Here is a 72,089-nt window from a genome sequence, read left to right as displayed (position 1 = left end):
TGTAAAATCAACGAAAGAATGAGGGACTCACATAGCTGTGTGAATTTATGTATAATTAAAGTACAAATAGTAAGGATGCAATGAAATTGAGGAAGCTATTGTATAAATGTAAAAACTATCTCTTTGAATTATTAGTATTCTTATATTAAAAAGACAACTTTCTTTGAAAGTATTTATTATTTCAAGGTGTTAGTAAGAAGATTATATGCAAAAATGTTCACGCTAATTTGAAATTTAGACATTTGTTCATGTTTATGCTTATCTGCTTTTTGAATTATCATTTTCCTATGATCATTAATATGGTCCATGTAATGGAAATTTTTAAATATTTTAAGCAATATGTGTTTTGTTTTTCCAGTGCTGAAGAAGAAGTATGGAAGGAAGGAGGATGAAAGAAGAAATCATAAAAGGAAAAACATCTGAGCAGTAACTGTTTCAAATATAGTGTTTGGATAGAGGTGAGAGAGTGATGTGATTAAACATTAATCAGCTGCAGTGCAGAAATCGATGTCGCTTATCAAGGAAATATTATAAAATATTTCCTTGATAAGATTCAAGGAAATGTTTTAAAATGCACAGTAGCGATCATACATATGATTTTCCTATATAATATAATAATTAGATCACTAATCATTTGTGTACATGTGAGTGTGCAATTAACAGGGAGTTAGTGCTAAAATAACTGTGTGGGCTACAAAATTAATCATATGCCTACGATAAGTATCCTACGATAAGTAGGATACTTATCTTATCTTGAAGCTATAATACTGTTTGAAAAGGTAAATATAATTCTAAAATATAAATCTTTATTTTAAAAGAAATATATTGGAGAATGAGGTCATACTTGGCTTATATGAAGAAACTGGCGAATATTTTCATGCCAAATACGCAGAAGAAAAAGTTTTTTGGAATGTCTAAAATCGAAAAAAAAAAAAAAAACTATCGCAATGTCCGACAGATTAATTTCCAGCAGTAACAAAATAAATAACTCATCCAAATGAGATAAAAGCTTCATACCCTTTAGTTCTGATACCGTCGCGAAATTTCTAGTTCATCTCTTCATGATAATTCATCATGCTTATTGCCTGAACATAATTTTATTACAGATATATAATTTATTATCCAAGTAATTATATCAAATTATTTCATCTGTTATTAGATTTTATTTTCACTTTGTTTTGCACCTTAGATTTTGATTTGCATTTTAATGTATGTTTAATTCTTCTGTCAATAACATGTATGAAGAATATGTAAATAATGTACATAAAGAATTATCTTATTATTATTTTTTATTAAATAATGTTGTATTTTCTAAACGAAGTTGCAGTCAAAATGAATTTATTTCGCTGGTGTACGATGTGATTTTCCAAATATACTAGCCAGCCTTGTCTTCCATAAAAGATGATAATAGTAATGTAAGCTATTATTGTGAGCCTCCGTAGCTTAGTCAGTATAAGCCCCTTGATCGGAAAGACCTGGGTTCAATTTCCGTCCTTGACGTGAGAACTTTTTCTGGTCTCTTTTGACGAAAGGTGAGTTAGCTGGTCTCATACAGAGGTAGGGTTTTTTTTTTCACCTGAAAATTCGGGTTTTTCGTCTCCCGGAATAGGCAAACCGGCCCCTTGAATACACATGGATTACAGTCATGAATACGTCCGATCAATACGCCGGTCCCGAGCCCGGATAAAATTTGGGGGGTGTTGGGGAAAGCAATGGGTGAACTACCCTGTAAAAAATCCCACCGCGACTACCACCACCAAGCTATTATTGTAGGCTACTATAATACGCAAAGAAGATTCTAATATATAGTAAAAGTATCCGAAATAAGTTCATATTTTTCTGTTATCTTAAGTGAAGTGTAATGTGTTAATCATTCACAAACTCAGTATTAAAACAGATGATCATGGTGTTGTGGCTCAAACATCAGTAGTAACCATTGCTTTTACCCTAGTAGTCATTTACCATTTCGTGTTTTACTATTAAACCTTTTTTACTTAACTCTCGGTTTAAGTCATTCAACTCTATTTTTACAATATATATATATATATATATATATATATATATATGTATGTATGTAGAAAGTTTTTTACCTTGGGTATAATATATGTTAAAGATACAAAGTTATTTTAAATGTAAACCTGGTTTTTTACTCCATTTCCCAAGTAAGCAAACAGACAAGTCAGTCAAGTTTGCGCCTGCAAGTGTTGCAAGTCTAGCTGACCCTGCACGTAGTGCAAGTCCAAGGCAACTCGTGATAAAGGTAGAATAATCTCTGATCACTATTCTTAATACAGTAATATCCCGACTTACGCGAATCCGGAGTTACGCGGTTTCTTATATGTACGTATTCCCGTCACGCCTTACCACTAGTCGTATCTTTCCGCGCTGGCCGCATTCACCAATGTCGCACATGCTGTGAACAAGCACTGACGTGTTTCGCGCAGTCTACATTCATACACGATTTTTATAGTCTACAAAATCACATAAAAAATAATAATGTCGTCCAAATAATTCTTTCTTTATCTGATTCTTCTACAGCTAGCAAGAAAAGAAAAACATTGACTTTGGAAACAAAACTCAACATTATTAAGGATTTTGAAGGCGGAATGAAAATTTGTGAGCTATCAAAGACGTTCGATCTACAGGAATCCACAGTAAGAACAATCGTGAAAGATAAAGAAAGAATTCTCACTTCTGTGAAAAATGCCCAATCATTGAATTCAAGCATAATTCGTAAACATAATGGGATTATTGGTGAGATGGAAACGATGCTTAAATTATGGTGTGATAATCAAGTGAGAGTAAAAAATTGCCCAGTTGATCAAACGACGATATGTAGCCAAGCCAAGCTGATTTTTGAGAGGCTAAAAGTAGAAGCTGGAGAAGCGGCCAAAGAAGAAAATTTCGTGGCCAGTAATGGTTGGTTCAACCGATTTAAAAATCGCTGTAACTGGCACAGCATCTCGGAGAGTGGAGAGGCGGCAAGCGCTGATAAAGAAGCATCGTCTGCTTTTCCTAAGACACTTAAGGCTATCATCGAGGAAGGTAGCCATAGCAGTCAAACCATATTTAATGTGGACGAGACCGACTTCTTCTGGAAAAAGATGCCTAAGAGAACTTTCATCGCACGTGAAGAAAAAAACGTTTCCTGGCTTTAAGGCTTCCAAAGACCGGTTGACAGTAATGCTTGGTGATTGCAAGTTAAAACCTCTCTTAATTTATCGCTCCGAAAATCCAAGAGCTCTGAAAAAAAAATCTAAAGCTGACTTGCCAGTGATTTGGAAGTCAAATTCTAAAGCTTGGGTGACAGTTTCTATTTTTGAAGACTGGTTTGGTCACCACTTCATACCTAAAGTTGAACGTTATTGCCAGTTTAAAAAAATTCCGTTTAAAGTTATGCTCATTATTGATAATGCATCTGGTCACCCTGCTGCAAATTTAATTGATTTTTATCCACGTGTAAAAGTTGTTTTCTTGCCTCCAAATACAACCAGCTTACTTCAACCGATGGACCAAGGAGTTATCAAAACATTCAAAGCGTACTACACACGGCGTTCGTTTGCAAGTCTGAATGAAGCTGTGAGACAAAATGAGCAACTGTCTGTTAAAGAGTTTTGGAAACAGTTTAATGTTTTAGATGCTGTAAGGATTATCGGATATTCTTGGGGTGAAATTTCCCAAAAAACTTGAATGATGTCTGGAAAAAACTTTGTCTATCCTTTTTTAAATGCGAAACGGAAATGTTGCCAGAAACTGATCAAGTTGCTGAGGCAATAGAAGAAGTTGTCAACCTTGCCTGGCAATTAGATTTAGAAGTCGACAGTGAAGATGTCAGCGAGTTGTTAGACTCACATAACAAGGAGCTTAGAATCGACGAGCTCATATAGATGCGTAAGCAAAGCGCTACTGAAGAGACTGAAACCTCAGATCCGGTTTTACCAGAAAAGCACATGACAATTGCAAAATTAACAGAAGGTCTCAGCTTAATTAAGAAAGGTTTACAGATTTTGGAGGACATAGATTCTAACGAGGAAAGAATTGTAGCCACAAGGCAAGGAATAAAAAAATCACTGGCTTGCTATGAAGAAATTTTGAGTGACAAGAAAAAGACATTTTGCCGTCAGACGAATCTATTAGATTTTATGAAACCATCGACATCGAAATAACTTTCTTTTTTTTATGTACGAAAAACTACAATTATGATTACTGTATATTTCTTAAAAAATATATGTGTTTTTGTAAACCTTTGGTCCGAATTGCATGTTTGTATATATAAATTACTACATGCAAAATTATACCCCGAGTTACTCGAATTCGACTTACGCGCTTTTCGTTGATCCCCCCTACCGCGTAACTTCGGGGTATCACTGTATTTACGCTTAATGCAAACCACATCTCCTGGAGGAGATGTATGATGCTATGTATTAAAGGCAAGCGGCCACTACCCAGACCGGTTTCGACCTTTATTGAGGTCTCATCAGTGGGAGCCAGGCTAAGAAATACTAAGTTTTAAGTAATACAGAGCTTATAAATATTTTACCAACACAACTTACCATAAGGTGCTTTGACCTTATTAAATAAAAATCTCAGGATGAGAGATAGATGTAGAAAGTTTTTTACCTTGGGTATAATATATGTTAAAGATACCAAGTTATTTTAAATATAAACCTGGATTTTTTTTTACTCCGTTTCCCAAGTAAGCAAACAGACAAGTCAGTCAAGTTTGCGCCTGCAAGTGTTGCAAGTCTAGCTAACCCTGCACGTAGTGCAAGTCCAAGGCAACTCGTGGTAAAGGTAGAATAAGCTCTGATCACTATTCTTAATATTTATCCTTAATGCAAAACACATCTCCTGGAGGAGATGTATGATGCTATGTATTCCTGAGATTTTTATTTAATAAGGTCAAAGCACCTTATGGTAAGTTGTGTTGGTAAAATATTTATAAGCTCTGGATTACTTAAAAGTTAGTATTTCTTAGCCTGGCTCCCACTGATGAGGCCTCAATAAAGGTCGAAACCGGTCTGGGTAGTGGCCCCTTGCCTTTAATACATAGCATCATACATCCCCTCCAGGAGATGTGCTTTGCATTAAGGGTAAATATTGAGAATAGTGATCAGAGCTTATTCTACCTTTACCACGAGTTGCCTTGGACTTGCACTACGTGCAGGGTCAGCTAGACTTGCAACACTTGCAGGCGCAAACTTGACTGACTTGTCTGTTTGCTTACTTGGGAAATGGAGTAAAAAAACCAGGTTTATATTTAAAATAACTTGGTATCTTTGACATATATATATATATATATATATTTTTTTTTTTTTTTTTTTTGTAGATTTTACCAAACTTATCTGCATCCATAGGTGGATGATGTTGACAAGGAAATGGTTAGATTTTAGTTCCCTTCTTTGAAATGGATTGAATATAGGCTTGTTTCCATGCTGGTGTAGATGCCAAATGAGAGTTAGGGATTGTGACCTTCGGGAACACAATGTGGGGAAGAATTCTAAAACTTTTTGATATTCAAGCTATTCAGGATTTTTCCCATGCCTTTCTGAGAGAGAAAAAGAAAACATGAAGTGAGCAGTTCTGGGGGGGGGGGGGAGGCTTCATCATTAGTGCAGAAGTCAGTAGAGAAAATGACGCCAACGGCCAGTCTTGTCTTTAGGTGATATTACGAAAGTACTATATGATTGAAAACAGAAAGTGGAAAATGTGTGAGTAAAGTCGCTTAGTAACCTTGAAAAGGGACCAGAAGATCAGAAAGACATAGTGTTGTATATATTTTTTAAAATTTAATTTGATAAAGCTAGAGTACCTCGGAATTATTTAATTGTAGTGCGTTTGGCAGATGAGTAGAACAGCAATTCAATATTGGCAAAGGCAAGCTGTTTCACTTGGGTACATAGGAAATGGAAAGCAGTGTATTGTATTGATTGAACTATTCCAGAAGAAGAATCTATGAATGATGATAATGTGGACAGGGATATTTTTTACAAAAATGTTTGATTATCATGTAATGAGACAGTCTCCGTTAAGTCGGGAAAAGGGAGTGATAATATCATTATATCATGAATTGAGTGATAAATGTATAAATGAATACTGTGCACAAATCTCTTCACATGGATAAGGATTAAAAAATGTTGGCGACAGTCCAAAATCAAGTTAGTAAAATCTGTCATGACCATGGAACGTTGGATATGAAGACAGAGGTGAACGAGTGGATTGCATTGGCAGAGTGCTCCAACGTTGGATGAGTTCAAGATGATGTATGATACGTACGGATCATTATGATCTGTAAAATTCTCCCGCAGTAAGTATTATAACTCTGAGAAAATACTTACCGGACCATTTTAAATGATTCGAAATAACATTAATAATTTCGGTGAGACTTGATGAGATTTAATGAAAAATCTTATTTACAATGCCTACTGAAATTAATTCGGTCTTTAACAGAAGGATTTTATGCAACTTTTTTTTATTTTTTATTTTTTGACGACAGGCTACAATCATTCTGTTACTTGTTTATAGGGTTTCCTTCACTCTCTTAAATGCTATAGAGAAAAAAAGAACAGCCTTTTAATATCTTTATATTTCCTTTTTTTCTGAGTTTTTCATTATACGAAACTACTTAATTGTAGTTTTGTATAATAATCAATTTTATTCATTCCGGACTATTCAAAACACCTTCGTAGTTGGTGGGCAGCAAATGTGAATTCCCTCAGCAGAAGACATATGTTTAAAACCCATCTGGGAAACTTATAATGACTTTAATATGAAGATCATATAAAAATACTGACAAATGGTTTTATTAGTACTTTTATATAGATCGTTATAGGAAATGTGTTAAGATGTGGGTAGGTGATATGTCATTCTGATTTGTTACTTGTATTGAAGCTCACAGATAATTTCAAAGTTACAAAATATTCTTTGCGAAAATTAACTTTTTATCTCTAAAATTCCATAGCCCATTTTCTTAATCATAATTAAAGGCTTGTGCTGGTAAAGGACAAATATTATCTGCTAAAAGGTTCTGAATTATAGAGATAGTTAAGTTAATAACACTCAGGGCAAAAAATGCCTTCCTATTATGTTCTTGCAAAAAGAACTCATCTAGCATACAAAACTTATCGCTGGTGTTATCCTATCCATTCCAGTCAAATGTCAAAATAATTGAAATCCTCCATAGTTATATATATATATATATATATATATTACTTCATCTTAATCAGAAGCATTGTTCTATTTTCTAGCACATTCATGTTGTCTCGCGTTTCCTCTTTGTACTCAAGAAATCAAACACTGACTTGAGAAATTAGGATAATAAAATTTATCAGCAAAGATTAAATGCAAGCTTAGTGCATTATTGATCTTCCACTTTAAAATTTTTCTGAAGACTTTATAAATATTATCTGCAGTTTATGCTTATTGATGCATTGATTCAACTTAACTCTACAATGTAGATAGATTTCTATACTTGCATATCACCTGTGGTATTTGATTGCAAATATTATTATCTGATTGGTACAGACAGCATTTGTGGACTCACACCTCTTTTTACTCTTTTCTTAGTTTCCAACATAAATGATGAAGACTTCTGATCCTCAAAACTTCTTGCTACCTTCATTGCTAAATTAAAATCTTCCTCCACTGAATAATATTCTTTTTCCAATGAATACATATAATCCTGATGCAAATTCAACAGTGTAGCTGCCAGAACAATACATATTAATTGGATAAGGCTCTGATTACCGCATCACGTTTTTCATGTGTATAGTCGAAATATCACCAATCCAAGATCCTGACTTCTATAGAAAAGTCAGGATCACAATAAGGGTTTTGTGTGATTGTTGGTTTTCCAACTTTTAAAGAACTGCATATTAGATCCCGGTGAAAATTTCTTGGAACATGTGCTGCCATCTTTCGGTCATACAGCATACTGATTAGGTTTGCATATCAAGTTATTTATTTATTTTTTTTATTGCAACAAAAGGACGAGATTGACTGAGCCTATTGGATGGATAGATTCAAAATGAAACGAGTGCAAAGCAAAAGCTTCTCTCCATTTATTTTCTGAAGGAAAAATCTCAAAAACAATACGACCTCAGTCTTAGAGAGAGAGAGAGAGAGAGGGAGAGATGTTCAAAACTATTCTCTTCCAGTAGAATCATCAAAACTTTTAAGAGCATCCTACCAAATGAAGAAATAGTGTACTAAATAGAGAATTAGGAGTAGAAGGCAAATCGGCATCTGAATTTCGCTTAAATTTTTAAATTGGTTTAAGATTATCATTATAGTGACAACATTTGGAAAAATTATTAGAAATCTTATTTAAAATATATGCTGCAAATAACAATAAATAAACAACAAAAACTGTTTCCCATTGGGCTGAAACTTTTTAAAACGGATCTAGATTCATAAATTTCAGTTACAGTGATAATAAATTACCAAATGCAGCTTTTTTATTATTGGGATTATTTCCATACTTGTTATTTGTAAGCAGTAGCGCACTCAGGATTTAATCTTGGAGGGGCCAAGCACTCAAGATTTAGTCGGGGGGGGGGGTGAGCACTCGTGATTTAATCTTGGGGGGGGAGAGTTGAGTAGACGATTTGAGAATGCACACTACATTGCATACGACCTATGACTGAGCATCTGCAGTGATTGCCAATACATGATACCCGTGATCTCCTCTGGCCCGACTCGGGAAAACGAAGTCCGCAAGAGCACTACTTCGTTCGCCTTGCCTTCACAGCGGCCGGGATTCATTCCATTGAGCTATAGGGTATTCCCACTTTATGTGACCGCTAATTCATAAGTAGTATAAAAATATAAGGCACAACATAAATAAATAAAAAAATGAATTTTAATTAGGAAAAGATTTTTGGAAAATTTTCTAGTGTTTTTTTTTTCGTTTTCTTTTTTTGGGGGGGAAGGTCCCCTTGGCCCCCTCCCTGGGTGCGCCACTGTTTGTAAGTAAATGACAGTGACAGCAGTGCTATTTATAACACTGGCAGGATCGGCAACAGTGTTATTTTGCTGAAAATATAAGTTGTTTTTTTTCTCAATTAAATCATGAACTTCAAAAATGTGATGTTTTTTAAAGTAAAAGTCATTGTTGTTTGAGTTAGTTAGGTAATTACTAAATGAATTACAATCCGATATGAAGCACCAAATTAAATAACCGACGTACAGGTTTGTCGTGCATATGCGTATTAGTCCAAGGCTAACTGGCACAATCTGTTGAAAAGTATCGTGTATTTTCTGATTTTTTTTTTCATTTGCATCATTAATGTTCACTTTTGTTAACAAAATATATGTTTCCTTTGAACGTTTTCGACTTTTATGCAAATATGTATGAAAGAAGGTAGATTATAAATCTCTTATTAAGAACAGTAAAGAACGACAGCAAATGTAACCAACAGTTTTAGCCATTTCTTTCCGAATTGGATCCACTATAGCTCATAGGTTCCATTTGCCATTTGGCTGGCAAGCCTGGATTCGAATCCTCTAGGACACAGACCAAGAACCTGCGTAACGGCTTTTGAAGTGAAGGTGAGATGAAAGTGTTTTTCTCCGTGAAACAGGCAAGCTGGCACTAGAACATACCATTAACAGACACAGTTGAATAGCTATAGCTTCATAAATAATAATTTTAAAAAAATGTTGATTAATGTTCATATGTGCCATCCTATCACAGTTTGGTATATATTTATTAATTTATAACTAGTCCCCGCGGTTAGCCTAGTGGCTATTCGCTTCGGCTTTGGCTATGGCTATGGCTGGGGAAGGAGTGTCCTGGGTTCGATTCCCGTCGCTGACGTGAGGAGCTTAAGGATTTTCCTCAGCCACAGCCAAGTTAGCCGGTCTTGGGCGTGGACAGCAGGGTTTTCCCCCCAGTTTATCTGGGGTTTTTCATCCCGCACGTAGGCAAACCGGCCGCGTGATCACATGAATCTACAGCCATAAATACTTAACCCCCAATGAGGGGGCTCAACTCGCCCCAATAGGGACGGGGGAGAAAAGGGAGGAAACTCCATATGAAATGAATAAACATTTATAACTATACAAAATAGATCATGAAGTTTGTGTGTGTGTGTGTGAAAGAGAGCAAGAGACTATTGGTATCGAGACAAATAGAAGGTCAGTATGTTATCGTTTTCTGTTTCGCACTTGCTAAAGCAGTGTTTGTATTTATGCTTTGGTATACTACACTACTGCCATCTGAGAAAGAAAGAGAGAGAGAGAGAGAGCTCTTTACTTAACTAACCTGATTTTTTTTTCGTAGGCTAGCAGAACTGTGGATTTTTTAAGTTTTAAGGGCATCATCCCAAATATACTGTTTACGTAGAGAATTAAGAGGTTTTGCACATAAACAGTTACTAGGATATCTATCTATCTATCTATCTATCTATCTATCTATATATACTGACCTATATATATCTGACCAACTCACTGCAGCCTTCCAACAAAAGGTGAGATGTCGGATCCTACACGAACATCACTACCATAGGCAAAACAACACCTTAGGCATACTGGATATTTAACAACAGCCTACTAAAGGATACAGAATATCTCAGAACCTCTAAAATCTATATCGAAACTCTCATCAGAAATATACCTACTTCACAATCAATTTCCGAGTGGTGGTCACCTTTTAAATCCAAAGTTAAGGTATTCACTCAAAAATATAGTCACCGAAGAAATTTGAACAAGCATTCAGCCCTTAAAAATTTGCAACAACAACAGCAATTGCATCATCCAGAATCTGAGGAATACCAATCCCTAGAAGCCACCATACGCTCACACCTAGAGCACTCTGCAAGAGGAGCACTAATAAGAGCACGACGCAAACATATTAACTTCGCAGATGCCCCTACAAAGTATTTCTTTTCACTAGAAAAACGCCAACAAGAGTGCACCACTATATCTGCTATTAAAACAGATAATGGAAACATCATAGAAAATAATGACGAAATCCTCTTATATACCTTGCAGTACTACAAAAATTTGTACCAAGCCAACCCAACATCTATGGAGGCCACGAATAAAATTCTCTCCGATGTGAAAAGACTCTCACCAACAACAAGGAGTAACACAGAACTCCCTATCACGTTACACGATCTGAAAACTGCCTGCACCTCCTTACCTAAAGATAAATCTCCTGGCATAGACGGGCTCACCACTGAATTTTATCAGTCCTTCTGGGAACAGCTTGGACCTATCCTCTACAGAGTATTTGTCGAAGCGAATACCAATGGCTTTCCACTCAATATGACAACATCAGTTATCAAACTCATTCCAAAGAAAGGAGACGCGACGAAACTAGGAAACTGGAGACCCATCTCTATCACAAACACCGACTGCAAAATTATATCCAAAGCCATTGCCAACAAACTTAAACCCGCTCTGAGCGAAATAATAAATAGGCATCAGAGCTATTCCATCCCTGGAAGATCTATCCACGAAAACTTACATCTCATAAGGGATCTCATAAGCATAGCGAACAACAACAGTGAAACAATGGGTCTTGTAACACTAGACCAAGAAAAAGCTTTCGACCGCGTTGAACACCTTTACCTCTTCAACTGCTTGAAAGCATTTGGCTTTGGCTCAGGCATCATTCACTCTATTAAAATGTTGTATGCCAAGGCACAGTTTTGCATGAAAATAAACAACAGGCTTACCATAACTGCACCATACAGCAGAGGTATTAAACAAGGCTGTCCACTCTCCGGTCCTCTTTACACAATTGCCATCGAACCCTTTCTGTGTAGACTCAGCATGCTGCTCAAAGCATGCCGCCCTAAACTTCCCTACCAAACCATAACCCTGACAGCATATGCTGATGATGTTACAATTATAGCCCGCAAAGAAGAGGACTTTCATAACATACAAGTGGCATACCAACAATATCAGGCAGCCTCAGGAGCCAAACTAAACACACATAAAACCATAGGACTGTGGTGAGGCAAATGGAAAAACCGAACCGATTCCCCAATGTCTGGTACCTGGTCCACAGAGGGAAACAAATACCTGGGGATTTACCTAGGAAACACACCCTCTTATGTGGATAAGAACTGGGAAACACTAAACAAGCGTTTCAAGCAAGTTCTAGGAAAGTGGGCAGCAATACGAGCCTCTGCCTCCACAAGAGGGAGAACAATAATCGTTAACCAAATAGCCACCAGTGTCTGGGGGGGGGGGGGGTGGGGGGGGGGGGGGGTGGGGGGGGGGGGGGGTGGGGGGGGGGGGGGGTGGGGGGGGGGGGGGGTGGGGGGGGGGGGGGGTGGGGGGGGGGGGGGGTGGGGGGGGGGGGGGGTGGGGGGGGGGGGGGGTGGGGGGGGGGGGGGGTGGGGGGGGGGGGGGGTGGGGGGGGGGGGGGGTGGGGGGGGGGGGGGGTGGGGGGGGGGGGGGGTGGGGGGGGGGGGGGGTGGGGGGGGGGGGGGGTGGGGGGGGGGGGGGGTGGGGGGGGGGGGGGGTGGGGGGGGGGGGGGGTGGGGGGGGGGGGGGGTGGGGGGGGGGGGGGGTGGGGGGGGGGGGGGGTGGGGGGGGGGGGGGGTGGGGGGGGGGGGGGGTGGGGGGGGGGGGGGGTGGGGGGGGGGGGGGGTGGGGGGGGGGGGGGGTGGGGGGGGGGGGGGGTGGGGGGGGGGGGGGGTGGGGGGGGGGGGGGGTGGGGGGGGGGGGGGGTGGGGGCAGAGTTAGGAAGGTAACTTTTCTTGTATTCTTATATCCACGTATGTTCTTTCTTCTGGTTATATCAGTTGCTTTGATATCATTTTTGTTCTAGGTCTAGGTGTTTATCAGAACTTTCCACCCGACACCCCCCCCCCCACACACTATGTTGACAAAAGTTTTTGGACACCTAATTAATAAGCGTTTTAATTACATTTCTACATAGTATCGAGTGGGACTAACTTTGGCCTGAATGACAGAAGCTTCTGGGTATGCTTTCAACAAATTTCTGATACATCGCAACAGGAATATTCTTCCATTCCTCTCGCAAACACTACCCACATTGCTGATGCTGATGACTGCCGCTGTGGTCTGGAGCGAATTCGGCGTTGTATTTGGACCCAAAGATGTTCGACCGGGTTGAGATCTGGGCACTGAGCCGGCCAGTCCAACACTTCCACGTTGTTTTGTGGAAACCAGTCTCGGATACACAGTGCAGTACTGCATGGAGTACTGTCTGCTGAAACATGCAAAGTTCACTGCTGAAGGACTTCCACAGCTTCGAAGCATGAAGTTATCCAGGATGTCTAGTTAGTCATCACGTCAGTGTTTTGGGAACGTCCACAAATGGACCAAACTTCATCCACCTGAACCCCCCCCCCAATACCATTAACAAGCTTCCACTAAACTTGACAATTGGAATGATGCAGTCTGGCCAGAACTGTTTCTCGAGTAATCTCCAGATCTAAACACGACTATCAGAATGAAACAATTGGAAGCGTGATTCGTATTCCACAGAACCCTTTTTCAGTCACTTACGGTGCAGGAATGCTGTGAGAGACACCAATTTAAGCATCATTTGGCCTTGAGGAGGGATGGTGTGTGGCTTTGCAGCAATTCTACCGTGGTAACGCAAGACATGCAACTCTCTGCGAACAGTTCTTTCCGGTTTCCTTGCAGCATTTTCCAGATTGGCTGCAGGATGATCGACAGTGCAAAATATGCAGCACATCCCATCTTTTATTATCGGAGTTACGCAGACACTCCCTGAATATTTGCGTGTGGTAAGACCCGAAATTTGCATGGTGCGTAAGGTGTCCAAATATTTTTGTCAACGTAGTGTATATATACAAAGAAACCGGATTACATAATCCATATATATACTAGGAAAATCCGGTTTCCTTGCCATAAAGACACCTAGTACTGCATTTCTTCAATCCTATTTGGGCCTCCAGTAAATAAGCAGGGTGGTAGTCTGATTGACATTGTCAGTAGCATACAATTTTTTTTGACTGAGAAAATTGTATGCTACTGACATTCCAAAAACTGCGATCATGGTGGAATTCGAACCTGGAGCCAGGTGGTTAAGGAACGGGTACGCAATCCACTCGGCGAACCTGACTGGCTAAAACATATTGGTTGTCTCCTCGAAGAATACACCATATGTTCATGTCGCGTACTTTGTAGAACTTGGCAAATAGACTCCACAGCCTATTGGCTCGCGGCCGATGTCACATAATGTCATCCTCCGTTTTATGCTGTTCTTTATATCAGACGAATCATTATAACGAATCAAGTCACAGAGCATATACCAATCTGGGAACGCGGACAGGAACATGAATAGTACATTCGTATTAATTGCATTCTTCTCTCTTTCACTAGATCTCAATCTTTTGAGTATTTTTAGGTTATTGCAAAACGAGTTGTTCTGACACAGAAACGAGCAGAAAAATTCCATTAATTCACCATATGTGTCATTTTTATAAATGTCTCGCAATTTAAATGGAATTCGAACTCTCCAACAAAAAAATACAGGGGAGTCGCAGTAAGGAACGAAACTTTTAACAAGTTTGGTCCAGTCGAAATTCAGGAAAATCTTCTAAATATCCATTGAATTTCACTGTGAATTTCTATTTAAAAATATTCTTAATTCATCTTCATTGAAACAAGATAACTGGTTATGAATATTACACTGTAAAGAGATGACTTCGAATGCATAATTTATATAAAAAAAGCATAGATTACTGATTGGAGACTTCCTCATAACTTGTTAGGAATGGATAAAACTGACCGGATCTTCTAACCCAAAGTCCAGCCATCACCTTTGCGTAGTTCTTCCTCTTATTTGCTATCCACCTTGATATTGAATGAATGAGGATTGATTGAAGTTTGGAAATCTTCGACCAAACTGTATTCTGTATTGGATTAACTACGGACAAATATGATGGTAAAACCTTATGAAATGCCATACCGTCTGCAATTTGACCTTGCAATATCACCTCTTCAGAAAACCAAGGAAAACAGCGAAAAGTTAGCTATTATAACCGACATAGGCAATACCAATATAAGGGACGTTATAAGAAGAAAGGTAGAACTATCAGAAAAATTACAGTAATTCCGTTTGGACACATTTGGTGTTAGTCAACGTAGATAAAAGACGTGAACGTTTTCTAAATAGTTACTACACATTGTTTTATTTAAACAAATAACGATCAGGGAAAAAGAAAATATGTGTTATTCAACATTAAACACGAAAACTGTGACTAGCAGGCAATTTCTAGTCGAGAGATGAGGGCAAAAATCAGAATGAGGGCAAAAGGCAGTGAGACTTGGAAGGATGTAAACAGATTTTTTTTTTTTTTGAGCCATTATAGAGTCATTTGGAGTATTAAATGGAGTAGGAAATGAATACCAGATTCATTTCTATGTGAATAGCAAACATGTAGAAATGTTTTGAAAAAAAAAATGGAAGAGAGAAGAGGAAGCTAATAAAAATGGTAAACGCCGGCTGGTTTTGCGTTCAGGATATGGCCTAAAAATTAATAACACATTTTTTAACATAAAGATCTGAATAAATTCACATAAAGAAAAGACAGAAAGGATAAGAAAAGTTTCATTAACTATGTTATTGTTAACAATATCTTCATGCTGGACACAAAAAAGTATGCAAACGATTTTGTATATGTGATCACCAGTTAGTTTTGAATAGGATAAAAATGAGTGTCAGATTCAAAAGAAAAAGATGTACAAAAGCTTTAAAACTATCACACTCAAGCAGATTTCATATATGAAATTTAACTATACAAATATCATTGAGGAAAAAAAACTAAAGAATTTGAAAACAAAAACACACAAAAAAGATCAAAATCTGAAAAAAAAAATATTAACAGTTCAGACAGGGAGGCATGTGGCGAAATTGTTTGCATGGATAGAAAATCATTTAAAAGGACATTCGTGTAAAGAAGATAACGTAGCAAATATTCCTTGCAAGCAAGTCAGTATGCGTCCTCGCAGGAAAAAAAATAAGAAAGGTAGGTAATTTGTAACAGTAGTTAAACAAAGCGCATGGAAGACCTTGATAATCTGTGAAGGTAAGGATATTCTGAAGACTATAGAAAAAAAAATTACAAAGAGGAAAGAATAAGGAATACTGAAAAATTATCACATGAGATAAGCTGTGAAAGAAGAATCTTAAAAATATTGAAGAGAAATGCAATTAGGAGTGTATAATTTAGAAAAAGCCATCAAAAACCTGGAATGCGGGATGATATTAGACCAGAAATGCTCAAATACTACTGTAACAGCACTGCATAATTCAGAAAGCCTAGTCAGAAGGTCGCATTCCTTATGATTAGAGTATAACTCGCTTTGTAGCCATCTTGAGAAAAGGCTAAGAAACTTGGCTAAGAACAAGCTGAATTCATGCCAAATAGGGTGTCAGTGCTACATTTTTAAATCAAACAGTACATAAAGTATACTTGCTTAGTATGTTTCATGAAAATATAGCATGCTTAGTATTGAAGATTTGTATATATGAAAACGCATATCACAGGGGATGTCAAGATCAGGAGAGAAGCTATACATCCGTCAGAAATTATGCATGCACAAAAAGGATTGTCTAATATAAAATCGGGTGTAAGCTAAGGATGCGTGCCACCTCCATTCGTCATCAATACGGTGGAAAGATGTTATATTACAGAGGAAGATATCAAAATCGGAGGTATTAAACTCAGGTCCATACTCAATGCAGATGATGTTATACTCCTAAATAAATTAAATACACGTCTTAAGGACTCGAATAATAGCTCAAACAGATTTGATATAACGCTCAGAAACAAAAAGTCCAGAACAATGAAGATGGGCAGAAACGTGAAAAACTTCAACTGCATCCTGAGAACATATTGAACATATCTCATATCTCGAACATATCTTGAGAACATATCTCATATCTCACATATATCTTGAGAACATATCTCGTATACAAGACAGTGTTCAAACCAATTTTAATTTGTGAATCAGAGAGAGAGAGATGGATTAGAAATAAAGCACCACTTGTTCAAAGACCAGAGACCACAGATATGAGAGTTCTGATAAAAATTAGGCGCAGAAGAATCACCCGCATTAAAAATGAAGCTCTCAGAAATAACTTGTGATTGCTAACATTCACTATGTGGAACTGGAAGGAATGGAAGGTAGTATGACCACTTACACAGAATGGGGGAGAAAAGATTGGTAAGTCGGGACTTTGCTGCAAGAAAAAAGGCACATAATTTTGGTGGTACTCTGATACACTGAGAGCCTTGGAAGATCAAAATGTGAGATCAGACATTAAACTGTAGACCGAAAAACAACAAATTCATTTGGAAGACAATTGTTGTTAGCAAGCTAGTATTATGTAAACTTAAATCTATAATATTCATCTGAATCCATGACACTCTTTGAAGATTTATGTCAGTAATTGATCTTGACAAAGAAGAATTGGTTTTGAAAACTCTAAATTATCATAAAAGAATACCATAATGGTTGAATTATCTCTGTATTCTGAAACATTGGAAGCTTTCTTTATTTCTTTATTTAAAAAAAAAATTACCAGCTGATTCTGCTACTGAGAAATGGCACACACTGCTAATGATATTATGCTGTTTTCTTTGGCATCCTTGGCAATAATATGATAAAAATGTTTACTTAGTTTTTCGCATACAGTCTAATAGGATTTCATATCGTGAAGTTGCATAGAAAACATAAGGATTTTATAAGATTATTACAAACATGAAATATGTAGAGCATATAGCACTTTAATACTGTGGATGGAAATAAAACTCATTGAGAATGCATTTGATTCTTTGCGGGTTATAACTTTTACAAAAATCATATGACGGGGAAGGTTGTTGTTAGGAAAGGAATAGGAAAGGTTAGGTTAGGAAAGGAAAGGAATATATATATATATATAGTGGTAGAGATCGCATGTTATTTGGCTGTTATAAAAAGGGGTCGCAAACCGAAACACAGATCTATTCAACATTAAGTAATATATCTCATATATATATATCTCACACACACACACACACACACATATATATATATATACAGGGTGTTCGGGATAAATTTGACAGTTTCGTAAGGAAAAAGAAAATCTTCTTTGTATCTATTAAATTTAATGAATTGACAAAAAAACATTACAGGCAGAGTTAATTACAATACTATCAACAAGATTTACTCAAAATAACCACCATTAGCATCGATCACAGCTTCAATTCTGCTTCGGAACCTCGAACAAGCTGATGCTACAGTCTCCCTGGGAAGGGCCGCAAAAACTGTTTTAATTTTATCCATTAACTGGGCTTTTGTATTACTGGAAGTGCATTATTTTGTATGGGGCGCAGAAGCTGCGCCCCATACAAAATAATCCATGGGGTTAAGGTCTGGGGAGTTTGGAGGCCAAACATTTGGACTGGTGAAGTCGTAGAAATTTTCAGACAACCATTTTTGACTTTTCCCAGAGGTGTGGCAAGGGGCCGAATCCTGCTGCCATACATACGGCCTACCATTGGCTACCCTTGTTATCCAGGGCTTGACTGCAGTTAGCAACTCCACGAACAAAGCCCGAATTCCAATGCCAGGGTTCTTCAACACCTGTTCCTGCAGATTTGCGAGGAATTCTGCTGTACGAACGCAATCAGATCGTCTGCTAGGGATCTTTCTTCTTGCTACATCCTCGTAGTCACCATTGCAAGTCTCTAGTTCATGCCTGATTGTTTTTACTGTATTCAGGGAGCATTGGGCAGCAGTCGTAATATCCTTATTTTGATGGCGGGCACGAATCATCATGATACAAGTTATTCTCTTCCATGATTCAGGTGGGTTCCAGCTATCCATCCTTTCTGACATCTTGTATATGAATGAAGAAGGGTCCAAACTTTTAAATGAAGAGAAGTGTGTGTTAATACATGTAACTTACGGAAAAATATAATTAATTATAAATATGTCAAATTTATCCCGAACACCCTGTATATATATCAAATATCATAAACATCAAAAATAGATTTTTCAGAATATAATTCTAACCTAATGTTTAATTAGGTTAGAATTATATTTCATATTTAATGCGATTTAATCTAATATTTAATGCGATGGTTGTACAAGCGTCTGGGAAACCACCTTCAAAATTCGCGACTGAGTGTTTGTTAGAGACAACTTCATATTATCCTCAACATTCAGTGTGTTCCTTGCCTTTGCTTTGATACGAAGAGGCGTTGAAAATCCACTCTCGCAGAGATATGTAGAGGCAAATGGAAGTAAAACTCGAAAGGCAAGCATGGTGACATTTGGCTATGACTGATTCATAGCACACCAAAAATAAGTGAGCATTTTTTCATGAAACAAATTACGTGCCGAGGAATCGTTCCACAGATTCAAGAATTAATCCTGAGCCAAGCAGAAAATGGGTTTCGTACCAGTGTAGCAGGTGCCCTGCTATGGTATGCCAGCTTCTATATTTTGTGTTTGAATTTGTGTTTCTAAAATTACCATTCTAAAATTTTCGAAGAGAAACGGATTGCTTCTCAAGACCAAATATGTACTTCAGGTGGTTCAGTCTGAATTTTTAGATGAAGCTTCGACGACCCAGTATTTATGGTTTGACTTTATCATTGTGAACAAAGGAAATGCTCTGCCAACACACAGCTTTAAGATATGTGTTGGCAGAGCATTTCCTTTGTTCCGAGGTTGACAGAGCATGGCTAGAGATGCCAGAACATCTCTAGCCATGTCACTATTTTTGGCCAGCAACCAATTCTTAGGAACTTTTACTCCTTTTAAGTCTCTAAAAGAATCGATCAAGATGGATAAAGTTGCATTAAAGAATTAAATAGTTTTATTATTGTATTAAAGCAGTCATTCAAGATCTAAAATTAATGTCTATGAATATACTGATGTTCAAAGATTCTCTCTCTATCCTTCTCACCCGTCCCTTAGGACGGGTTGAGCCCTCCACCCCCTAATGAGGGGCTTACGATGAATTGATACAGCCGGCTCGTCACTCCCCTGCTACATCCCCTAACGTCAATATTCATGACTGTAATCAGTGTGTGTTTACTGGGCCGGTTTTCCTGTTCTGGGGGGAATGAAAACCCAGGGGTTTCCGGATGAAAAAAACCCTCTATCTCAGTATAAGACGGCTAACTCACCTTTAGTCGAAAGAGATCAGATAAAGTTTCCTCACGTTCACCGACAGGAATCGAACCCAGGTCTTTTCGACCAAAGGGCTTCGTCAATTTCCAGTGAGCTACGTAGGCTCTTTTCAAAGACTACGTATATGATTATTACGAAAATTCTTCATATTACAAGAAAAGAATGTGCATTATTTCCGCAAGTGTCAAAATCTACATAATATTTGAGAATTTTGTATTTACCGTAGAATATCACAAACATTTATTCTTCTTTTTTTTTTTTTTTTCAGTAACGAAAGAGTTAAGAAAATAACATGCATTCCTCTTATAAAATAGGTGATGGCATTGTCCTGATCGCAACTTGCAATGATGCTAAGTCAGCATCAGTAAGACTTATACGTTCAATTCTGGTCACCAAATTGGGGAAAGATTTCAATTTTGTTTTCATTTGTTTTTTCTTTCAGCCGATTCCTAAATTAATTGTTCAACTTTGGAGCACGTAAGTAGAGTTTATTCTCCTTGAAAAAACTTGGGTTTTTAACCCGTAGTTCAGCAGTATGGATCGTACAACACACAGAACGGAGAACCCTCACCTTTCGTTTGGCACACTACAGCGAGAACCACAGTGACGATGAATTGGAAAGGGATACCAAAAGGTTTCCAAGATGTTAGGGCTAAAATATTTATGGTGTTAAAACATCAATTTATAATAACCGGCTCAGTGTTTAAAACTACTATTTTAGCTTATAGCTAAAATATACATGCTATTAATGGTGATAATTACTTATTAAATTGCCTTTTCTAACTCTTTCGTTACTGAAAAAAAAAAAAAAAGAAGAAGAAGAAAAGTTTGTGAGATTCTACGGTAAATACAAAATTATGCATTCATATCTAAGACGCAGATATGTAAATTTGTCATATTGGAAAAGCACCACTGGAGTACAGTTCCAAGTTCTTTTAATAGCTTACCTAGAAGATATTTACTGAAACTAGGATTACTATTGCCGGCGGTTTTGGAATCAAGTACTGATAAATGACCACAGCTGCTATAAGAGTTCAAATGAGGAAAAGGATACATCTTCTCTTTATCCCACCTTTAAAAAAAAGGCCTGTTTATGTTTTTATTTTTTTCGATTCATTTCAGTGGAAAATGATTGTCATTAAGTGTTATTGACTGACTATTTAAAACTAAATGTTTGTTAGACATTTTAAAGAGAAATTTCCATAAAAAAACTAAAAGTAAAGCCCTTTGCTTGTCAAGGTATAGCGCAGTGAAGTGTAGTTTCATAAAGCATTTAGCGTTTCATGAGTTTTTCATGATGTTTCAGATTTTTTTTCTTTTATTAGTTCATGTTTTTTGCTGTTTCACGAAATGATATGGCTTTGAAATTTTTCTCTCGTATCAGACGAACGAATTACATATTTATTATTATTATTATTATTAAAAATGGCTAATACGAACAACTTAAAAGTTGTTCATATTAACCATCGAATTTCTGGTTTTAAATTTTGATTTCAAATAAAAAAAAATTCAAAATTAATTTTTTTTATATTTTTTGAAATACGATTAAGAACCTGCATCTTTCAAAGAACATACTAAGCGCCCGAGGGCAGACCTTCTCCCAAGGATTGTTGCACACTATACATGTTCTCTGTAAAAGGGGCGGACGGTATCAGTCCTGCAATAAATTTTTGCGTCGTCTGTGGCCATCACCCAACATGACCACCCCGCCTTCTTGCTTTCTCACGGAACAAGACCTAATGGGCGTGGTCTCTGTAATAGGAAGCAAATTTTACAAGGAACCCCTTTCTGAAGAGTTGTTAGACAAGGAAAAAAAAAAGCGAGGTCGTTCTCGCAGCTGTTCGCAGCTTGGCGGCACGTAAATGAATGGCTAAACGTGAAGGTCAGCCTTCAAAAGGAATTGACTATATTTTTAATTGTACAGTTGTTTTAACTTCTTATTCCACATGCAATAATTGCATTTTGGCGAGTTTGTAACAATAAACTTGTGCGAAGCATTAAAATACTCGATTTTTTCTTCTACTTCAGAAGTCACTTGACGAATAAAAAAACAAACACTTGGTTCATTTAGTGAAGCGTAATGACGCAGTTGGTAGTGGTAGACAGCATGGCGCCTTTCAGTCATTCAGCCATTACGGATACGCATTCGCCGAGGCTGTCACTTCTGATGATCATTATTTATAATTCAACGTGTGAATGACACTAAATAAAATCCTGCTTCATAAAAGAAGGAAAATATAAACGGAAATTCTTTCTTCATATGCAAATAGAATTAGCGTTTAATGAATACTGTATTAAACGCAGCTTGTAGTATATTATAGTAAGGTAGCCAGATGAATAATAAGTGAACGGATTACCAATTGTTGTTTTTGTATTTTGATCTTATAAGGTTATAAGAGGCAGTCTATACAAACACTTTTTTTGTACGTGTGATTATGTACACATATTAGTTGTTACACATGTGTATGTGTTCTGCAGCAGCTTGTTGTGTAAAACGAAAACCATAATAAAAGAGAGAGAGTATCTGCAACCGATAATTTTTTATTATTTATTATATTATATCTTATTATACTATTGGATGAGCTAACATTAGTGTAAATGTTTAAATTCATTAAACTGGGTTATTAAAGCAGCGGTTCGCAACTTATTTTAATCGTGGAACCCTTTTAACCTTCGTAAAAAATTTTGGAATCCTGACAATTTTACTGATCAAAAATAATTTATTGAAAATAGAAAAAAAAAAAAAAACAGATTAATAATGAAAAAGCAAATATCATTTATTCAAACTGGTAATTAATGTAATGATTAAACTTCTTCATTTCTTTCAATATTATTTCAAAATTTGGTTTACTAAATTGCCTTTTTGAATAAATCTGGATATTCTTCTTTTAAGTAACACCCAAACTCGTTTAATGAAACTTCATTAAATTTAACTTTTATTGGGCTGTTTGATGTCAGGTCGATGAGATTTTCATATTCTGAAGTAGGTTAGTTCCTCTGGTTTTTCTTTAATATTGAAAGGATTGAAAACCCAATAGTTCCTGTCATCTCTTAGTAAAGTATTCATTTAATGCCACATTTATTGATTTTAGATGATAAATAATTCTTTTCGAATTTCCTCGTTAATTTCACAGTTCGATTCCCGTAAAAAAATCACAAGATGATTGCAGTGCCAAACACCATCTGATACTTCCGCTCGTAGGCTGCGCCCCACCTCAAATGCAGATGATTTCGTAGAGGACTAACTGGTGGTGGGAGAACTGAATGAAAGTTTCGATTCATTCATCTACCACTTGACTCAACAGATTTTAATGAAATTTTTGAAACTTTATTTAAATAAATTTTTCATACATATTTTAAACTATTCGAGCTCAAAAAAAAATTTTATTGCGAAACCCTAGGGTTCCGTGGAATACAAGTTAGGAACTGCTGCCTTAAAAGAGTAATACATTTTAATTGTTAAATATATACTGCATTATTTTTTTCCGTAGGCGAGAGCAGTTTTCGCTCCGGTCGTAAGTTATTACTATGATCTAGAAATGTTTCTGTTTGGTTCCAACCCTAAAATTTTTGTTCTGTTTAAAATGAATAATGAAGTTATTTAGCTCACCCATGAAGAAAATATGTTTGTATAAAGAACAAATGACTTGCAGAATTCAGAGTCTCCTTTGAATTTATGTGGTAGATGAAATTCGTCCCCGGTCTGAAGCCACAAACCGAAGCCTGAATCAAAAATAAATCCAGCTTTTAATTCTCCATAGGGAATAAAAAGTTCTAATTTTTTTGGAAATTGGTGGACAGCTAGTCTCCATCCTTAGCCGTCATCGATACTTGAGGTCATGGCTACTAATGATTTTGAAAACTTCAAGGCGAGAGTATTTAACCATCACCATCTCATGATTGATTGTAAATCTTAACTTGTATTGCTCTCAGATTCCTACTGAGTCCTATATGAGACTCCTGTGTGTCCTACCTTCGATTTTCTTATTGCTGTGTTACAAATCCAAGTTATCTTTCTTACTTGATCCAAAGATCGACTCTTTGGGAAACTAGATGTAAAAGGTCTAGAGGGAAAAAACTTCCTCTAGTTGTAACTGCCAGGAGAAAGACTGTAACAGTCTTTCTCCTGGCAGCTTGGTATTATGGTCCCAAAACTGTTGCCCACAAGGCTACACGGACATCTTATATAATTTTATTGTAGACATGGATGTTTATGAACGTCTTTAGATAATAGATAAAATCTTTTGTCTGATATGAAGCCCTACCTTTGCTTATTGAAAGCATGAAGTGACTGAAAAATTTTCATGTTTGATTTCTGAAGTGGGGTTCCGGATGCACTAACCCAGATGTAAAAACAATAACCTAAGTCCTGGTGGATTTGAGATTTATAAAGAATTAGAAGCTGTACAGGAGAAAAGGTTTTTTGAAATATATTATACAAAAACACTAGGGCAGAAAACACATCTCGTCCACAATATCAGGAGGATGTAGACAAGATGAGTTTTTTGCATAGATTAGAGAGGAGAGTTAGTGCAAGAAACTGGACAGAAAAATTTATCGTTACTACAGAACGGAATAATATCAATAGTAAGACGAAGCGAAGTAAGATGTTTCTTTCCAGAAATGAGAGGATTGTGCTTTGTTAGTGTTGAAATAATCTTTATCTTCAATCCCATTTCGACATAATTTATTTATTTATCGTATGGGTACAGAACAGGTTTAATTAAAATCAAAAACAATCTTAGAGAACAGAACAGAATACATAAATATATAAAATATAACAGTAAACATTACAAAAGGCAGAACTGGGACAACGTTGCTCGCGCCTGTAGTAATCCTTAAGCTGCACGTGCCTCCTTGGTAGTGAAACAAATGAGCTACAGCGATATTGGGTAATGCCACTTTGTGGACACCTGCAGTCGAGAGCAGGATGTGTGTCCAGATAATAATATTAGTAATTAAGACGATATAGAAGATCTTAAAGCTTGATTCATTTGAGCACTGCTAAGTTTTCGATTTACCAAGAGGAACGGAGTTTTCATCAGCAAAACTATAGACAGAGTTTAAGAGAGAGAGAGAGAGAGAGAGAGAGAGAGAGAGAAAGGACATTTACATGTATAAGAAGAGGAACGTGGAATACAGACACACTATCACTCCAGCATTGATAAAGAAATGCGATGAGAGGAAGTCATCCACCATGCCACGCAATGAACAACAAGAGAGGACAATAGAAATTTAGTCACAAACAGGAGAGAGGCCATAACATGGTGATTTGGTAAGTAGGCCTTGATGCCAAATTCGATTAAATGCCCTGGATTAAGACCGACCGTGTGAAGTTGTCCAAATCTTTCCCTGGTGTGTGTGAGAATTACTTGAGGATTCTGCTTTGTGTGAGATTGGCATGGTGAAATTTGCCTGAGGATCTGCTGTGGACAAAAGTGGCGCAATCCATATTAGAGATCACTAATTAATTGGTGAGACTCCAGGTAGTGAAGAAGTTGGTCAGTAATAACCTTCTCAGTTATTTTGAGAATACTGAGGCTATATACTGAGGTGAGAGAAATGCGAGGATAATTTGATGGATGGCATTCATCTCTCTTTGATCCTTCATCCAAGCTTACTTGAATATGAAAGCGTATTAATACTCCGACATGTTAATAGACACATGTCAAGGCATTGGCATGCCTCCAACATCTACGATGTAGGATGTTAATTTTGAGCACAATTTCATTTGACCAGAATTAACAGCAAATTCTTAATCTTTTCCCCCTCCTATTATCATCGGAAGTCATCGGAATTATGGTTGGCCGAGTGGTTAGCGTATCCGCTCTTCAGCCAAGAGGCGGCTGCGGGTTTGAGTCCCGCGTAGGACCGGATGTTTGTGATTGTCCACTCTCCAACTATGGACTGGGTCACCATGGGAGTAATAAATCCAAAACCTCCCGGAATGGGAGAGGCCTTCACCCTGCAGTGGGAAGAAATACAGCTGTTCATTTTTTTTTCTTATCATCGGAAGTAGTGAGTGGAAGAGAGTTTGAGTTGTAAACTTCAAAGTCCCGAAGGAAGAAAATATGCCTTTTTGTGATGTGCCGTCTCAACAGTGCAGTTTAGAAATTATGTAGCGGAGTTGTACTGCACGATCTCTTTTCATCCATTTCTCTTTGCGTTCTTAAAATATAAACTCATTCTTCAGATATGGCTATTGCTGTGGCACAACTCACTGCTCCACAAGACCCATTTCTATTATTTCATGAATATGGAGTACACAATCCCTATATTAAAGCCAGATAGCTCCAGTAGTATTCACATTTCTTTTCTACGGTGCCATTGAACAATATCTTCAGTTCACAATATCATGACGCTTTTGTCTTATAAAGCCAAATGTGTCAGGATCTGGAGATGAGCGGAAGATGACGAGAAGATTTCAGATCGCTAAATATTCATACATGAAGGTTAGATTGGATTATCTAAAATTATCTAAAATCCCAATAGGATTTTAGATAATTTTAACTTTTTATTGCATGCTTCAAGATATTCCAATACAACCAGACAGACAGACAGACATTGCAATTAATTGTCTCTTATGTTTCATCGTTTAAACAAATCGAATTATTCGTAAATTACTTTTTAAGTATTAAAAAAGTTCCTGTAAATAAGAAAATAAATTAAAAAAAGCCATGTGCTAGATATTCTCCATTGCTGGTAAGAAACACTGAAGAAAAAAATGAAGTAATATTTTTCGTCTAGAATCAGGTGTTCAGGTGTTTTCATTTTTTTTTTTTTTCCTTCACTGTGGCACCCCGCTTCTAAAACCACAAAAACCTAGACCTGTAGTTAAGCAGCCGACAACCGAATGCACACCTGGGAAGGTCAGCGGAGACGAAAGCCGCAGGTGTGCAAAAAGGCCGTGGAAACGGAAGTTAAGTCGTTGCCTGTGGCGGTCACCAAAGAGCTATTTATTACACACCGGTTATTTATTAGTCATCATCACCGGGCAAGGCTCTCTTTTGTGTTTGATGCCGCACTGTCGTCTTCACGTGTGTGTCCCCTTCTATGGAGGACGGGAACAGAATCGTAATCAGTCTTCTGTTTTGCGTAACTTTGTATTATTAATAGATTTAGAGACTTATGTGTAAAATCTCAACCGTTTCATAACACGCAGAATGAAATATTTGGTCTTAACTAGATGAAATTATAAACATCTCTTTTTGTTAAATGTGGTGCGCATGACACTTATTAGACTAACCTAGCGCATGTGCATTCGACTACTTCAAATCAAGATTGAGCTCTGGAATACAAACAGTTGAAGACTAGAATTTTTCCACATCGAAACTGCTGGAAAGGATTCTTGCATTTTTGTTTTGCTTGTCCGATTATTTACTTTTTTTTTTTTTAAGTATTATCATTGTGTCATATATGTAGTCATAAAACTGAAAACAGTAAACTGTAACATTTATATTTTTGTAAATCTTTACCAAATAAGATAAACCAGAAGAATAGTATGCAATATAATGGGTAACTTTCCGGGTGACAGTTGTAAAAATGAATTATCATTTAATCAACAACAGAATTCAAGGAAGTTTGCCATAAAGTTTTCAAATCCTTTACTTATCTCTCTCGAGATGTTAATTTAGAGTGGACCGTGTCACGGGATCATTGGCTCCTACATATCCGGCTTGGTAACGTGACACTCCGAGGACGATCCAGTCTTCTTTACTTTGTGAACGCCAACGATTGGAGGATAGCAATCCGTCTTTTTTGGAACATTTTTTTTTTTTTTGATGTGTGTGTGTGTGTGTGTGTGTGTGTTATAAATATAATGGTGATCAATTTTTCAAGTAATACATTCTTTTCCATATTTTAACTGCAGTAATATTGACTCTTCGGCACGAGAAATATCAACTATTTTTAGTTTAAATGTGCTAAGTTGGATTCAAATGCAGAATGTCTGTCAGTTCCTATCTTACTTTAATTACAAAAAGCGGAACTCAGCTTTCCGACTGATACATTACGTCACATCCTAGTAAAACTCAAAAAAATATTTTGTTATACGAAGAGATTGAAAAGAATAGATATGATTAATTTTTTTTTTTATAATTTCGGATGCTTTTAAGGAAGGACAATTTCTCTTACCTCTTCCTCCTCTGTGTGCGCTGCTAGTAGCACAGTCCTGCTCTAACATCGATGCAGTTTTGCCAATTTATGGATCAATGTTTGACTTAATATTCCTTTCTCTTGTTAGGATGATCATCTAGTAATCCATTCATCATTCTGAAGGATCAAACTGCACATCCATCCTATATTTGTATTTCTATTTCGACATTACAGACTATTAATATATTTTCAATACATCTGTTATATCCTCACATGCATATTTATGAAAATGTGAAAAATTAATATATATATATATATATATATATATATATATTTCATCTTATGAAAAAAGTCAAACTTTTTAGTATAAAAAGCACAAACGCGAGTATTTAATATACATATATCGTAAATTTCAGTAAAGGCCGATTCTGTTTCTTTCATCATTTACACATATATCTTCTATGGTTGCTACACGGTATTTATCAGCCTCTTCCAACATCTTCTATACACGAGCAGAGAAGCACGTTTGCTTGTGCATGTTACTGAATATTGCTACATTTCATTTACCAACGTCGAACGTGTTCTTAAACAATGATATAATATATGGAAGATATGATCTTTGATACGATATGAAGAACGCCTTTGTCTTCATATTATGAATGATTACATAAAAGATAAATATTTGCAAGAAGTGTAATAATTTTATTCCTTCTAGAAATCTTTTATAATTGTGTAGGAAGAAAGAATGCTTCTCTACAGAAAACTTGAATGCACAATTCTTCCAATAGTAGCTGCGCTTCTCTTATCATGCGGACATACTAAAGCACGATGATTAAAAAAAAAAGGTTCAGGACTGAATACGTTTAAAATGGATACTTTAATGAACTTTGTTTTTTTTTGGGGGGGGGGAGATTAAAAATTCCTACAAATAAATTATCGTATCCCATATAAGAAATGATTTTTTACTTAAAGATTATCCTAACTGTTAACGACTGCAAGGTTGTGACATTGACCAGCAGATTCAAAAAATCATTTAAATCGTTCTTCATGAGGAAGGTGTTGAACATACAGCGTATATGAGATTGTTGCAAGTATGGTTTATTTCACAGCTGTACGAAAAAAAAAAACTTTAGAATAAAAAGGTATTCATCGACAAGATACTGACAAACGTATTGCAGTTGGTTACCATCTTAACATTAAGAGGAAATTCAATTTGTGGGATGGTTTAGGGGAATATTTCAATAATATTAAAGTCATGAACATAACCTTCTAACACTTCTTTTTATGGTATATTCCTTATTCAAGAAATCTATAAAAGAATAGTATAAGATGCGAAGAAATATACATACAAATATATGCTGCAATTTCTTACAAAGAACTTCAAGCACAACCGATACACACAGAGAAATACTTGATATCGAAGGAAAAAAAAACTGCTTACAGCCTGATATTGTAATTTTGCACTTCCATACTAGTTAAGCTAAGGCTTCATAAGGTCTTTAAGGGTCACGGTTTGCACTCTTAACTTGATGCAAGAAAAAGATCGTAGTAATAGTAGAAGGGGGGGGGGAAGAAGAAAAACGCTAACTTTGCGGTGGCCATATGTTGTCGCATGAAAATGAACTCCTTGTCATTATATTAGGGTGTCGAAAGGCGATAAAAACTTGAATGATAGCCGACATGATCAATATTACTTAATGATATCCAGTGTTATTAACTAAGATAGTAATGATAGCTTAAATGTAACTTAATTGATTAAAATCACAATATTCAACATGTTCTTTTTTTGTTGATGTTTGTTTGTTTCCCCTTCATATCACTTCCGTTTTTGTTTTTATTTTTATTTTCAGATATAAAATATTTGTGTGGAGTTTATAATTCTGCTGCTTCCTGTGGAAAATAAATTTTTTATCCAATTGATCTTCTGATATTTGCATGTAGGAAAAAGATTCTGTTAGTCTTTGATACTTCTGATCATATAAAAGCAGTTAGGTAATTTCAGTTGTAATAATACGAGCCTATCTAGATTTATAAAGCATGAAGCAAATGACAGGTTACTTAAACAGTTGATTGATGGCTAAGAAAACTAGAATAAATTATTATTCTCTCTTCTATTATATGTACGGACTAAGGGTTATATAATCTGGATTTTTTTCATGAGTTCTCTTCTGCCATTGTAGTACACAATAACAAAATCAAAAACACAATTTTTTACGATAATTTCAAAAAAAGATCCCATTAGCTGAGAGATGGGCAAGAGGATTCTAGACCGAAGACACAAATATTTACAAAGTCCGTTGCAAATACTTTAATGTGTTTGCAACGCATTAAATTTCAGTAAATTAAATTAAAATTAAACGCATTAAATTAAATTAAAATTTCGACGAAATGAAATCAGTAAAGTATATAATTTAATTAATACCGATAGGTTTCTCCCTAATCAGAAATTCGTAGCGTTCCTTGATACTTTTCATACACTTCTAAAGTCTGCAAAATGAATGTAGATATTACTGAAGAACACATCAATGTGTTCAGTCAGTTCGCCGTTCAAATTAGCAAAGTGTTTTTATACTTCCGTTTTTTATCCAATTCCATTCCATTCAATACGAAGATGTAATGCACACCCAAATTTTAAGCATAGAGAAGATTAAAATTCTTAAGAAATAAATACATTTTTAACTTTTCTTTTTCAACACATCATCTTCTAGGAGTCTCCATAGCTCAGTTGGTATAGATGAAGCCCTTTAGCTGGAAAGATCTGGGTTCGAATTATGTCTAGGAAGCAAAGTTATAAGGGTCTTTCAAGTGAAGGGAAGTTAACCAGTCTCCATATGGAAGTGGTAGGATTTTCCCCTTCGAAAACTCGGGTTTTTCGTCCGCAACCAGGCAAAACTACCTAGCAGTTTTGTCTGATTGCGGAACACATGCAATTTACAGACCAAAATACATTACAACCAATAGTAATATATTGGTTTCATGACATGGTGCCGAATGTCTGTGTAGGCATTCCAACCGTTGTATATTTACACTCTAATACTACTAATAATAATAATTTCATCTTTTGCAAATGATTAAAATTGAATGTTTACCACAAAATAGCATATAGAAATTTTCGAATACATTTTGCCATTAATTTTTATTATTAAAATTTGTTTGTGTCAGAAATACCATAAATTAAAAATAAAACTGTCTTTTATTTAGCATAAAAAAAACCACCTCACAAGAAAAAAAAATCAGATTTTCGGCCATTTTTTTTATTAACAATTGCCTTCGGCGAAAAAAAAATCCATTGTATCGCACATGGATATATCTTAAACCGTAACATATGATAGGTAAAAGTTTTCTGTCATAGCTTTTTAGTATCTATTTTACTTTTTAATATCTTTTTACTATCTCTTTCCTGAATACGAAATTGTGATGCGCGTGTCTTATGAGTTGCACTATTTTTTTTATTCACTTTGTTCTTTACTGTTCTTATAAAAACTACGCTAGTGTGAAACTAACGAAATTTGTGAATGCTCAATACAAAAAACAAATAGTGCAGGTGTAAGTCCCTATAATTGAAGGAACACTTATCGAGTATACCCTTATGAATGATTTCGATGTTAATTGTCTCTTGGTTGGCGGTGCGTATCTTCTTTCCAGAACGAATTTTTTGGATGCAACTAAAACTTTGCAAAAAAAAAAAAGTTACTTGTAACGAAGCGTTAAACTTAACTCCCCATCATTCCAGAAATTCGTAACACCTTGAACCAGACAATTAAACTACCCCCCCCCCCCCCCAAAATGTAAGGATTGTGGTCACAACCATGATGAACAATGAATATATGGCGGAAATCTTAACCTGAAAGAAGTTCTGTACGCCATATTAAGGAAGTATTCCAAAAATTTTCTTTCTGTTTACAAAACTAAAGCAGCGTTTATTGGTTCAAGACTGAACCTTGTGGTATGTGCAATAAAATATAAAATAAATAAATAAAATAATAATAATAAGAAGAAGAAATAGAAATCATCGGATGCATCAGTATGAGGTGTATATATAGGTGATAGGTGTGTGGATTGTGTAGATTGATAGCTTAAACTTGAGCAGTCGAAGCATTTGAGTAGTCGCTCATCGAACAGGTTTCAAAGTAAACCATTAAACCACACATCAACAGCCAGCTATTTGTTTGATACTGTTCTACGCAATTATCCGAATAGTGATTTGACGAGTTCGCGAACTTATTGCACATTTTCATTGGTTCAAACCGAGACAGGCCTGTCTTGTTGTGGATCGTCTTTCATCGAATCTCTACCATCTCGAAATCGAGCGTATTACTCAAAAACTCGTTTATGTGATAGGCAGTTATCCATGTACTCCATTTCAAGATCATTAAACGTTTAAAATAAAATTTTATCACCATTCATTGTTCCATTTCCAAATTCTTGACACGAGGTACTAACACCGGCTCTTCAAGCCGTGTGTAAGCTAATGAAACTATCGAAACGTAGATGTGCTTGTTGGAAAGATCACATTCAAGCGATCTTGCCCAATTCTATTTACAGTACTCAAGTAAAAATTCAACTCTGTCTCAGACTTTGTCTCTATCTCTGGTACGGCGTATGTCTATAAAGTTTAAAGCAGAATGACTAAGCAACAAATTAATTTCCAAAAAGTTATCTATCAAAATAAAATCTATAATCTGATTAAACATACAGATGATACTGTATATGGCATTATTACATCGATTGCAATGTACATTTAAAAGCAGTTTTCATTTCGATAGTATAGTACAGAATGAATTTTACTATAATAATTATTTTAAAATAATATTTGTCTATAAAAATATTCGAAAGAATAAATCGGAGATCCAATCCTATTTTGTCGATGCTCACCAAGTACAGATTGTTTTCCCCTAAATTCTTCATTTTTCCATTTATCCACTGCTGACTCATGCTTAGTGATTAAGTTCTTGTGATTCATATACGTACGATACCAATCGACATACTACTGAATTAATAATTTTCTAGTTGACCAAGAGATGGCGCCACATTGCTCATCATTCTATAGAGTATAGATACCATTCAAAAGTACAGGTTACTGCTTGAATTTTTGTGTTACAACTCCCAACTTGACTGAACGAGGATAACACTTGTGTTATACAACCAACAGGCTGTGCGTTCGAATCCCATTAAGTCCGTTGTAAGACCACACTTACCCTTAAATTCTTCTGAAGTGGCTTGAAAAAATGTATATTTAGTCTCTTGGTCGATTATCTAACCGATAGTTTACTCCACTATGTTGAATATAGAATAGATTTCTGACTTTTTGGAACTTTTTCAAGCCATTTTGGTTTTCCATAAAAGGGAAAGCAGTCTCACACCGGGAAGTAAATTCATGTCCACCTAACGCACAATATTTTCCTGAGCACTTGATGGTTCATCCAAAATATTCTAAAGCGATTCAAGATCTGCTACTAAGTGATCGCGACTATCTTCCCTCAGTCAGTTCTTGCAAAGAAAAAAAAAAAAAAACATTCTTCTAGTAACCGAATTTTGTCGAGCGTAAGTACAGAAAGACTTTCCTCCTGTAAGAAACTCAGATTTTTAACCTCTTAGATAAACAAAATCGACCGCAGGATACACCTACATATGAACAAGTACAAATAAATACTATTTAGGATTAGGAACATCGCTTTTCTTTGATCACTGAAATGCAAAATATACTGAAGAGCGGAGAGTAACTACCTACCGATTCTAAAACATTAAGACTAAAACAGTGCCTCCTACTCCCTTTGGGGAACGAAAATACATTAAAGGATTTTTTAAAAAAAATTAGGATATATATAATTCATATCTGTAATAAATGTTGTTGATTTTAATTAATATTTCACAGATATAAGAATATAAGATACAAAAATGCTCTGGTCCTGTGAAGTGCCATCTCCATCCAGCAGGATGACTATTATGGATCTGCATATACTGTATTTCTGTCTTGGGCTGCTCTCTGCATAGTTCAGGCCCAGCCAGTCCTTTATATTTTTGAACCGTGTGTGTGTGTGTGTCATCCTTTCTTTTGCTTGCCTTCAATTCTTCTCCCTAATAATTCTTTATGAAGACATTCATGCCTCACAATATGACTTATTGTATATATCTTCTTTTTTGTATGTTCTTTATTAGTTTGAATTTAGTACGCATCATCTCCAAAACTTCTTCATTTCTCATACAAAATGATCACAATCGTTAATAAAATATTGCCGACACGATAGTAACCCAATTGTCAAATTAGTTTCATTGTTTTCTGGCAATCAAACCACATTTTCATTTCAGAATAATTTACAATTAGGAGTCAATGATACATTCATAATAAAATTCGACTAACATATACGTAAAGTTTTTCTGTAAAGGTTATAGAAATAGCATTAAAAAGTTATCGATAGTCAGCGTATCACGGGTTAAATATAATTGATATGAAATGTTAAGCAGAAGGCTGATTAATTGCTTCAATGTATATGATTAGGAATCTTATTTATTATTCCACAATGTAGGATAATATTACGACTCTAAAACTTTGAAACATCTCAGAAAATAAAACAATCTTTTGAATTTCATGTGTGAAATAATCCGTTTAATCTCATAAATTTCAAATTACCAATAAAACACTTTACTTCCTACTTCTATCATTGAAACACCTAAAACGAAGTTGCAATACTTTCTGTTTCATTACAGCATCTTTTTGTGTTGTTATTGTTCATCACTTAAAGCTGTTTTTGTTTGTTAATTGCTTGGTTTAGTCAAACAGCAAGAATAAATTAGCCATCAATTCATCCCAACTTAACCTGACATGGAAATAAATCACACAAATTGGTTAGTATAAGACCTCATCTTCTATTCCGGATATTAATAAAAATTAAAGATCTCTTGATTTTAACCTAAACAATCGAGAGAAAATATTCATTTAAATGCTGCCTTGCCAGTTCTTAAAAGAAAAAAAAAAAAATCAGGTTTGCTTAGATGCACCTGTAAAATTACAATGTTTAAATATGCAAAAGCTCCATGACGGTTTGTATTTAGTATTTCCCTTTTGTCAGCTGATCAATCATGACCGCTCTTACAAACTAGTTGCAAGAAAAAGCATGCGCGCACACGTTAACAAGGACATGTTATACTCTGACGGGGTTCATAGAAACCCAGCTGACTGAAATATGATACGTTAAGTATTGAAGATAGAGAGTGAGTTTATGCTATTTTTGGACTTCTTCCTATCTTAGACGGCGACATTTTACATTGATATCATCAAACATTGTCTGAGACATAAGAGATGGATAAAGAAATAAGTACAAAAATAATGCGGCTAATCAAAGTGATGATAAGAAGATAACATATTAATAGTGTACATTAAGATTAATGCCATATATGTGATACCTGATACATGTTAAATACCTGATCGTATCTATAAAAAGGATAAAATAGAGTTTAATAAACCTGAGCTCAAAAGATGCTCAGACTCTCAAAAGACAACTTCAAATATCGAAAACTCTATGTTTTAAAATCTGTGATGTCAAAACGTGCTATGCAAAACATAACATAAACTTGTAATACAATTCTTATTAAGAGAATTATGCTACAATTGAAAAATTCCATGTTTGGTATCTAGAGCAAAGTTTCCAAGTTACTTAACCCTTGGCATATCCATGGTATTTAAATTCTTGAGTAAAAAAAGCCAATGTATTTAAAATAAGGGACACTCCTAAACAAAAACAGGCTATAATAGCCATAAAAGTAATAGTTGCAAGAGGAGTAACATGGGAATTTTCCCGGAAATAATACATAGAATTTAGTAGATTTTAACTCCTTCTGCGCAACTCAGCTTACCTTATAACAGATGGAAAGAGACTGAGGAGTAGCCCATAAATAATTCTCCGAGTTCTCAATACAAAACAGTATAACTGTTTGTTGTTTTAGTGATTTTGTTTTTGTTTTATATTTCACGTATATATATATATATATACAATCATTTGCCGCGATTATAAATTTAGAAACTTTTACTTCGCGACTTATTGTTTTTCTGAACTGATTTTGAACAGTTGATTTTCATAGTCTGTCGAAAACAGTCACGTTCCTTATGAGACGATGACGGTATCTCTTTTGTCTCTAGTGTATTCATGCGTTGTTTGTTCTAAAGAGGTTAGTACGGTTTAATAATTATCTTGCGGGATCGATAATGTTACACGATGATGATTTCTTCCGTGACAGTAGTCCTGCCACAAAAAGAAAATTAGAGATTCGAATCTATTCGCGTACTAGAGGAACGTTTCGTAGACCTTTAATTCATGCAGATTCCAGAGCTAGACAGTCTTAGGCGCGGATAAGTTATATTTTTCTTCTCGAAGAAAGTTGGGTTTTTAAACCCTAGACTGAACTACTTGTTAGGATCAGAAACATGGCCTGTTATTTAGCATACCTTGAGAATGTTGCATTTCAACGTTAGGAAATTGTGAGGATTGCTCACCGATTTCCGAAACGTTATTGCTGACTACTGTTTAGAGGGAAATAAATAAGTGTAAGTGAAAAGAGAGAGAGAGAGAGAAAGAGAGAGAGAGAGAGAGAGGCGATCAAAATGAAGTGATTGAATTTTTCGTAATACTTTTTTTAATATGTCTGTATATTCTTCCTAGATAAATGCCATTCATCCAAGGGTTGTTTGCAAATGCTAATATGTCCCGAAAATTACAATTTTAATGCGATATTTCTGAAGACATTTATATTCAGATAATTCATGTGACATGTTATAACACTGACTTGTAGCATCCGCTATTTGTAATCTGTTTCTGATTTTTTCCTTTTCATTCGTTAAACATTTGGTCAGAAATAAATGTGGATATTTTCGCTATATTTATTGCAAAATCATCAAATGAAATAATCATCAAGTTTATTAGTTTTATGCAATTTATAATTTAATCTTAGAGTTCTTATTTCTGATGTCAGACTTCAGTTATACTTCGTAAGCTTTCCTTACAATATTTCGCGAGTCCGCACAGCCTGCAGATTTAGTGATTTGTTATATTTAATTTAATTTATTTTTTTTCTCTTAAACATACCGTTAAATCAAATACATCGAAAGTTGTATTTTCTTCTGTGCTTTATGTACGGTGAAAAATAAAAAGTCAAATTCTAAAAAATTGATTTTTTTAGAGATTGAAAATTTTTACTTATAAAAAATTGGTTAATCTCCCAGATAAAGGGATTACTAACGTTCATAAATTGCGCATTGAAAGACCTCAAAAATTGCCTTTCAGACACAAAATATTGAGTGATAAAAGTTTATAAGTGATAAACCATTTTTTTTTGCAAGGTTGACCTCATAAAATGTTATCGTCGTTAAAGTGTCCTAAAACAAGCAATAAGATATGATTAATCGAATTATTTTTTTAAAAAAAGTTCATTAAATAGCTTGGTTGTGTAATCTTTATTCTAAGGAGTATAGTGTAAAGCGTAATCTTTCCATCAATCTTTATTTTTACTACAGAAAAATTCAAAGAAAGTTATATCAAACCCTTCTGGTTGTTTCTTGGAGCAGAAGCCTGAACTCAATTCTAAATTAATTATGAAGTATTTCGAATAATGTTATTATAGATACAATCTATGATACCAGATAAAATAAACTTGATAAATAACAGATACTAGATAAAAATATATAAAATATTGATATTATCTAGAAATTATTATAGAAGAAATCGCTACCAATGTAATTTTTAAATGGTGCGAAGACAATTCAACAATCTTTTAGAGCATGCTAATAACTGAACACATCTGTTGGGCTATTTCCACAATAAATCGTTTTATTTTTCTTCAATATAATAATCTGGATCCTCTATTCTGTTTGTTCCCATATAATGAATATTATCCGACCAGTATAAAGAGCAAAAACATCTTGATAGAGCTAAATCACTTATTTCCTCATTACTGGTTTTTCTATTTAATGAATATATTTTATGGAGTTTTTAAAAAATATGTAAAGACTATTTTATTGCATTCTAAATGACCTCGGATCTCAAAATCTCTTTTAAATTATTTTCGTCATCTTATCTTATACTGTGGTGTTGCCTCGAGTGTCCTTCTAATGGAGCTCCGCGTTAGCTGCAAATCTCAGGCGTATCCGTGTGTACAAAACAGATAACAGTTCGGTGGATTGCGAAATCAGAAAGTGATTTGTATTTTAAGTACACAAATAAACCAAATGGTCGTCTTTAGTTTGTTCTACTGAAACATAAACAGCCACTTACGAGGTAAGGGAGCGACTACAAAAAAAAAAAAAATAAAAATAAATAAAAATAAAAAGCAGAGGGGGAAAAAAAGAAACAACACAGGTGTTTGACATTGATTGCCCCATTTCCTTTAGTTTTCATTGGCTGTTTTCCCAGTACATGTACAAGCTTTAAATTCATTTAGAAAGTGAACAGCTGAATAAAAAAGTGAAGTCGGACTCCTTTATAAAGGAGTGCTATGCCAGATCTCACTAAGTTTCTTTATTCACTATCTTCTATATTCCTTGAGATATATTTAACAGAATTACTGTTGTACATCTTTCTTCAAAATGTCATTGTGCTTTTCTGTAGATCAGACATCTTTATTCGTTTGTTCTTACTTTTCTGTTGAATTCCCATTCACATTTTATATTCCTCATTGTTATTATTACATAGATCAGAACTATTTCACACCTCCTTAGTTTAGCAGTTTATTGTACATTAGCTAATAGTGCTGCTGACATTGGCTTATTAAAATCATCCGGAAGGTAAAGTAAGTAGCTTTAATTCAGGTATGATAGTTTTGATTTTGTCACCTTGTTACTTAACATTATACTGGTCTTGATTCAAAAATGTATATTGCTAATCGCTTTTAAATGTTGTAAGTATTATGCTAATAGGATTAATTTGATAATTTTTGGGTATTTTTAATTCCTTTATAAACCTAGTAATTTATTAAACAAAACTTGAATGACAAATAAAATATCCGTGTTTTATATTTTAGCCATCGATAGATTATTAGGCCTACTGCACCTTGAGTTGACTGAGTGGACAACTTCTGTGTTTCCTAAATTTATGGACTGTGATTTCGATTTCACTGTGGTAAGAATTACTGAGAATGTCTTTTAAGTGATAAAGAAATGTAATTGCCCATGTGAGGTCACAACTGTACTGACTAGAGATTTTCATTACTGCAAACTTGTCGGCTTTGGTTTCTAATCCTTTGTCCATCTAAGGCAGTACTGCGCTGCGTAGTATACGTTTTCAATCTTCCTGAGTAGTGCTGTAAGAGAAAACTTGCTTTGTTATATTCTACTACTGACACGATATCTTCAAAGAGCCGATTTTTGTACTAGTATTTTATCAGTGTTTGCAATAGAGCTATCAGAGGTATTATTGTCTTTTGCCTGGAGAATCAGTGCGTTAAAAATAGTAACGGCGCACCCTCTCTAATCAACAGGCTGCGTGTTCGATTCTCATATAAGTCATCGATGTTTGCAAAAGTTTGATCTGTACTTATAGCGACGCCTTGAGTTTATAAGGCTTGTCTTTTAAAAAAAGTAAAAACCTTAAATCAGAATCTTAAAAAAGCACAGTCGCATATATAACAACAATAACACTCCTGAGATATTATTTTAAGTAGCTCAAATACCAAGGCAACTCGTGTAGAGTGTCATGTAAGTTCTATGTTATTGATCATTTCCAAAAGGTCTTTAGATATCAGTTTTTCAACTTGGTGTATAATATGGGTATTTTATATTTTTAATCAATGAGTTTCAAACCAGATACAAATACAAAAAAAAAAAAAAATTCTGGACGTTTGTATACTTTAAGTTATTGCTCTACGAATAAATAGCGAACAGATATTAGCTCATTAGTGAATACTGTGAAAATTTAGTTAATGCCGTTTTATCCTTTAGGAAGCCAAAGGTAAGAGAGTGACTCAGAAAAATTATTAGAAAGCATTAAGTATTAATTTTTAAGGTTCTCAGTATTAATGAATTATTTATAAAAAAAAAAATCCCTATTAGCTTTGCAGAAGCGAACTTCTCAGTTCCACGATGCGCCCTAAATTAGCCGACGAAGAAATTTGACGACTAGTGCTGCCATCTAGGAGGCAGTACTGGTTATTGCAATGCGCAAATAGCATTTAATTGCGAGAATAAAAACCAAACCATGGTAGCAATGTAACATACGATTTGCAAATCATTTTACTTTATAAGCAGCATTATTAGAATAGATATTAATATTTCGACTAATGAGATTTCAATTAGAAATATTGAAAAATACGTATTGTTGATACAACAAAATCATTGCATTTGTTTGGTTGATTCTCGATCGACTTTGGAATTTATATAATCATTCTAAACCAAATTCATACAAATTGTTGGAAAAATGAAAGAGAAGAGTGCAAAAATGTCTATTCCATTTGTGACATAGCATTCATCGCTGCATTCTAGAACATAATCTATTGCACAACCTTAACTACACGATTCGCATAAATATTCTTGGGCTTCTGAAAAACACACGACTTTCAGGATTACGCTACGATACTTGGTAAACAGAACCCACCTGGAGACGAATGCCAGAGGGGATTGTTCCTAGCCCACACAAGATGCTACTGTCCTTTTTACTTATACGAAAGAAGTAAAAATTATTTAGAATAACAAATGAAAGGCGACTTGAAGAGTGAAGTGAAAAATATGAATTTGTGTGTCTTAAAACTTATACGTTTTACGTGTCGCATATGCTTAATATTCTAATATCAGTAAACAGCAGGAAGAAGGTATCCAAAGGAAGCTGATTAATATAAAAAATGTTTCCTATTTAAAACATCTGTGAACTATGTATAAATATTTCTGTATTCCCAACTAACTCTGCAATCCTCGAAGTTTCTTGAGAGATGACAATCTACATCTGTGGTATTTCAAGATGATTTTTCTTATATTAGATGTATTTTATCTACGCATGAGCACTCATTTGTTAATCCGTACTTATATGATAGAATTACTGCGATTATTGCACAACCTTAAGTTTGCAATTTGGAATATTTTCTTACTTTCTCTCTACCTCTCAATTTCGCTTTAATTTGACCAATTTAAACTGGAGCCTTAGCCAGCTATATAAGGTTTACATACTGCTGTACACGAGTACTAGTTATAATATCATACTCGCATTTCTTTGTAATGCTTTTATTAATCGTGTTATTTATACGCTCTTATTACTTATGATAGTTTATCGTCATTCTCATTCGAGGGTGAATTTGATGGTCACAATCGAAAAGGAGAAACAGTCCTTTAGCAGAGTATATCTAACAACTTAACATTAACGTGCTAGCTAATTAAGATGTATAAATGACTTTAGGTTTTTATATTACATCCCAAGTGCTGTCATATTAATAAGCGAAAACTGTATTCGATAAACACTTAAAAGCCACAGATATTTCCTGGATACTTCAAAGCTTCTCGTATAAAGATTTACGTAAATATAAGAAAAAAGTTAGAAAAGAAGAAAGTCTGATTTGTTTCTAAGCAATTAGGAAAGAAAAAATGTAATTTAAAAAAGAAAATAAAAGATTATCAAAGAATAAAATATCCAGGAAGTAAAAATATTTTGGAATGTGGAACGCATGTGCTTTTAACTCGAGATATCTCTGCTCCGGTTCGATGTGTCAGATGTATTGATGGCGTTAAAGCCGAAGATAGAATGTTGCTGTAGGAAAAATAGTGCATTTTCTTATTGAGAGAATCATTACCTGGAGTGAGGGTTTAGTTTCGGCCTAAACAACTGCAGCTATGAGGCCAGCTTATCATATCCGTAGCTTTATTGCTGGACAGCTTGTATGTGTTGAGAAGATTTTATAAAAAAAAAAAAAACAGTGTGTTCTATAGATTGGATTTGAATCTGAGAGGGTATAAACTGAGTGAGAATTGCAAAATTTTAAAAAGTAGAGTACACTCAACAACACACAGCCAAATCAGAGAGTCGACTTCTTTGAACGCTGTAGCGATTACGAAAACTAACTAGAAGAATTCTGTTCGCTTGATCTAAAATATATTTCTCAATAACTTTCCAAAGTTAATGGTGTATGGAACATACAAATTAAATAATATTCTTTGTCTGAAATCATCTTAATAGCATTCACTTTTATTCTGCTCTTTATTTAATGCCACATCTGTTGAATTATTTTCAGTGAACTGATCATAAGGATCGACAGCGATTGCACACGCTGTTAATCGACTTAAAATTCGTGCATTATAAACAACCAGTGAAGTTACTGAATGAGAAATATCATTTCACTTGCAAAAATTTCCCTTATTAGCTGGGCCGAGATGAAGTTTGAACCGATGTTGTTTCTCAATTAATTCTGTATTGGAATTAATAATTCAATCTTCACTTCCGTTCCTCTTTCTCTTTACTTTTTTTTAATTTAAATTTTTACCCATCTATTTTATTCCATTCTTTCTTTCCATTTTTACATTGTATTGTTTTTTATTTGTTCTGGATACACCATTTATTGGCTGTATTTTATCATTTTCTTTGATCTGTTTATTCCTGATTTTGTTGAATTTTATAGTGTGTTAATTCTCTGTCAATTGTTTTCATCTAGTTTTATTTGTCAATTTTTCGTAGTTTCTGTTATATATTCATCTTCCAGAAATCCAGAGAGAGAGAGAGAGAGAGAGAGAGAGAGAGCAAGGACAAGATTAAAATTGTATAATGGAAAGCACTTTTCTGATGGTTGTTAATCACTTCTGAAATTCATCATCACTGCAACGCTCTTTTCCAAAGGAAAACATTTTTTTTTTGCTTATTTTTAGCAGAAAGTTGAAAATAAACTTTTAAACTACAACATACCAATAGAGCTAAAATTAAAAGTTTCTGAAGAATTTATTATGAGTCTCTATAACTTCAAAGCCTTTAGTAGAAAGACCTGGACGAGGACTTTTCAACTGAAGTCAGTTAATCATAAATGGCAGATCGTTTTTTTTTTTTTTTTTTTTGGTTCACTGAAACAGATGCAGCTGATAGACAATGCAAAGTATGCAAATAAGATAGTTTTAATTGGGTTTTTATGAAATCAAGTTGAGAAGAGGGAAAAGTTCTTAAAGTACTCTGGATTTTGATATGAACTTCGCTATTATTATTGTTATTTTTCCACCAAAAGAATTGAATCCAACTTTAAGGTGACAACGGCTCTCCACTTCACTTGTAAAATGGCTTCCTCTACTTCCATCTCCTTCGTGTTCTCCTATTTTTTTTTCATATTTCCCCCCATATTTTTGATAATATACAGACATTTATAAACAAACATATGATAACACCGTTTATGTTTGGCAGTGCCAAATTACGCAATCAGTATCAAATTCACCTAGTAAAATAATAAATGATAATAATTCCTGTTTTTTTCTCTTCCTACAAAAAATTACGAGATACCTGTGAATTACTGAATACATTTTTATGGAGAATAAAACGACACTGAAATAACTAAAAATGATAAAAGAGGTTTTTGCGTAAATATTGCATGTAATTTCTTCGATAGGTCGAATATGAATAATTATTTGCCATCATATTACTTTGGTTTCATTTGCAAACCATAAAAATAAAAAACAATTAAAAATAACTAACACTGGGTTTAATATGTCGTAATAGATATTTAATTAAACCTACTAGTTTGTTTTGCCACGTATGCTAGTGGCATATTATTGTTATTAATATATTGTTACATTCGTCTTTTGGTTGATAAAATCAGCATGCTCATCATGAAAAACAATTATTTTCACTTCATTATTCATCTACATTAATAATGAAGTGAACCTTTAGTAGATCGCTACTAATATTGGAAACAATACAACGTGCAATGGGATATTTCTCAATTTCCTTCATCCAAGTCAATATCGCAAACGAAAATATGAAATTTAAAATAAAATATAAAGAAATTTTTGTTCTCGGCTCCTTTCAGTACTGAATACAAGGCAGACTTATAATGTGTGCTTTATTATATATATTTCAATTACTCTACGCAATTCAAAAGAGAAGGGAAACTTGTATTTTTTTGAGTTACATTTAATGCTCTGATTCTAAAAGCTTAAACAATAGACAAACGTTAATTTTTAAATGCGAGTTAAATTTTCTAACTCACTGCAGATAAGAAATACTAACGAAGAAACTCTTTACATATATTGACACATACACTTCTAATATACTTAAACGAGTATTAGAATTGTCTCTATATTCTCGTAGACTTACATCTTATCTTCTTTGTAAAGCGGAATGTTCTTGGTGAAATCTGTGATGGCTTTATCCAGTTTCAAGGAGACTACGAGAATTGTTTTCGCCAGACTTCGCCTTGTGCTGCTAAGCACAGATAAAGACCAGGGGATGTACACGCCTTCTCAGACACCTCCTCTGTTCCACCGAAAACACTCGAGCCTCAAGCAACAAAATCATTTTCTTTAACGCTTGTTTGCGTTCGGAGAAAACGCGCAGAATGATTTTGACTCAGGAGGGAGGGGATGTTGGGGTCATGTACGTGTCAAAAGTCACGTAGACTGTTTTTCAACACTTCTTCCAAAGTTAATAATAATGGTAAAATTGTTCTGTTGTTGTTTTTATTCAGAGTGAGCGTAGCTCCTCATGAGTCGTACGAGGAGGTTGTAAGTTTTGTAAAGTCCAAAATAATAGATTGAAACTTTAAAAAAAAGTTAGTGTAAAACGATGCATGAATTGTTCAAAATCAATGAAGAAAATTAAAATAAAAGGAATCTAGTGTTTGTTTTTTTTTCATTTCAATAAAAATAAGCCTCACGCACATTTATTTACATGTAACTAAATGTGATTATTTGCGTTTTTGTTCCCAGTATCGTTTCCTACTGGAAACGATACTGGGAACAGTAAGTATTATAATATAAGTAGTTGTTTTCAAATCGAGACAAGCACGCAAAATTTCAAGTCAACCTACCATTTTACGGATGTTCCTTTCACTGCATAACCAAAGACAGTTGTATATTTATCCGTTTAGAAACTTTAAAATATGAAGTAAAATCATTCATCTATATACAATATTCATCTGCACTCTATTCTGATGAGATTTGTTTTCCCATTTATTTCTCTCAGGAGGAGAGAAATAGGCTTCTTGTAGGCTTCTAAGATGAACTTGTTGAAGTGCTATTTATATAATGCTTTCAGAATAGCCTCATTCTTGATGCCCGACAAGTAACAGAGAAATCTTAGGAACAAGATCCAATTGTGTCAATGGCAACCATCGCAAAAGGCATAAAAATGGAAAGAAGAAATACAAAAAAAAAAAAAACAACGAAATAGGTGTACAGTAAACCAATAAGGATGAATGACCTTTACAGTAGTTGGACTAATATTTTCGTCTCAATCTGAGACCAATCCAAATCGACTTGAATTGCGCAAAAATACGCAGTCTGGTGATTGCATTTCTCAAACTTCTACGCTCCAAACTAGAATTTGGAAGTAAGATGTTACACGTGTTATTAGTGACAAATTTGTCATTAATAATAACAAAATTTTAATAAATAATAAGGTTTATTACCTGAGTCAGATGAATGCATCTTTACTAGTCGGTCTGATACGAGGATAGTGAGATTTTTGTTTTTCTTGGAAACTCGTTTTTTCACCAGAAAAACTATCGAACTGGCTAGAAGAATTACTTGGCTGAATGCAATTAGCCTCTTATCTTTGTTGCTTTGATCATATTTCAATATAACCCAGTATAATTTAATACTCTACCTCTACCGCACAAATAGCACGAGAAGAGGATAGAATACAGAACAGTCGTTTCAGTATATGCAATGTTCATTTCAATGGAATGCCCTGCTGATATGTCTACAACGAAACAAATACAATCCCTACATTTATACAATGTTTCAAATCTCACTCATCCTGCAGTATTGCATGTCAACCCCCAAAGGCGATGGTTATTCTCAAACTGATAACACGTCTATCCATCATCGCAGATCCGTCTGTCAGTAGCTTAAGGGACGTGCCGGCGAAATCGATCGTCTTTACTGGCCGCTCCACCCCACCCAAGATAACGAGACCTAAGACTAGGGTACGAAGACGGTGATTTCTGTAGTTTTTACTACTATGTGTTTCTCCGCCCACTTGTCGGACGCTTAATTGCGCGAAGTCCACAACCTTCGCCACTGAAGAATGTATGGGCATTATTGCTACATCAATGAATTACCCAAGATGCATTTCAGGCACTTGCAGAATTTAGGCCATTCGTTTAATTTTAATAAGGTTCATAAGACTACAGTTCGATACTTGATCAGAGATATTGTTTCTGATTTTATGGTCACGTGGTGTATACATTACATATAACTTACACAGCAAACCTTTACACCGATTACACTACCGTATATGAATGCGAACCATATATGTAAACAGCAGTCACGGTAAGCAGGATATGCACTTTACTGCATGCATCTCTTTTATTAAGAAGAACACATAATTTATGTGCTAGATAATTTGAATTGCCGTTTTTCACGAATCAGAAATCTCCTCGGTTAGCCTATTTGGCCGAGTGGTTATCCTATCAAATCTTTAACTAACACATTTCAGATACGATGAAATTCATATACTACCTAAGGATATTTCTTGCAAGAAATGTTTCTAAGTTGTAGATAAATTACTTCTCCCGGAATTACACAACCTTCCCGCTTATTAGAGGCCTAAAATGGCTTAAAAAGTCCCATCTTTAGTTTGTAAATCAGATTTTTGAATTAACTCTTAGTCCACCCAGGATACTAATACTAATGTAGATAAGATTCACATAAAATTAGTTCCAGCGATTTTAGTAATAGATTCTATCAGTCAAAAGTTCAAGACTGTTGTGGAGTTTTATAGCAAACTCCATGCACTGAATGTACGTAATGTTTTGGCATTAATATTATGTACATTCATTGCATAGGTTTTTCAACGGAAAGGCTGCAAATATAATCCCAAGCAGTGTTTGACTCGTGTGGTGCAGCAGCAGCATTCACAGTAATTTTAGTAGAGGAATATATGATAATTGCACTAGTTTTTCGATGGAAAGGCTGCAAGCATTGTCCCAAGCAGAGTCAAATCGGTGATAAGTTGTGATGAATCGCGATACACAATGATGGTATTGTCTCGTCTGTTAATATGTTCATGACGTTACGTTATAGTTTAAACTTGCCCCCCCCCCCCCGTTTGTATTAATTATCCCAAGAATTGAAGGACTACGAACATTGTCTATAACGTAATGATAAATATAATGTGCAAATAATTCAGTTCAATATCTACATGCAATACCCCACTTGATATTTCACTACGTGTGGGAGGTTTTTAAAGGATATTGGAGTTTAAAATCTGTGCAAGTCACGGAGTAAGTACTCTGTGGCCAGCACAGGTCCTTGTTTGAATTCTACGGAGGATTTTTGGAAAATCTCCGTAATCTTTATCAAACAAATTAAATTATTACAAATTCTAATCAGGTGGAAGAGAAATCTTTCAAGTTTGTTTATTTTTATTTTTTAATTCTTGAATTGTAAAAGTTTTTTTGTTTTATTTTATTTGTTGATTTTGTTTTGATATTTTAAGAATCATATTGGCGACCGTACGTTTTTAGAAAAACGTAAGTAACGACTTTGCACTCCAACACAAAGAAATCTATGTTAATATGTTTTGGTTCAAAATATCAAAAGAAAGCATTTGAACATCAGTTGCATCTGAAAAATTTAGGGAGGAAATGAAACACTGATGCTCCCTTCTCAGGGTGACCTCTCAGTTGTTTGATCTTTACAAAAAGATTAAACTGCGCTGCGAAATAAATATTTGAAGCAACGCAGGACAGTCTTTAAGCGCTTTTTTGCAAGTAATCAATAAAAACTATGCGCAAGATTTATGCAAAGCCTACCTACCAGAACATTTGCAAGTTCTTAGAGTGTGGGAAGAAGGAAAGATAAACATATCCTAAGATGACGCAATGGACAGATGGGAAAACAAGGGTAGAAATATTTTATTTTACTGCGCATTGAATAAATACCTCCCTCCCGTCAGAAGAATAAGTGATACCATTTTGATGGAAAGACCTACGTTTAAATCCCATTTAGCAAGAGAGGACCCCCCCTAAGAGATTGTGAGCGGGCAGGGATTTTTTTCCCTCAAGTAAAATAGACCAATAATATGGACAGAACTCACAACTGGAAGGCTTGCAAATATGATTGATCGTTCTATCTTAGCAAAAAATTAGGTTTATCAAAGTTCAGTTTATTTCGTCATAACAGGTCATTATGTAGAATTCATTAATGTTAGATGAAATAAGTGTCTTGATGTATCAGCGCACGCATATAATTATATTATACGCCTTCTCTTTTCCCGTATTGGCTTCTTCATGACTGAATACAGATAAAATGATTAGTTTCCGTGATAAAAATATGATTGCATATTAATATATGTATTCGATCGATATGTATATTTGTATTCGAATGCAAATATCTACCGAGTGGTTTGATGGAGGAGGAAAAAAGATTGAATTGCCAGAATAAGAAGGGGAAAAACCTTTCCAGGAATAGTAAAGGATTTAAAAATGTTCATTCTCCGAAGAGGAGATTTGAACTCGGCTCTCTTTATCAAGAAATTAACTTTTGTTACAACACCAATACCTCAATTTTGTTGACATGTCTTTCCTGAACCAAGCTGATAAAGTGGAATTCGTAGTTGGAACAGCTAGCCTGTTTTTTAATTTATTTTATTTATTTTTTATGCTGTACTGAAAATGTTTATTATTCTGTGTGAAGTGCACTCCACCAAGAGTAGAAATATGACACAAATTATGACAAATTAAGTGTTATACAGTATGTTAAAATTATAGTCGGAACAAGTCAATATTGTCATTTCAAATTAAACCAAGACAGAGCAACCGCGGTAAGTACAGAGTGACATTACGGTCTTTGTAAACTTAGTTGCGATTTTGTTTTAACATTTGATGATTGAGTTTTGTTTTTCATATAATAAAAACGTACCTTGAAACAAGACAACAGTTCTCTTTCCATATTTCATGACATATCTTTAAAAATTCGCATGCAAATACCTGTAGCTAAATACAAACTAATCAGAACTAGTTGGACGACAATAAATTTAATTCTTTATTGTGCTACTTATTAAAATTGTTCCCTTAGTTGAATCAATTTTCCTGTCTTCGGAACTTAACTACAAACTTATCGGATCAACTTCATTATATTAATCATATGCCTGTTTTCTAACAAAAACTCAATTTTTCCTAATCTCACATCTCTCAAAGGACGTCTTTACTCCATTTTAATTCTCGGAAGGGAAGATGGGAAGGTAAGAATAAATAATATAAAATGCACAAAAATAAGATATAAGAGAAAGATATTACCGCAAAATATGAAGCGTTAGAAAAATATTAGAAAAGAAAGATATTAAAAACAACGTTGGAAATAGGGATGTTTCAAATTATATAAATGCAAAAGAACAAAATAAAATATTTTCAAAAATAATAATAATAATAATAATAATAAAACTATAAACAGTTATAAATTAATTCTGGGAAGTACACAGATGTGCAAGAGTAAAGCAAACGCATGAAACAGAAGTCACGAACGAGAAAGATGAAAGGGTATGATAATGGCCAACAAATATAATTCATTCAACCAATTTTTCTTTTGTCTTTTTTATAATGATTTTACCCGTGAAAAGTTATAGACTTATAGCGCATTTGGTAGGTTAAATAATCCGTCACTTCTGCTCTAGAGGTGATCAATGACCATGGAACTTTTTTAAGCTACTTTAAGTGACAGGAACGAAAAGCATCTTCCCTTCTAAAGACATTCACAAAATATCCCTACCAAAGATCTGGTGTGTGTACGTTTTGAATATCTGCAACCGTGGCCTTGATGCGAAAAGTTTAATGAATGGCCAAATATGGTCGATTTTATTAAATAAATATTCAGTACCCCCCCCTCCGATGGACCACGCGGCTGATCTCATGCTTCTAGATTGAAATCGCTCAATCCTACATTAAATAATAATAATAATTGTAATGTGTTTTAAGGAACAAATATCCTCTTTATATCTTCCTAACTGAAAATATGTATTTTTAAATATTCTTTAGATCTTTGTCAGGATTTGAATGCATCACGCTTAATGAATCTGTGATGCATAAAAGGATTGAAAATACAAGCGAATATTTCTCTGAAGATACCTGAAATGCTAGATAAGAAGGGATCAGGAGAGGCAGATTTTGGGATATAATGAAACTGTACTGGTTCGAAGTTAGGGTTTTAAATAGTGATGAGATAAGATGACCGATTATTAAAACAGTACAATCGACTTTCGCATTAATTTAACTGGTTATTTTGCCCTCTTTGTTAGCAATACATTTATGAAGTATGTTTGAGTGGTTTATAAATCCGGCAAAAAACTGCGAGGCGAATATGTGAACATTATCAGCACATACCGAGAATGCACGAACACTTCCGAAGTGCCGATGTTTTCTATGGATAATAGACTTGATGGAATATTAGTCTAAATTTACGCATAAACGAAACTAACAAATTATAGTTATAGAGAGTACATTGTGCAATACTGTTTTCTAATCGATATTTCAAACAGAAAATAATAATGAATTTTATATAAGAAGCTAATTTGAAGTTCAATCTGTGGGTACAGTCAAGTGTAGTTGAGTTATATAGCTTCTGTATATCTTTTATCATATAAAACTACTGCACGTCATTTAAAAAAATAGTTAAAATAATCATTTTTCAGATGGTCAGCCGCTTTATTATCCTAAAAGGCATAAATGCATACAAAAATCAAAAGGAAGAATAAACCAAGCATCATTTCTCTAAAATATTGAATTATTTACAAAACTATTGTGAAACGTTTTCACTAAATAAATACGAAAGAAAATATGGGCAGAATTAAAAAATTGTGCTTCTGAATTCAAAGTCTGCGAGTTTGAATTCTTCCGTTTTGTGGATGTTGGTCTTTAGGGAAAGATGAATTTCATGCCCTGTAGGAGACAACTACTGCTTATTCGGAGATCTGAGGCGGCTTGAAAAAGTTCCATCTTTGTTATGAAGGGCAGAGTTTCCAAATTGTGTAATAAATAAATGATAGATGATAGTAAATAAATAAAACAGAATTAATTAAAAAGCTCTTAGCACTCGTGATGCAAATGTGCTATAGTTTTATCACCTTTCGTGGGTGAGAGTTATATAAAAAACAAGGTGGCACAATGATAGGAAATAAAGAAAGTGTAGCCAAAGACTCGCATTTATTACAAATATTTTTAATAAATGCGAGTTTGTAATATTATTATTAAACTGCATCTGCCATTGATATGATGCCCAACAGCCAGTTACCACAAAGTAAACTGCGTTTCAAAAATTTAATTTGCGCGATGACAGAACGTATGAACACGTTTTTCATAGCAGGCGATGGTAATCCTTTTTCCAGCAGCTAAATATTTTATTTGGTCAGTTGCTATTCCGCATTTTGAAAAAAAATCGGCTGTTAATATGGCCAAAGAAAAAAAAGTGGATATTTTTATTTTCTTGTCTGATGGATTTGAACATATTGCTTCCTAAGCGCAATAATCGAATTAATAATCAAAAAATATTAAGGCCAAAATCAAAAGAGTTGAGATATTAAGCTGGAAGAAGGAGAAGAGGAACAGAAAATCTTACATGAGAATCACTCCATTTTTAAAGAGTCCGGGACAATGGATTTCTCTCTCTCTCTCTCTCCTCTCTCTCTCTCTCTCTCTCTCTCTCCTTCTCTGATAATGAGAGAGCAATAGCACCACATGATAAAATGCATCTCATGGTTTTCATGATGTGACGTAACTTGCATAATATTGGTATCAGCAAGTTGCTTACACTGCTTTTCTTAGGAACCATGTGATTAACTTCAATCTGTAGTCTGTTGGTGACGTACGCACACACCAGGATTACTGAAAACGCTCAGGATCAAAGTGCCTCCCCGTCGCGAGACAATTTTCTTGGGAAATGAGTAAAGGACACGTAAATGCTAATAAAGTGCTAACAGCTGACGTGACTTGAAAACCTTGTAAAGACCATTGTTGACATTACTCTGCAGTCTTGCATCGTGCATCTTGAGAACGTGCACAAATGTGCTTTGAGGAACGCGGAAGTTTTTTTTTTGTTTGCACACAACTGCATACAAATGATAACGGCGTATATCCGATTGAAAGAAGATGAAAAAAAAAAAGAAACAAAGGTAAAGGTACATACTTTCAAACTAAACTGTGGATGTTATTATATTCACATAATAATAAACTGTTAGTGTTTCTTAGAAGCTACTTAATGATGAACGAATTATCATCAGTCAAGATATTAAAAATGAGATGATTTGAAAAGTGTGTGTGTGTGTGAGAGAGAGAGAGAGAGAGAGAGAGAGAAGGATTTCAAAATAGCTTTTTAGTGGTACTTTCAATAAATTGATAAAGAATTAACGAAGGTTTTTTAAAAAAATAAGAATTCTTAAAGAAATAGGAGTTTGCGGATTATATATCGTATAATAGTCACTGAAATGCACAGCGTTATGGTGAAAGTCTAGACAGGAGCGTACTACGCATCACCCGTGACGCACATTGTGTGATAGGCTATTTGTATATAGCTAATCGCTTTAATAATAGCGAATTATGCTGCTTGATAACAAAGAATAATATTAAGAAGATATTTATGGGAATAAACGATGTGATGTCTTATGATCCTATGACGCTATGAGAAATGGATAACATTAAATGCTGTATATTCCAGCTATTTTCTCTTAGCATGAACAAATCGGCAGCTTTTTTCTGTCCTTTATGGGAACCTTCAATATACACTAAATCGCAAAGTTTGTCAAAAAAAGGCTACAAACTGTCAAAAAAGTAAACTTAAAAAAGTGCTGCATATTTTTCTGTCTTGATGTGTACGTTTAGAATTTTCTCATAAAAAGTACTTCAAGCAATAAAGTTCCAATTCTGAAAAATATTCCTTCGTTATTTCCTTCTTTTCTTCACTCCGTTCTAAAAAAATGTGTGAATGAGATGCTATCACTTTAGCTTGACTAAAAATAAATCCCGGATTTAATCCTATTCTATAGATAACTTCTGTCTCTTTCCATAAGACAACTAAAAGTAAAAATAGAGGATATTAAAGATCTATTCTCATTTCATAGTGGAATAAAATATTTTTTATTGTATTCTATTTCGAGGATTGCATTCTCATAAGTTCTTTGCTCAATTTTCGACACTTGTCAGGGTTTCGTTTTTTTATTCGGCTATGAAATAAGGAGACCTTTAATATCCCCTATTTTATGATTTATTTAACATCGTCGAAATGAAAGCTATTGCCTTTTTTTTATATTCTGAAAGAGTTTCTTAGAGTGAAGGAAAACAAAAACCAAAGAAGTCGAGAAGAAATATCTAAAAGCAATCTAAATAGGTGTTAACAATTCTGATAAGCAATGCACGAATAAATCCTTTTGATGAAATTAAATTGTATACTTTAATATCAGTCACATTCGAAATCTCTAGCGCGTTTCGTATATCATAAGTGGATTAGGACTGAGAATTCAAGAACTCGGCTTGTTCTCTGTAATAGAGAACAGAAGAAGATGTTTAGAAGTACTGATAATAAGACTTCTGAATGTATTTGAACGACTTTTAGACTCGTATGCTTTGACTAGAGAATTATAGTTAGAAAACTATAATTCTCTTTGAATATAACTGTAATTAGGCACAATGTTTTATGCTTAATAAGGTTGAATTTGCGAAGTTCGGATGTTAATCGCGCTCATAATAAAATTTGAATGAATAAGACTGTAACTGGTTTACTACGATGTTTAAGTGATCTTGAAATCGATTCTGTTGAACAGTCCAGAACAGTGTCCGGTTTTAACGTAAATACATAATTACATACTCTGTAGGTAATAGCATATCGGGTAGCCCACAGTAAGCATCAAAATTGCTGGTAGATCGAGTCACTAAAATTACTTTTCTTGTGCGAGTGGATATCCTATCAGAAATATCTTAAGTTATGGGGCCATTTGCTTCAATTACTCCGAAACATAAATGAAGGGCAACAAAAAAAAAAAAAAAGAAAGAGGTCTGCAAGTAGATTCGGAAGATTGTTGTATAATCAAAGGTGCGTGCTTCCAATCGGGCGATTAAAAAAAATGAAGAGTCGTTTAGCAAATATTTCTGAGAAATCTATTATCTCAGAAATTGAACAAACTGGCCTCTGAATTGCAGACTTACAATATCTTGGAAGTATACAATTTGGAGATCTTTGTTTTTAGGCGCAAAAGATTTTTGTTCCAACGTGAGAATTCCGAGATTTTCTTTCACAATCAGGTATCGAAACTGGCAAAAGAGTGAATAAAGGTAGTCATCGAAAATATTAAACTCATTCTGAACATCATTAGTAACGAAAACATATCAAACAGAATGCTTGCAAGGCAAAATTGCTCATCATGTGAGCAGCGCGTTTCTATTAAATCACATGTTTGAATTTAAATTATGATGCGTTCTTCAATATGCCTTTTCGATGCATACGCTCAACATCTTAGAAACTATTGAGGCATTTAGTTAGTTCAAGAAAAAACTATTTCTTTTTCACATTTTATAATACAAGCGATGTAACGTCTTCTTCGGTTGCTTCAATATAGGACTATCTTCAAAATGTTCATAATTTGATTGCATTAAAATATCGAAATCTTTTCTTAAATGTCGTTGATTTGAGGCTGTATGTAAGAGATTCATTGCTCATTACATCAGTCAATACATCTGATTGGTTGACTTTAAGCAGATGTTCGTGAAAATGATTGGTTAGAAAGCATTTATTCAGGTAATTTTTGAATTAGTTTTTAAAATGTATGAAAACGAATGAATGTTTTATGTGGTCCTCGTACAGGAAGTTAAAGGAAGATTGGGTAAACTACAGAAATATTCGTCGTCAACAAAGTTGCCTCTTATAATTGAAGATGATGATGATGATGATGATGATGAAGAATGCTTCCCATAAGACATGTACAACTGTATTATTTTCCGAATAACACATTTTCTATTTTTCAATAAAAGAAAAATTATTGACCTTAAATCGGTACGCTTCATGATTCCAGTTTTTCAGATAGAATGATAGTACCACTTTGATAGTATCACAGAATGGTCTACTGCATTTGGTTCCGAATTATAATGATAGCAGTAGTAATGCAGCATCATAAATTCAATTCTGAAAGACATAATTGCTATATACATACGTAAATATAGAATATATAATGTTGTATCCCCTCCCTCTGTCTCTAATTCTCTCTCTCTCTCTCTCTCTCGCATGGTTTCTAGAAACCAAAAATCCTACAATGACAGTTCATTTCAAAAACAGAAAACGCATGTAAATCATTTTAGGGAGGCCTGAAATGATTAATACTTAAGTTCTAACAAACTTAAAAATACAAATGAATGTCTATTTTTCTAAGAGATCCTATTTTAATACACAAATAAGCGATTAATATTCATAGAAAAGTTGTTCGAAACTGTACACGATTCGCTATGTTAAAAATATACTGAATGACAAGTAATAAGTAGATTTATCTGCAAATTGAGAAAGAATTGGCGATTGTATAATCCTTTCTTCATGTAAATTGTACCAAAACACTTTACATACGTGTTAAATAAAAAAATATAAAAAATCGGATCTTCATTAAAGAAATCTAATGAAGTTCGAAGTTAATATTTGTTCTTAGTGTTAAATGCGTAAGATATTTAATAATTCTCAATCTGAATAAAATGAATCGGTATTTCAATATTTTATTGAAAAAACACATGGTGTTAAGGAATATATTTGACAGGATTTAAAGATCTTTTTTGGGATAAAATCTTATGTGTGTAAGTATTTGAATATGTATATTTATTGCGAATACATATCGTTTTTAATTCCCACTTCTAGATGTTCAAATACTCTCTTTCTATAGGTTCTTATTCTTATACAGATGATTTTATTAGACACCCATAAAAAGCTCTTTGAAACTCTGTTCTCCTCTTCGATTCTAAGGGTAGGTAACGAAAAAAAAAAAGTAAGACATCTCTTTTGCGAGCAAACCTAGAGTTTCAAAGGTTTCAAGGGTGGTAGAGAAAAGGGGAATTGGACATTTAATGTTCGGGGGACCATCTTAAAGTGTGTCATCCTCCAAGGCCGGACTACCTGTGCCATTCTGGGTCGTTGACCTTTACTTGACACAAAGGCGGGACCAATCGGAGGACGGAGAGTAAACCTTTGCGCCAATAGCCATCTCATGGCTAAGAGTACAGTAGCCACCGGAGGAGATATGTAATTGTGCGTCTATTTATACGGCCATCATTAACTCCTGTCCTTATCGGTTAGCTTTTACGAAAAGGCATCAAGTACTTGTGTTATACACACAACTCCACCCCAACTGTGATCCGACTGTACTTTTCAACTAGCCACAGAGTATGCGAGCATTACTGTTGCTAAAACAAACAGATGTAGGTAATGTTGTGATATATAAGGTTTAACCTATTGTGTGTGTGTTGAAATATAGTTATCTAGTACTTATAAGTATAATGATTCATTTTGTTAACCAAATCTCCCAAATCTTGATTTATATTACAGTTGGAACTTAGATTGAAATGACACCGTAGTGAACAATAAATCCTAATTTTAGGAATTAGTAAACATTTCAGTTATATACCGTAGACAGTCTAGATGTCTGTAAGTTACAATGATATGGATCGCATCATTTCTTCGCAGAGTAAAAATGTTGAGCAAATATCCTTGGTATATGATGCTCTAATTGTTATTGAGCAGTGTTGCAAGAGTTAAAACGATACAGTAGTACTTATGCTGGCTTGTTAATCAGTATTTAGTACTCTAAATGCTTTCATGATTATCGAGAACTGTACATTAAATGAATTCAATGTATTTTTTACTGGGTTAGGCTTCGGTAGAGGAGATGGAGTTTATCTTCTCGACTTTTTTTCCTTAGATGTTTTATGCACCTAAAGTAATCTTGGATTGTGACTAAATTGCTCTGTGATTGTATGCTTCTTCTGGCTAACTCTTCTGTGATTGTATGCTTCATCTAAGGATTTCATCTCCAGAACTTGTCACATCAGTTTTGGTATAAATCTTCTAAGCACACCCGTATTAGCACCTAATACGGGTGTGCTTAGAAGATTTATACCAAAACTGATGTGACAAGTTCTGGAGATGAAATCTATATAGAATCATACAAAAGAAAAACAACATGTTATGCAATTTTCTTACGCGCAATTTAAAAACTGTATTCGGTCGCTTTTGTGTAAAGATATTCAGCAGCTTACCGAATGACCTTAAATCTCTTAAAAGAAGTTCTAAAATTTGCTTACCTGCTTGACCTTGAATGTAGTAACCTTAACCTTGTGTTAAGGGCATTTAAAATCCGCTTAATACAAGGACCAATCCGCTATCTAACGAATAACTGCTCGTGAATTTTGCGCGTCTGAAGTGTACTTGAAGTGAAAATAATTCGGTTGAGCATTTGAAAACAAGTTTTTATTTTCAATAATTAAGCGTTGGTAGCTGCAATAACTTGTAAAATTCTCTGTTAGTGCTGAATAATTATTTAATATTCATTTTATCTGTTTTGTTTCTGTAATACATACAAGAGAGAGAGAGAGAGATCATACGATTCACCATCAGTATGTGAATCGCCATGCAGCAAATTCTCTTAACAGCATGTATTCTGTTATATTAAGATGACTTTGACAATGACAAGAAATAAGCGAAATCTGTTCACGAAATGTAGGGTATTCCATTTTTATCGCTTATTTTTAGAATGAAAATAAAATTTTGGAAGCCCAAAGTAAATTTTCCGTACGATCTGAGTCAGCTATCTGAATATTTACATACAACAAAGTGAGGATTTTCTTGATAATTCTTTGTAGAATTCTGGGAATTCTTAACCAGTTAGCTGAGTAAAGAATGTAAATTGAATGAACTACTAAGAACATTTTTGCAGTTATTTTATTGAGACAATCATAAGATGACTACGGTCGAATCGTCTAAATTATTTTTATTATTATGAAATGATGAAACCATAGAGATGAAGCCATCATCGATTCATATAGATTATAGAGATGTTCATCATAGAGATGCAAGGATTTGTATGAAGTTCGTCATACAAGTATCATTACAGATAATGATGATATCAGTAGGAAAAACTTGTTCATTCTAAAACTTATCATAGCTGTACAATTCTGATAAACAGCCTTTGTTGTCAATTAGTGTCGATAACTTTGCACACTATGATTGTACTTTTGATAAGAAAACTAGTATGCAGAATTAAATCTACTAATATTCTGGAAACGAAGGAGAATTTACAAAACTAAGAGCTGATAGAAGGAAGTGTTTCGGGTTAAGCAATGTTGAAAGAAGTAACTGAAGTATATAAAAAAATCATTTGGACTAAGAAACGGTATTATTTAAGTCTTGTATTTTCCAAAGAAAAAAGCGTTATCACCTTAAGTCGCATAATCAGTTTTTGTCAAATACCATACGTTTTATGAAACATATTTACTTGATTTATTTTAAATAACGCTATGGAAAAGAAAAGAATATTTATTTTAAGGATTCAATTTAATAAGGGAGTAATTCAAATCGATATACTGAGTAGATTTTTTTGCAGAACCGATGGAAATTATCTTGAACGTCTAAAACGCAATGAATTCTGGCAAATTTTTCTATCGCATTTATTATTAAAGATAATTGTAATTAAGGGTATTCTCCATTAACACTCATTTGAATACTTACTTTGATTAAAGAAATAATATTTCCCTGATACAGTATTAGGTGGTCAGTTAGATGGTCATTCTCTCGTAGGCTACATTAGGACCACACAAATGAGAAAGTAACCTCTACCTAATTGGAAAAAAACCTTAACCATCTCCACTGTCTAAAGCATTCATACAAATCGATAAATTAGCCATGAATAATCTTCATAACTGAAGCGATCACCGTAGATTCCATCCACTTCTCCAATGAATCCATTGCACTTTTCCATAGAAGGAATTGCTGAGATTTCCTGATGATATCAGAAACACAAATTTCTCATCAGACCAAGTTCAGTAGACAATTTCGCACATCCTATCGTATTATTCATCCAAACAGGATCTTCTTTAGACAAATGCACCCGACAAAAATTAGCAGCGCCTCTAACCCAGACTGGTTGTTCTCGCATGCGTTTTTCTCTCCAATTGAACGAGAATTTCCTTCGGACGACTTAATCATGTTCCTGAACATAGTGTGTCAGCAGACAAGAGTAGGTAGGTACGTGTATCGGGAACAAGTAAAGGGGTTTACGTTATTTTTTGTACTCTATAATGTATATATACATTACATACGTTTGGATTATTTTTTTCTTTCTCTGGTCCTTTGGGCAACTTGCCAGAAAAATTTCTCAGAATACAAATTAATTCTCTTTCCAAGAAAGACACCTAATTTTAAATTCAGCCTGCAGGTATACTCAAATATAATTTATGAGTAGTTGAAGTTCGTCATCAATCGCACGAAAAACAAGATGTCTATTGCAACATGTTATTAAACGTGTTTGTTATTCAAAAGTGAGTTACTTTCGCATATTTTTTCTTCTTTTCTTTTACGATTTACTTAATGTTCTTTTTTTGGTTTGGTGCAATAGATGTAATTATTAATTTATTGTGATGTGATTTTAAATATTAATGTCCGTATCCTGCAGGTGCGTCTTCATTACAGTATTATTAGTACACGCGAGAAAAAAAATGAGACTTTAATTTCCAATTTGGTGGTTTATTTTTAATTAAAACAGGTAAACTCGCTCCAGTGAAATTTAGCTCGTTAAATTAAAATGATATTCTTAAATTAAGAGAATATTCCCATACATTTTCATAGAATTAGAGTATTTATGAAGTTATTATTCTGAACTTTTAAATAACCTTGAAGTTCGCTTCAAGGTTATTGAGAGTTATCGTGTTTCAAAAAAAAATTCGATAGTTATATTGCTGAACTCCTTTGTTGCAGGGTGGATAATGATAATAAATAAGTTCTAATTCGAAATCTAGGACTCAGGGCTTTATTTTAGTGCTTTATAAAGGCACTAAAATATCTTGATAACTGGTTGCTGTTTTTTTTTTGTTCCGTAAAACTGACGAACCATACTGAGAACACACGTATACATTTACGCTCTAATTCTGGAGATACCATTAACTGTCCCTTCTTGTCAAGCCCCATGAAAGTGTGATGTTTATGTGGTCGCCATTTTGTCCCAATATGTAAAAGAAAATGAGATGGGATTTTATGTTGCTCAGAAAATGAGCAAATTTTCTGAGCAAAAAAGAAAATGTTTCCCATTTTCTTTTTTCTTGAAAATTAAAAATATTAATTCAATTGAAATTATTTCGATTTGTTTTAATACTTCTATTGTTAAATGGATTATAGCAGTGTGAAAAGTGAAGTTATTTCTTATTATTTGATTTTAGTGCTTTAGTGATTTATTATAATTATCATAATGAATAATAAATATAAATAATTATAATTTTTTTTAATCTAATTTTAAAGTCGTTCCTCATATTTGCGCTAGTTTATTAGTTAAGTCAAATGCAACCTACAGACTTTAGGTTGGCCATTCTGTGAGCTTAAAACATATTCACAAGTAGGCAGAAATTATCCTTTAATCTATATAGAAGGATAATTTCATTTTAAAATCAATTATTAGAAGAATTTGCGAATTATTTTTTATCAACTATATTTTCAAAGAAATTAACTGTTTTTGATCCTTTCGAATCGCAGCTTGATTTACAAAGAGCTCTTTTAAATGTACATTTTATCATTCTTTATGATCTTTTAATTATGACCTTGAAACACAGCGTGCTTAATACGTTTGTTTTGAATCTGTTTGCTTGTTTATGGATAACAGATTCAAATGAGATCCGCGCGCTCTAATTCTCATAACCATCTTAATGAAAAATAAATCGAATTTAAATACCTCAGATTTAGAGAAAGAACCATCACGCCAAACCATCATGCAAAGACATGCGCAGTGTGCAGAACCTTTTTTGAAATGATCCTCATTATTTAATTTTTGGTTTCGAATAGTAGATAAAAGATATATAAAATAACACGCCAATTTAAGAAGGGAAAAATGTATTTTTCTTTCTTTATTTCTTTTTCACAGACCTCTTTTATGCTGATGTGATGTGCCAGTCATGAAGACGCCAGTGGCACTTGTTCTTCTGTGTGTCCTCCAAGTTCCAGTATGCATTCCAGAAAGGACGGGTTCCCACGTGTCGATTTACGCATTATTGGTGGATGCCGTTCTCGACTTCTCCATCTCCAGTTACAAGGAACTGTCCAGTGGAAGAGGATTTCAAGAAAACGTCGTCTTTTCACCATTCAGCGTTTTCAGTGTCATACTGATGGCCCATTTGGGTGCTAAAAAGCACACCGCCTACGAAATCTGTCAGGCTCTTCGAGTATGTGTCGTAAATGTTTCCTACGTTCACGAAGCGTACGGCAAGATCGTCAAAGAACTCACGAGCGACGAGTCCCTCAGTGACTCGCTGGTTATAGCAAACGGACTGTTCATTCAAGAAACGCAGGCAGTTTCTCGATTCTATGAATACGCGTTGAAGTATTATTACAACTCCGTGGTTGAGTACGTGAACTTTGCCAATGCCACCGGGGCTCAGTTTGCCATCAACAGATGGGTTTACAGGCAAACTGGAGGAAGAATAGAGAACGTTCTTTTCAAAACTCCCGGTGAAATGACTCGAATGGTTTTAGTAAACACACTTCATCTCAACGGGATGTGGATGTGGAGTTTTGATCCGGAAATGACAGAGCCAAGCGGGCGCTTTTACGTCACTCCTCACTTACACGTATCGGCACCGATGATGGTGGGAAAAATCAACCTTGCTTACGGACACTGCACAGCATTGAAGACGAGCATCATTGAACTACCGTTTAAAGATGGAAGAATCAGCATGTTTTTCGTCCTTCCAGACGAACTAGACGGACTCGATCGTCTACAACGCCACTTGAACTCGTCGGTTATAAAACATTTGATTAGCAAAATGAAGAAGGAAGAAGTCAATATCAGAATCCCGAGGTTTACGGTCAACCAGAGTCCAGTTATGTCCGATGTGCTGTGGAAACTTGGCATAAGGGATCTTTTCTCGCCTAACGATGCGAACCTTAGCGGCATCTCACCTGGTGGGCAGCTGCATGTCAATCATTTGATTCATCGTGCTCTCGTACACATTGATGAAAGGGGCAGCGTTGCGAGCGCTTCAACGGCCATGATAGTTGAAAGAATTGGGAGCTTCACTGGGAAGTTTTTCGAGGCCAACCATCCGTTTTTGTTTCTTATCATGGACAAACGATCGGGATTAGTGATGTTCATGGGAAGAATAGCTGGATTCTGATATGTCTAACACATGAAAAGTGATATTTTTTAATAAATTAAATTAAACACAAATAATTTATAATAATAAAAGAGGAGTGCATTGCATAAAACATTTACGCCTGTTATGTTCATTGAAGAATAACAACCCTGATCATCATACTATTCATGCAATAATTTGATACAACCGACATAAGTCCATTTCAATTGAAATGTGAATTTTTGGAATATTGATATCTTAATATAGCATTTTAAACTCGGATCCTTCGTCTATAACATTGTTTATCAATTTCTAAACAATGTTACAATTTTAAAATCTTCCTTTTATCTCCTGGTTTTTCCAATAACCCCAAATATTCTTCATGAGACAGCTGACAAAGAGGTTAAGTGCTTCAAAATGATATTGAAGTGTTTCCTGTTTTCTGAGGAGAGAAGAATAAGGATTTGCAATGTTTAAACTTTTAAGAATTTAAATTAATTATTCATAAAACTGATAAGTTAAGAGACTACAATATCTCTTTACAAAAACTCATACTTCAAATTTGAATATCAACAGTACTGTTTTGGGAATAAAACTATGGTAAGGAGTGTATTTCTGTTTACTGCTCAAAGGGCCAAAGAAGTAGTAACAAAATGACACAGTTGATTGCCAAGATGTAACTTGCGAGCTTCTATGCATCTGTCAACTACTTGCCGATTGAAACATAACTGATATAATATCGTTTTACGAGTAAAATCTCTAAAACATATCTAATTCTAGAAAAGGAATCTCTAGTAAATGTCTGTTTTCACAGTGAAACTTGAATACACTCGAGATCCTATATCTCATATCTTGCCATTGCGAAACTCACACAGCGCACTAGTCAAGCAACGATGATACTCAGTGGAACATTCAACAATTCATAGCACTGATCTAACTCATTCCTAGGCATGATTATTATTTATTCATTTAAACAAATATAAAATTAATTGGCTATACATACAGAAGCATGCAAGAGAAGAATATGTGATAAAAAACAACAGAACATTCACTTACAAGTTGAAAGCGAGAATATATTCCAGATTTCTGATTCGGTCTTGTTCAAAATGTGAGAAAGAAATCGAATCCATTCAGCATTGATTGGATTGTGTGTAGCTTATGTAGTTCTGTGTGTATCAAAGCACTGAGTTACATAAGCTAAACATATTATTATCCGCTAATGGGATTTTAAAGTGGTTTAATAAGCCTACATAAATATCCTACTATTAAATATCTAAGTATGTTTTAATTTCAATTAAATTTTTTAATTTTTAGACTACTGACTACGCCACTGTATTATTATTATTATTATTATTATTATTATTATTATTATTATTATTATTTAAAAGAAAAGCATGGATTAATAATATATTTTCAGCAAATTTCGCTTTGGTATTTGGAGACATGAAACTCTAATCCGTAACACTCGATAAACGAATCATATCACCAAAAGAAGAATACCGAGATTACATTGCAACTTTCGTAGATATTTCTGGATGGCGATAACATAAGTCAAACTGCAACATTGCTTCAAGCGTTATTCTGTTGTGGATTGAACATTCCATGTTAACCATTAGATATTGTCTATGTGTAGAGGACCTGTATCAGTACTTTCGTGAACCAATTTCCGATTATTTATTTATAATTAGAAGAAACACGTATAAACCACAGTGAAAATTATTTAATTGTAAATATTTCATCCTAAGTATCTTAGGACATAGTCAGTACAGTATTTAAACAAAAATTAGGAATAACATACAGTTAGGGCGCATGATTACAATGGAATCTCATGAAAACGTGCATAACGTGCTAAAGTAGTACCAAAAAAAAAAAACGTTAATTATTTAACACAGTTTTGTATGATAATTTCCCATACTTTAGGAATAATAAGAACGTCGTTGCGGTTTAGGTTTGGTCTGTGTAGTAGGGCTTCAGAACTTTCTTTATATAAACGTTCATGTTTATATAAAGACATATGTAAAAGTTTAGCCTTTTCCCAATGGATCCTATGGCTTGGATTTTCAATTCCGTGTTGAGAGAGGCCAGATTTCTGCGGTTTAAGAAGACGAATGTGGTCTTGATGTTCCGAGATGCGTTTCTGAACAGACCTACCTGTCTGTCCAAAGTAAGACAATTTGCATGAGCATGGAATCTCATAAACACCAGGTAACATCAAGGGTGAGAATTTGTCCTTAGGAGAAGGTAACAAGTTGTAAATTTGGTTGATAGGTTTGTAAGTTTTTTTTTTTTGTACTACTTTAGCACGTTATGCACGTTTTCATGAGATTCTATTGTAATCATGTGCCCTAACTGTATCCTAATTTTTGCTTAATACTGTACTGATGATGTCCTAAGATACTTAGGATGAAATATTTACAATTAAATAATTTTCACTGTGGTTTATACGTGTGTTTCTTCTACTTATGAACGCACCACAGGTTTCGTTATTTAAAAAAAAACGATTATTTATTTGTTCAGGTCTCTACAACTACTTTCAAGAAACCTTTAGAGTCTCTCTCTCTCTCTCTCTCTCTCTCTCTTTCTCTCTATCAATCTATCTATCTATCTTTAAATATTTACTTTTTTTTTTTAAAAAAAAGTAAATATTTTCAGCATCATAAAGCTGGCTTCATTTGCTTTACAGCATTAGAATGACAAAATATTGTGCATCTGTCTAGCTTCTCTCTCTCTCTCTCTCTCTCTCTCTCTCTCTCTCTCTCTCTCTTTTCTCTGTCTAGCTAACATAAAATATTTCTTCCGGACGTTCAGCGCTAATGCATCACTGCTTCATCTGGTGAAAGGGTTATATGAATAACTTGCAAAACAGAACTTTGATATGCACAGATGCACAACATTTTGTCATTCTAATGCCGTAAAGCGCGTAAAGGCAGCTTTATGATGCTGAAAACATTTACTTTTTTTTTAAATTAGTTTTCGGATTTAAGTAAAATTATATGGTTTCTCAGAAAATTATTCACAATGCGCAATACCTTCTATAATGTTTGCTATTTCCTTTACTTTCTACTCAAATAAAAGTTATTTGAATGCAAAAATAAACATTCTTCAATTCCAAATACTTTGAAACTTAAACGTTTCGAACTGACCAGAGATTTCAAGAGAATACTATAGCTAGCATAGGAGTTGCCATCATATAATACTACTTAAAAGATCCGAACTCTTCCGAGTAGCTGCTATCTTCGCCTTTTATTGATGATTTTGATTAAGGTTTCAGTGGCCTGAATTGCAGCTGGTTTGAACTAATTTGTTATCAGAGAGAGAGAGAGGCTGAAACCTTAAGGGCACAAGAGCTCTTCTCAATACCTTAGCAATTCCATGTTAGAAAGTTTCAGTTTGGGTTGTGAATTTGACCTGAGCATAAATTATGCTGAAAAGAAGCCCGCTAGGCTCTAATTTGGCGACCAGAAGTTACTGAATCAAATTTGGCAATGAAAGAAGAACAGATTTTTGCTGTTGTTTATTCAATTGTTAGAGATCAGCAGAATGTAACCTTCTTGAGATCTTCTTTCAGAATTCCAAGAGATGCAGTTTGATCAATTCTAAAGACACCTTTGGTTTTCTGTTGTTCATGAAAAAGGAAAGTAAAATGCCAATCAATTTGTAACTTATTTCTTCAAGAAACCCTTGAACATTTAGTGACAGATGACTAATCACTTTTGGTGAAATATCTGAATATTTCACCGACTTTCGGTGATATTTCGGTGAAATATCTCTACTCTATTGGAGGGTTGAAGTGGCTTGAACAATATATTACGTTTGGTCTTCATATCATAACTCAGGTTGGCTTAAAATTTCAGGGCCAGTTCACAGAATCAGCTGGAAGAAATGCCAATAAATCGTCTGTCAACTGTGGTTCCAAGATTCTTTCTTCATTTCTCTCTCTCTCTCTCTCTCTCTCTCTCTCTCTCTCTCTCTCTCTCTCTCTCTCTCTCTCTCTCTTTCTCTGTTCTGTAAGAACTGGCACAGCATCTACCCCCATTCGAGATGAAAGATAAAGCAGTAAAGCGATGAAGTTCCACAGCACAGGTGTTAGACTGTGCACAGGAAGAAACTTGTAGTGGATTCTGCCATGTAGTGAATAATCCTTCTGTCATATTGGCAATTGTATCTAAACAGAGTACGTGAGTGGAATATCAAGATTATGCAATTGACTATTGGATACACTTTGTACGGAAGCCATATACGATTCCGAGTATTTCAACCTCAGAATTCCTGTTCATACTTGAACATGAACTCTGATATAAAATATAAAATAAAGGGAAAGGGAAAAAATATTTCACATTCACTTCGAAATCTCTAGCTTTGTCAGAAACAATTCTCCTGCACGAATACCCATGAATATAATTCCAACTGCAGTAAGAAGAAGAAGAGCAGACATCATGTCTCCTCGATCTTTCGTGCATAAAGACATTAGAAGAATCGTGAACAGTCTGGATAAAAAGAAGACTTTTCGTCCAGATTATATCTATTAATTGTGAATCAATTTGTGTTGTAGAATTAAAGCCGTCCTTCATCTTCTTCAGTTTTTCATACTCATTTCCGTTGCATATTATACATGTAGCTTACAGCATGGAAACATGCCTATATGCAGCCTATGCATAAAAAGGGAATAAACGCCAGCCATATTATTATTGTCTCATTTTATTTACTTTGGTTCTCTTTAAAATAATGGAGAAGTTCATTAAAAGTCAACTTATTCACTTTTCGGAGTCCCACCAATTAATCCGTGACCAATAATTTACCACACTTTCGCTCTACGGCAGATCTCCAGACCAATATTATAGCAATGCCCAACCAAAGATTTGAAAAAATTAAAATAAACTCGCATAATCGCTCTTTATATTTCAGAGACATTTGATCTGGTCTGCCATAAACGCCAACTTGCTGAGCTTTTCTTCTTGCTTTTCTTTTCCCTAATTGGGTTTCTTCTGGTTTCTTCTTATTTACAAAACAATGGCAGCATATATCAAGATTCGGTACTTGTTTTCGTTTGCTTCCTTCTTAGTGAAGAATATAGTGAAATAGTAATGCATCATTCCATAAATTCAATAATAATAATCATCATTCACTTCACAGTGGAACGAACGCACTTTTCTGGTCTTCCGTGAGTGTGGAGTTCAACTTCTGCACATTAATTTTTTTTCTGAAAGCATCTTGTTTAAAATCTCAAAAGTTTAATCTGCAGTTTTCCTACTCGATGCATATGCCTATTGTTGGTTAAAGTTTGCCTTTTTCTTGATGAAAAGGAAATTGCAGACAACACATCATTCCATTATTTACTCACTAATTTTGAATGTCACGTAAACAACATTCGAAATGAATCCGTCTAAAACTAGCCTTACGTGCTTTTGTATGATAAAGAATCCGAAAATTAGAGATGCTTCTCTCAAAAGTGGATGTGAAGGAAGGTTTCTCTTCCAGATAAGTAACGCGTGACAAACCCCCTAACCGCAGAGATGCTCCACTTGATCGAAACTTTCCATGCGGGTTTAGTCTTCTGAGATGAAGAGGTGTATTTCTTTCGTATCTTTATTTGCATAATCATTCCTGAATAACTAAGAACATTGTCCTCATATTAGCTTTTTCAAAAGAATAAAGTAAATAAACCCATACGTATCGGCTGCGTAATATTTACATACTATAATCATCAACTACGATAGAAAAAATCCTTTTCAACTGGAAGGTGAGTTAGTCTCGTAATAATGATATTCTTTCTTCAGAACAGACACATGCATTTAAATTCGTATCAGACCACGTTAAATAGGAGTAACTCCTCATCATAGGATTAATTTAATTTTTGTGTTATTTGATCCTGAACTAAGGTACTTTTGAACAGTCAATTGATACAATAATGTCGTTGACATTACACAGAATCGCTATCGGCACTAATAATAAGAACTCTATGATTGCACAGAAGGAGATGTAAGACAGTAAAGCAGTCGAAGTCATATGTCACAAACTACTAAGAAAGCTGAACGCATGCCACTCTAAGCTATGAGCCTTTAATACACATTTAAGTAATGACCACAAAGCTGTCCTTTCTGAAAACAGCTGTTTCGACTTACCGAATAATATGTATCTCCTCGTCTTTTAAAACCATGCAGGCATCTCCAATTTACTTCTCATCATCAACGATGACCACAGCGTAGGGTAGTTTGAAGTTCATCCAGCAGAACAAAAATTATCATTTGAGAGAAAAACAAAATTGAGTCAAGTACTAAGAAACAGGAGTTTGGCTACAATTTGAATGTCGTAGTTACATTTATGGCATTATTTTTGTTATCAGTTGATAGCGTTCGTATGGCATTACTCAAATTTCAAAGGAGGATTTACATTCTCATCTGCCGACTTGTATAGACCAGTAGAAAGCATTGCCACTCTCCAAGAAACAGGTATTCATTGGTGTTCATGTTTTTCTAACAAAGTTACATGTTTGGTCTCTAGAATAGGAGAATCGGATTACCAGACACAAGATGCTTTGGTAAGAGATGTGGCTCATTTTTTCATTTTATATAAAGTAGGCAAAATAATAATTGGTCGAAATCGTTTGAATGATACAATGTGTAGTGTCTGAGGCATTTTCCTTTTTTCTTTTTCCCTCCATTTTGGTACATTGTACCAAAGGTGTCAGAGGGCCTTAAATAACATGCGAAACACCTTTAGTCCAAATTTATTCGAAATTGAATGAACATTGCAACCTGTAGAGGTGCCTGCGAAAGAGGAAGAAGAAGAAGAAAGAAAATTACGCAAAACTTAGGCAATTATTTGTTAGTAAAGTACTCCTATTTCCTCAAACCATGTATTATAGTGTTCACACGCAGCAGAGAGTCATGTCCATAAAATTTTCCGAGTCAACGCAGAATTGTCTAGGTCGTCGCTGTTCCAATTCCAAAACATTAGAAGTGTTCACAACTCTTAGCAGATTATGATGCTGCACTGCGATAAGTAAGGTTTACTGGTAGCCGTCATACTTAAACAAGTCACTCTGATTCGCAGAGAGAGCATCGCGATTTGCGCATTCCATGTCAGCTTTCTACTATCTCATCACGGAGGCTTTGTATCACGAAGCTCGAGAATTCTTTTTGGTGATGCCCCCCCCCCCCCCCCACACTATTTCTTTCAGTCAACTTATTTAGTTTACTTGAGAAAACTCGGAGAAATTATAGTTTTTGTTGAGTAATGTGTGCTATATCATATATTTATTTTTCTTACTTTCTTCCGATATTATGTCATTAGCAGTTTTTGTCCTCTGTTTAGAACACGGGATATTTTATTTATCAGTGTACGAAGTTTTAGAACCAAATGAATGAAAAATATTAATATTAAAGCAAAAAATACTAAATTTTGTCGGATGTTATTATTATTATTTTGCCAAACTTATTGATAGCGAAGAGAATGCAAACAGAATTCCTTCATCCGGGACAGTCAATATATGCAAAATACGAAAACTTATGGATAAATACAAGATAAAAATAATTCATAAAGAAAATACCTTGGATAAAATATTCAATCTTTTTTCATATTATACTAAACACTGTGATCGATGGTAGCGAGATACGAGCACTCGACTAGTTATTTGAGAGATTACCAAAATCCATTCTTCTGTAACATTACTTAAAAAGTACCTATCACTAAGGTAATTTTTCTCCAGGTTCGTAGATGGGTAATTTACAACGTGGGGTAATGTCATCTGAAGTACAAGATGTGGACTCAGTCCACATCTTGTACTTCAGATAACATTTCTCCACTTATTTTTAAACCCAGTTCTTCAAAATTCCTATCGCCGCTTACTCTTCTGTTATTCTACTAGTATTCTTTCTTCGAAGCAAAGAAAGTAGTCAGTATTCATTATAATATGAAAAAAATAGAAAAAAAAATGAATAAATGTTGAAGCTTATGATGTTGCAACGTGACAGTAATCCCCCATCTTATTATATATATTTTTTTGCTTCTCCTGCGACGATCACCCATTGCATTGAATATTTTCTGTATGGTCCAATGTATCTTTATTCTGAAACAACCGACTAATGCCGGATCAATAGATGGTGTGTGCTTCCTTTTTTGTATGTCAACGATATATTTTCACTATCTGTAAACCAGGTTCCCATTTTTTTTGTTCATGGCAGCGTGTAATATATATTTTTAAAGTTATTAGAAATAACAAATATTTTTTATAATCATCTGAATAGCTTTCTATCAATGAATCAAACAAGAAAGCTGAATAACGAAGTAGATGAGACGAAAATAACCCAAAATCTGAGAGTGTAAAACAGCACCAGAAGTTGCCGCCGGTGTAAATGCAAATTAGCACGTGAGTAGATGATGCTGTTGACAGCTGAAAAGGATTAAAGTAAGCGATCGAAGCCAATGATGAATTTGTGTGGCATTCATGCAGAGCGAGTTTTGCGACACCGAACAATTAGTGTCTGCAGTTGCCGGCAAAGGTAACGAGCACCCGCACAGGTGTAGAAGCATGATAAAGAGCATCCCTTCCATCCTAGAATTAAGTGTTGTAGACGTTTAAAAATTGGCAGTCATTATTTCTATGCTAACAAAACAGGTTTGGTACGACATAAAGAGGACGATAGAAGAATTTCCACACAAGCAGGAATAAAACTCCGTATTTTAATAAGCATTCAAAGCACAATTTCGTGGATGAAATACTTTTTATTTCCTTGGGGGTCCGTGGGAAAGGTTTTAGATATCAGATACAAAATCATTCTATTTCCCTACTTCTTTTCAAGTATTTCCATACAGTAAGTATCCGATTGAAATATAAACTCCCCATAATAATACTGAATTTGTTAAACCAGTAAGCACTAGTCTGTTGTTAACAAAATTTTCATCTCAGATAACACCCTCACAAAAAAAAAAAAGAAATAGAAAATACCTCAGAAACATTGAAACTTTGCAGAACCATCACAAGAAATAAAATTCAAATGTCATCCATATGGTTGAGATCTGAACGAATCGAAATATAAACGTCAGAGAGGCTTCTCAAGCATCTCTCTCTCTCTCTCTCTCTCTCTCTCATTTGGCTTCTTTCTATAATAAGAAAAATTTTCTGTATAATAAAAAATCTTCCCTGTTTATCACTTACTATTTATCATAAAATTCTTATTATTAATAATTTATTAATAATTAAATAATTATTGAATTATTATTATTATATTATTTTTATTTTTATTTCTTTCTGATAAGAACATAATAAAAAGTTTCCTTGTATAATGCAAACAATGCGTGAAGGACAAAAGCTTCTTCATCGCCATCTATCAGCCAAATGGAGAAATAGATTACCAGTAGATCTTTTGTGGTGCTTAAGGGTAAACTGCATTACTGGGAGAAGACCTCCA

At 34.6% G+C, this 72,089-nt stretch overlaps 1 protein-coding gene across 3 annotated transcripts; it reads left to right on the top strand.

Annotated features, from left to right (window-relative positions):
• The first annotated feature begins 38,745 nt into the window (after positions 1 to 38,745).
• On the top strand, positions 38,746 to 62,753 carry LOC150108621 (iris-like). Of its 3 annotated transcripts, XM_090416079.1 has the most exons (3): positions 38,746 to 39,012; positions 39,244 to 39,341; positions 61,473 to 62,753. In XM_090416079.1, exon 3 carries the CDS (start codon positions 61,504 to 61,506, stop codon positions 62,719 to 62,721), a length of 1,218 nt encoding a protein of 405 aa, XP_090272205.1. In that variant the 5' UTR covers positions 38,746 to 39,012; positions 39,244 to 39,341; positions 61,473 to 61,503; the 3' UTR covers positions 62,722 to 62,753. The 3 variants fall into 3 exon arrangements, with proteins under 3 accessions (XP_090272205.1, XP_090272204.1, XP_090272207.1); XM_090416078.1 differs by lacking the exon at positions 39,244 to 39,341; XM_090416081.1 differs by lacking the exons at positions 38,746 to 39,012; positions 39,244 to 39,341 and adding an exon at positions 39,821 to 39,916.
• The last annotated feature ends 9,336 nt before the right edge of the window (positions 62,754 to 72,089 follow it).

This window comes from Typopeltis vanoorti, chromosome 3 (assembly GCF_054136105.1).
Source record: "Typopeltis vanoorti isolate ZY-2024b chromosome 3, IOZ_Tvanoo_1.0, whole genome shotgun sequence".
Taxonomy (NCBI): domain Eukaryota; kingdom Metazoa; phylum Arthropoda; class Arachnida; order Uropygi; family Thelyphonidae; genus Typopeltis; species Typopeltis vanoorti.
This window is presented reverse-complemented; position numbering and strand designations above follow the sequence as displayed.

What these genes read in the sequence shown, in the direction of transcription:
- LOC150108621 (XM_090416078.1), top strand. Translation starts at nt 61,504, where the DNA reads ATGAAGACGCCAGTGGCACTTGTTCTTCTGTGTGTCCTCCAAGTTCCA.